Source organism: Phascolarctos cinereus, unplaced genomic scaffold, assembly GCF_003287225.1.
Source record: "Phascolarctos cinereus isolate Bilbo 61053 unplaced genomic scaffold, phaCin_HiC Scaffold_5;HRSCAF=322, whole genome shotgun sequence".
NCBI lineage: Eukaryota > Metazoa > Chordata > Mammalia > Diprotodontia > Phascolarctidae > Phascolarctos > Phascolarctos cinereus.
The window spans coordinates 241,289,482-241,342,410 of NW_027555958.1; the positions used below are offsets into that span (position 1 = coordinate 241,289,482).

At 41.6% G+C, this 52,929-nt stretch overlaps 2 protein-coding genes across 2 annotated transcripts; one reads left to right on the forward strand and one right to left on the reverse strand.

Annotated features, from left to right (window-relative positions):
• Window positions 1-27,495: 27,495 nt before the first annotated feature.
• Window positions 27,496-32,161, forward strand: CLPS (colipase). The gene is given in 3 exon segments (XM_020999664.2): window positions 27,496-27,676; window positions 29,699-29,821; window positions 32,030-32,161. Coding segments are annotated over 3 exon segments (339 nt in total). The 5' UTR covers window positions 27,496-27,592.
• A 16,149-nt stretch (window positions 32,162-48,310) lies between these two features.
• Window positions 48,311-52,703, reverse strand: CLPSL2 (colipase like 2). Its single transcript, XM_020999642.2, has 3 exons — window positions 51,804-52,703; window positions 49,551-49,673; window positions 48,311-48,889 (listed from the first exon to the last, which is right to left on the reverse strand). Exons 1-3 carry the CDS (start codon window positions 51,888-51,890, stop codon window positions 48,794-48,796), a joined length of 306 nt encoding a protein of 101 aa, XP_020855301.1. The 5' UTR covers window positions 51,891-52,703; the 3' UTR covers window positions 48,311-48,793.
• Window positions 52,704-52,929: the final 226 nt, after the last annotated feature.

Consider the following 52,929-nt stretch of genomic DNA (forward strand, 5'->3'; position numbering starts at 1 on the left):
CCTCTGTCCCCCTTTCTGCTTCTCACCCTCCCAGTTTCTTCCCCTTACTCTAAAGGAGATTAAAGCGAGCATGCAACCGGAGTGCTTGGTTGTGAGGTTCATCTGATCTCAGAGCTTTCTATAATCCTCTTAAGAATTTGTCATTTTCTAATACGGATGGTTTTTATTTCCGTTTGTCTTCATATCTCTGAGAAGACTGTAAGATCCCTGAGAGCAGTCTTATTCATTTTTGAATCTTCCTCAGCCACATAGCATGCTCCTGTGTACAAGGTACAACTTTTTAATGAAGACACTCAGTTTCTTTACCTATACCATAAAGGGTTGGACCAGGTGATCTGTAGGGTGCCTTTCAGCTTGAAATCCTAATAACATGTGAATGTTGAATGAATAGTTCTAAGGCCTAATGTGATCTCCAGCATATTCCTAAAGGCCTCTTGAATATCCACACCATTCCCCTATTACCTAAACTGGGGGGAGTAGGTGTCAGAGGAAATGGGAGGAATGTATATTAGGAAAAGTGCCAGACTTGGAGCCAGAGAACTGACCTTGGGTAGAACCAAATGGTTCTACCACTTAAGAGATTGGTCTTGAGACCATTTAACCTCTGGTCCTTAGGTTCCTCAGCTCTAAAATGAAGAGATTGGACTAGATGATCTCAAAGACCCCTTCTAAATCTAATATTTTATATGATTCTGTTCTGTATTCCCACAGTACTCTACCAGAATTTGGGGAATATATTGAGGGCTCTGTATGTTTGCTGATTGGTTAATTGGTCCTGTCCATTTTCATTCCCCTGAATAGGGCTGTAAGGCCAGTGATCTAGTGCCAGATGGGTTGGAATGGTGGTGTTCTCTTCAGGAAAGAAAGTTCCACAAGGACCCACATTTAAGTACCTGACACCAATGTCTAACTTCATGCTTCATACTGTTGGAGTCAATGATATCCAGACGAAATGCATTTTGGAAGTGGGCTGAAAAACAAGTCATTCATTTATTCATTTATTTAGCATTTACCAGGCACTTAGTAGGTACTGGGAATACAAAGAAAAATTGAAACAGTTCCTGCCCTGAACGAGTTCATTTTCCTGAGGAAAAACAACACGGGCTGATAGGTGGCTCAGTGAGTAAAGAAAGCACTAAGCCACAAGCCAGGAAGACCTGAGTTCAAATTTGGACCCAGAATATCTATGTGACCTTGGGCAAGCCACTTAACCTCTGTTTGCTTCAGTTTTCTCATCTATGAAATGGGAACAATAGCACCTACCTCCCAGAGTTGCTGTGAGGATCAAATAAGATAATAACTATAAAGTACTTAGCACAGGGCCTGGCATAGTCATCCCCACCATTATGCTGCTTTGCTTCTACTCCCAATCTGCACTATATAAATGCTAGTTATCATTATCATTATTATTATTAATGTTATTGTTTACACAAATAAAGAAATACAAAATAAATGCAAATCTAGATAACAACCTGGGGTTAGAGTCTATCTTTTTTTGGTGGGGAGGGGGCAGCTGGGCAATAGGGTTAAGTGACTTGCCCAGGGTCACACAGCTAGTAAGTGTTTTTGTGCCTGAGGCCGGATTCGAACTTAGGTCCTCCTGACTCCAGGGCTGGGGCTCTATCCACTGAGCCCCCTAGTTGCCCCTGGAGTCTATCTTTGGCAACCCACTAATCCTGTATCATTTTCCTACAAACACAGAAAGCAGCTAGATATCAGGGGACACTGGAAACAAAAAAGGCATCTGACATTGATTCAGGAGCTCTCTACAGAACCCTTAAATTCTCCTCAATCCCTTCAACCAGTCAATATCAAAGCCAAAACTTCCTAGAGCTGACCAGGTGGGATCTGAGCCAGAGTTTAGAATTTGCTATTACCCATCTATGGTCTGAAATTTGAAATTCTCTTTTCTACTCATTATCTCCTATCCTCTCTCTGCTTCACTCTTCCTAAATATATTCTTCATTATTACTGTGAATGAATGAATGAATGAATGAAAAATTTTATTAAATACCTATGATGTGACATGCTAGACAGTGGGAATACAAATACAAATACAGAAATGAGTCAGCCCCTGCCCTCAAGGAATTTATATTTTAATAAGAAGTATAACACATATAGAGGACTGGGGGCCAAAGAAGGAAGTTTCAGTTTGCAGAATCACAAGGATTGTGAGTGGAGGCATGGGGCAGCTGATTGCCATGCTTTGTCTAGTAACAATGAATTTATTATTATTACCAGAGCAAGGGTAAGAAGTTCAAGGCGAGAGAGGATGCACATGAGGTGGGAGGACACACTGGGTATTGATTTCCTGTTGGATGGCAGAATGGAATGTGAGATATTGTCTGGGGCCAGATAAACATAGTGGGTAGGTGAGTTTTAACTTACCCACCAATCAGAATAATTCATCTTCAGGGCAGAGGGCCAAAATTGAGTCATTTAAATCCCACAGGACAGGGGGATTTGATATGGAGGTTCAGCTCCCTTATTTCTGCCCTTTCTCCCAGTCCAGTACTCTTGCCTCTCTTCCCTTCCTTTGGATTCTTTACTTAACAAGCTAAATTCTTTGCTGTTCTCCACCCATGACTGAGTTGCCCCCTTACCTTTCCATCATTCATGCCCTGCCAACCTCATTCTCCACCATCAGGCTTCTCTGCTCCTACTCTTGATCTACTGAATGCTCCTGGAGGGTCATGCATCTGTCCAGAGTACAACATAAATTCGTGGTATCTCTCCCTGACTTTCTTTCAAGACTCTTTGAAGTAGCTGATCCAAGCTTTTCCTCTCTTAAAGTTTCCACTGCTTACCCCCATACATCCATTTCTCAAAAAATGACCTTTCCTCCTACTTTAACTCCTCCTCCTCCATAAATTTTCTCATTTCCCCCTCTCTACACTTTAACTCATCATTCCCCCTTTGCTTTAGTCTCTAAGGAAGTAGCAGATTTCCTCTTTATCATAGCTGACTCTTCTATTTATGTTTTTGATCCCACTTATTCCCACATACTCGAAGTACTTGACTCTTCATTCATTCATTCATTTTCTCTCTCTTGTCTTTCATATCTTGCTTTCTACTGGCTACCTTCTCAATGACTACAAGCATGCTCAGATCTCCCTACCACCACCACCCCCACTTAAAAAACTCTTCTCTTGGCCATACCATTCCCCTAAACTATAGCTTTCCTTAATTTTCCAAATTCCTAGAGAGATTTGTGTGTGTTTAGTGTCTCTATTTCCTCACTGTTTACTTACTTAACCCCTTTCTGCTGATTGCTGACCCCATCACTCTATTGAAGCTGCTCTCTCCAAAGATGACAATGACATCTTACATGCTAAATATAATAGCCTCTCTTATAAGTTCTCATCTTCCTTGATTTTTCTAAAGCTTTTGACACAGTCCATTACAAATATAGTATGGCACGTAAGTAGGGATAGTGTGTGGCAAAGGAAAAACTCACAGTTCCTGTTTTCTGTCAATTTTCTTCTTCCTTCATAGAGTCCTCATGAATTACCCTTAGGTATAGTTCTGTGCTGAGTCTCAAATGCTTCTCCACAACTGACACTTCTCTCCATCATCAGTGGTCACAATCCCTGAAATTTCCTTTCTTCGAGGGACTGCAGGAATTTCCTCTTTCATAGACCACTATAAGTTCTGGTGGCCACTACCACTGGCTTACGTGAACTCTGCTACCAACTCTAGTCACTAATGGAAACTCTGATAGCTCTGCTGGGTCTCCCAAACTCACTCTCCTTCCCACAATGAATCATTCTCAGGGTCTTGGGTGGAGTTCTTCCACCTCTAGACTGATGCACTGGCTACTCAATCCACAATTCAGAGCTGACTTGCTATATTATGTATAGGCCCAGAGATGTGTCTGATTCTTTCAGCCAATCACATGATATTTCTTGTGTGGTGTCATCTATCTTTACCTGATGATGATTTTGTCCAACTGCTGTCTGGGCTTTACATTATATTATATTACATTAATTACTTTACATTACTTGGGTTGGGATAGACACATACACACACACACACACACACACACACACACACACACACACACACACACACACCTTACCTTTTAAAATCTTTATCTTCCTTCTAGGCTCAGCTCTGAAATGCCTTCCCTGACTTCTCCCACCACCTGAGTCCTTTATTACAATACCCTGACTGCCAGGAAGGTACACCATTCCTCTTCCCTTCAGCCTCTCCTTCCAAGACAGCAGAGAACTGAAGCATACATAGCATAAGAAGGGAGTGTATGTGTTGAGGTTTAGGGGTGCTGAGACTCCAAAATCAGAACACATGGGTCCTGTCCGAAAGAATTTGACCCAAGCCTTCTTTCAGCCAAAGACAAGGTTTATTAGAACATCCATCATATTGGGCAGACTCTTAAGGAGTCTGAACATTAGTGAGCTACTGGCTAGATTGTAAGAATCTGTTGCGGTCTGAGAGGTTGAGACCCTTCAAAGACTGGAGTACAGGATGGGGTTGTCTGGAATGAATTCATAGACTCAAGCATTCTTTTAAGTCAAGCTGACAAAAAGTTTATTGTTATTCTTTTCAACGGACAAGGATTCTTAAGGAATCTGCAACCTTAGAGGTGTGAGAGATGAACTCTCAGAAGTGAAGCCTCCTCAAAAGGTCAATAATTCTTGATTATTACTTTCAAAATTCTCCCCCACTCAGACCCTGTTTTTAAGCACTTAAGTCCTGCCCCACCCCCAACCTGAGCCCTTTGCCCTAGGCTTCCCGCCTCTTTCCTTGATTTTGAATTTCTTGCCTGGAATGTAAGCCCCACCTCCCAGTTAGAATGTAAGCCCACCCCCAGTTAAGGGGGTAAGGGATATCGAAGGAGCAGACAGCCATCTTGCAAGATTGTAATAAAGGTACCTTTGACTTCCACCTTGAGAAGTCTCTGAGTTTAATTTGGGTTGAGGTCGCTATCCCACACAGAGGGGTACAGTTAAGTTTACATAGGATAAAATACAACAAAACATGTGCCAAATATGCTAACTAGGTGCTTCAGGGCAGGATCAGGGAGTGATTAAGGAGTGGTCAGCTCTTAAAGGAACATGCACTTCTTGTACCTATTGTGAAGGTGGCTTACCCAGAGTTCACTAGGAAAAGCCCACAAGGGGGGCCACGTGGAGGTGTGGTTTTAGGCCTGCTACATCACTAAGTAAACTAGAGGTCAGGGGTAACTGAGAGTTACCCAGCCAGCCACCAGTCAATGTCTTGTTTGACAAGACAGATGTAGGGGCAGCTAGGTGGCACAGTGGATACTGCACTGGCCCTGGATTCAGGAGGACCTGACTTCAAACCCAGCCTCAGACACATAACACTTACTAGCTGTGTGACCCTGGGCAAGTCACTTAACCTCGTTGCCTAGCCAAAAACAAAAAAACAAAAACAAGACAGATGTAGAGAGTATACATATGTCTTAGGTCTAGAATACAGATAATAAGGAGTCCAGGACATAGATAATGAGGTAGGGCGGTAGTATAGATAGTCCAGTGGGTAAGAATATCTTTATGACCCAGTGAAAAGCCAGTTCAAACTAATAATTCCTTCAGGTGCTGTTTGGAACTGCACCAGGGAGAGAGATAAGGGTCTTGCTTGGGCCCACTCATGAGTACTTGCTAGGCACAGGGTCCTTGGGCTGGGAAGAAACTGCCAGGGATAGTGTTTCTGAGGCTAGGGAGAAATTGGGGTCCAAGTACAAGCACAAGCACAAGCATCCAAGCACTCCATCAGCTAGATTATAAGAATCTAAGCAGTGGCTAGATTTTAAGAATCTGAGCCTTTGGCTAGATTTTAAAAATATAAACATCTTAGTGGAGACAAGATGGACTTTATATACAGGAAGACTATGGGCCTATGGGAGGGATCTAGGAGTGGCCAAGTAGCTTGGAGTGACTGGAGGAGGGGTCTAAGGAGGATCTGGATGGGAGTGGCCAGTAAACTGGAGTGAACAAAACTCCTGGGACCTTGAACAAGTGGCAGAGGGAGAATGGAGTCTAGCTAAGATTAAGGGTGGGAAATGGCTAGGAGCCATAGGGAGGTAAGACAATGGAGGGCTAGGCTAGATTAAGGGTAACAGAACTGGGAGTTTGGGTGTAGGCAATAACAAAAGGCCATCTGATGGGATTATAGCCTCAAGCTAACACCAGAGATTTGGCCTTGTGGGAAAGCCTAGGGTTTTTCCTTTCTGGGGTCTAGATCCCAACCTCATCAGCAACAGGGAGCAAGGTATATTCTGACTCTTTCTCCAGGGCCAGTGAGGCACAGGTATGAGAGAAAAAGTTGAAATCGCTCTTTTATTGGCTATGAGATGAAGTTGAAAGTCTTCAGCCTGGCATTCAGTTTCCTTCATCTTCTTTTTATCTCTCTCTCTCTCTCTCTCTCTCTCTTTCTCTCTCTCTCTCTTTCTCTCTCTCTCCAGTATGAGCCCTACTTGATCCTGCCTTTATCACCCAATAGAGACCCTAGTAGTTATCTATTCACCCTTAGAGTCATTCTCCTTCCTTTTTGCAAAGAATTTAGGACCTGGATCACAATATTCCCTTCACTTAAACTCCTAGGGGACTTCAGCATTCATAGGGACGTCACCTTTAAGAGCCTACTTTCCTAGTTCCCTGATCTCTTTGATGGGGTGCTTGGGTGCTTATGTTTGGGTGCTAGTACTTGGACCCCAATTTCTCTCTAGCCTCAGAAACACTGTCTCTGACAACTTCTCCCCAGCCCAAGGACACTGTGCCTAGCAATTACTCATGAGTGGGTCCCAGCAAGCCCCTTATCTCTTTCCCTGGTGCAGCTCCAAACAGCACCTGAAGGAATTATTAGTTTGAACTGGCTTTGCACTGGGTCATAAAGACATTTTTGCCCACTGAACTATCTATACTACTGCCCTACCTCATTATCTACATACTGTGCCCCTCATTATCTGTATTCTAGACTTAAGACATATGTATACTCCCTACATCTATCTTGTCAAACAAGACATTGATTGGTGGCAGACTGGACAACTCTCAGTTACCCCTGACCACTAGTTAACTTAGTGACGTAGCCGGCCTAAAACCACACCTCCATGTGGCCCCCCTTGTGGGCTTTTCCCACAACTCTGGGTAAAATGCCTGCACAGTAGATACAAGAAGTGCATGTTTCTTTAAGAACTGACCACTCCTCAACCACTCCCTAATCCCACCTTGAATCACCTAGTTAGCATATTTGACATGTGTCTTATCATATTTTATACTATATAAACTTTAACTATACTGTTTTAAGATTACAGGTTCCTTAAGAATCCTTGCCCGCTGAAAAGCAGAACAATAAACTTTTTGCAACTTGACTTGAAGATTGCTTGAGTTTGTGAATTCATTCCAGACGACCCATCTTGTACTTTGGTTTTTGAGGCGTCCCAACCTCTCAGACCTCATCATCCTCACTTTCTATGGCTTACTCCTCTGCTCCACCTCAACTGTAAGAAATGTCCATATTCAACCTTGCTATCAACCACATGTGTTCTGCTTTAAAAACTCTAGAATTCCTTTATCAGATTAAAATCTTTTATTACTTCATTTCTCCTTATGCTTTACTTTTCCTTAACCCATTCCTCATTCTCACCATGATATCTAATTCCTCCATCCTTCGTTACTCTCCCAGGCCATCACTCCTGTGCTAACTTCATTTTTTTTTCCTTTCCTGGTCTCAAACCTGTAGCTAAACAGTTCAGCTTGGTTCTCTCTACTCCTCTCAAATCTCTTGCCTCTTGTTCTATGGACACTCAGGCCTTGCCAAGCCCCAACTCTGGATTACTTCTACCATATACATCCCTTACTCCTGCTCAGTAGAGCTGTAGGAAACCACATGACAACTTTAACTGGGTCCACCACAGATTTATGTTATCTAATCTCATGCGAGCTTCATCATTGGTCTGAATTTCTCATGTTTTTCAAAGTTGTTTTTAATTCATAATGTTGTTTCATGTTACATCAGTTTGAACATCTTTCCGCGTTTCTCTGAAACGATTCCCTTTATCATTTCTTTCAGCATAACAATATTCCCTCACATTCATATACTATAACCTGTTCAGTCCTTCCCCTCAGTTTCCAGTTCTTTGCTTCATCAAAAAAGAACTACTAGCAATATTTTTGTACATATAGCTGCTTTTCATCTTTTTAAAAAATGTCTTTGGGGTATAGACCTAGTCGCAGTATTGCTGGGTCAAAAGTTTAATATCTTTTTGGTCATAGTCCCAAATATAAAGTGACTTTCCTAAAGCATAAGTCTGACCATGTCACTTCCCTATTCAGTAAACTCTGATGGTTCCCTATTGCTTATGTTTGGCTTTTAAATCCACACACTGGTCCCAACCTACCACTGTCCCTAATGATCTATGTGTCCATGGGCAAGAGTTCTTTAACTTCTCTGAGCCTCAGTTTCCTTATCTGTAACACAGGGATAGGAGGCAGGTAGGTGGCGCAGTGGATAAAACACCAACCCTGAAGTCAGGAGGCTGAGTTCAAATCCAACCTCAGACCAAACACTTAACACTTACTAGCTGTGTGACCCTGGGCAAGTCACTTAACCCCAATTGCCAAGAACGAAAGAAAGAAAGAAAGAGAGAGAGAGAGAGAGAGAGAGAGAGAGAGAGAGAGAGAGAGAAAGAAAGAAAGAAAGAAAGAAAGAAAGAAAGAAAGAAAGAAAGAAAGAAAGAAAGAAAGAAAGAAAGAAAGAAAGAAAGAAAAAGAAAAGAAGAAAGAAAGAACAGGGATAATAATACCCATAGAACTCAGGCTTTTATGAGAACAAATAAAATAATGTATGTAAAATACTAATGAGAGGATTGGCATTGTTAGTATTTTATGTTAGAGCTGATAGGGAGGCACTGAAAGTTTCTGAGTAGGAAAATGTCATGACCAACTTTATACCTTACCAATGTCATTTTGACAACTGTGTGAAGGATGGATTGGAATGGTGAAATACTAGAGAGGGGTTGACAAGTTAGAAGACTATTGCAATAAAGGGTTGGACTAAATGGCCTTTAAGATATCTTCGAGCTCTAAATCTATGGGGGAAAAAGACTGTCACAATAGTCCAAGCAAGTATTATTGAGGGACTAAAAAGAGTCAATAAGTACAAGAAAAATTGTGGAATTCAGTTTTACAGGATTAGGCAACCGATCACCTGTATGGAATATGAGAATGTGAGACAAGGAAGAGTCTAAGATGAATCTGAGATTTTGAGCCTTATATATGTGTGTGGTTCCTGGAAGGATGGTGGTGCCATTAATGGAAATAAGGAAGTTAGAGGGTAGTGAAAGAGATGTTGAATTCACTTTTACAGATGTTGAGTTTTCAGTGCTGGAGACAGCTAGCAGCAAATTGGGTAACTGGCACAGGTGTTTCAGAGAGAGATTGGGGTTACCTCTAATAGATTTGGGATTCATGAGGTAGCTGGTGGTGCAATGGATAGAGTACCAGCTCTGGAGTCAAGAGGACCTGAGTTCAAATCTGGCCTTAGACACTTACTAACTGTGTGACCCTGGGCAAGTCACTAATGTGACCACCTCAAAAAAAAAAGATTTTGGATTCATAGACATAGAAGCAGTCATTGAAATTTAAGATATGCACAAGATCACTTGGAGAGTATGCAGAAAAAGAAGAGGGTGATGGCCAGTCTTAGGGGTCAACCAGACTTGGGGAATGGGAGGAAGATGAGCCAGTAAGGAAATCAAAAGACAGTAGCAGGGCAGATAGAAGGAGAACCAGGAGAGAACTGTGTCAGGGAAGCAACATAATAGTTTTGGAGTCAAAGGCTCTGGGTTGGAGCGTTGGCTTTGCAACTCACCACCTTACCCAACCCCTCTGTGCCTCAATTTCCTCATCTACAAAATGAGGGTATTGGAGTAGATGGCCTTGAAGGCCCCTTCCAGCCCTAAATCTGTGATTCTATAATGCCATGAAGCCAAACAAGGAAAGAGATTCCAGGAAAAGGGAAAGATGGACAATGTCAATGCTGCAGAGAGAGGTCAAGAGGGATGAGGACTGAGAAAAGGCCTTTGGATTAGAGCCGGGGTGGGGAACTGCAGCCTTGAGGCCATATGTAGCCTTCTAGGTCCTTGGGTACGGCCTTTTGACTGAGTCCAAGTTTTACAGAACAAATATTTACTAAGGGGATTTATTCTGTGAAGTTTGGATTCAGTCAAAGGGCTGCACTTGAGGACCTAGAGGGCCATATGAGGCCTTGAGGCTGCAGGTTCCCCACCTCTGGATTAGACAGGTAAGAGATTCCTGGTCACCTTGGGGAGAGCAGTTTCAGTTGAGTGGAGGGGATGGAAGCCAGACTGCCCTTTCATAACTACAGGCATGAATGGAAAGATGAATCCGTTCTTGGTACTTTTGATATGAGCACAATTCAGAAGAGTGGATTCAGACTACAGGCTAGAGATTCCCAACTCTCTAAAAACCCACGGCTTGTGACATTTCAGAGTAGTTCTAGTTATATTATAATTTTTCTATTACCAATTAACATGTATCTGAGTAGTTCCTTTGCACCAAGCCCGTATGAAATACCAAGGGGTATTCTATCAGTGCAGCTAGATCCCAGTGAGGGACTTACTCTCCCAATGCAAATCAGTAGCAACTACTCTTTCTTCTCCAGAGAAGTAGGAGACTATAGATACAAAATGTTGCATATATTATCAGATGTAGTCACTATTGTGGTTTGTTTTATTTAATTTTTCCCCTTTTTTTAAAGAAGAGAATGTTACAAGCAAAGTTATGGAACAAGGAAATTGCACATAGATTAAAGAGATTCATGAGAGATAAGATTAGCTAGGTATGTTGGGGGGACTACAGTAAAAGTATGATGGGTCAAATGTAAAATTGTTCTACTACCTCCTTTCTTTTTACCGTAATTCCTCTCTCTGTCATTGGACAGGGAAACATGGCCTAAAGAGAGAGGTCCAACAAGAAGCCTATGAGTCACAAGTGGTCTATAACACTCCCAAGTGGATCCAAACCAGATTAAATATAATTGGGAAATATTTAATAAAATAAATAAAAATACAATAAAACATTACATTTTAAAGCTAAAGCAATATGCAGCCACAAAGACCATTATGTTCAGATTAGTGACCTATTCTATTCAAATTTGATCCACTGGCCTAAAAAGTAGCTTATTTGAACTGAAGAAACACTATCCTTCTTTCCAGCCTCCCAGGGACTTGTGGTATTAGACAGAATAGAGAAGCATTAGCTTTACCTTTATATATAGATATATGTATATATGTATATATGTGTGTGTATGTTTGTATTATGTATACACATTTACGCACATATACACTGTATTTGTATGTATAACTATACATATATGTATATACACATATACGTATTTACCTATATACATAAAACACATACACACACTGCTAGGTGGCACAATGGATAGAGTACCAGGCCCAAAGTTAGGAAAACTCATCTCCCTGAATTCAAATGTAGCCCTCAGACCTTTTTTAGCTGTGTGACCCTGAGCAAGTCATTCAACCCTGTTTGCCTCAGTTTCCTCATCTGTAAAATGAGCTGGAAAAGGAAACGGCAAACTGCTCCAGTATCTTGCCAAGAAAACCCCAAATAGAGTCACAAAGAGTCAGATACAACTGAAAAACAACTGAACAACAACATATATCTATATGTACATATATATGTGTGTGTATGGATTTTCATATATTATGTATATATATGTTGGGGATCTGTAAGGATGTAGAGGGCCACAGGCTGTTCAAGAGGTCTCACTGATGGGTGAAGGCCCCTCTCGGGTGCTGATCTTTGAGCAAAGGTCACCTGGTTTGGTGCTCCATTGTATGGATCTTTAACAATCTTTAACTCCCCTAGTTATTGTATGGTCATCAGCAGTCTATTCTGGGATTGGAGTCAGATAAATGCACAGGACGTGCATGCACTGTCCTTGAGTACAGCATGGGCTATACATCATTGTAACTTAAGAAAGAGTTCCTGTTATTTTACTATATAAGTAAGTGCTTTGCTAAAAATAAATGGAGTTGCTTCCATCTTGTCTCCTGCCTCATCAATGCACATTCGAGATAGAAAATCAAGCTGGACTTGATTCATCAGGTGATTGGGAAATCCTGGGCCCTAGGTAGGCTCTTATAGCCAAGTGAACTAGTTGTGCACAACAAACTGGCACCCAACGTGGGGCTGCACTGCTGCCGTGAAGAAGATACGGAGAGTAAGACAGCTGCATGAAACACTCGGGAAACGTCTGGACCAAGAAGACGCGACACCCACATCAAGACACCGAGGTCTGTTGGAGCCAGGCAGCCTCCTTGTGACAGGTCTCCGAATCGTATCCCGTGGCACAAAACTACGGAGAGGTAAGATAAAGTCTTATCATGAGACAAAATCTAGGTAAACTCTCAGATAAGGAACAGAATGTTAGAGTAATATATAAAGCGATTAAGGAACAGGGGTGCTCGGTAACTCCTAAGAAAATAAGAGGGTCTCTAGATATTATTGATATAAAATCTCCATGGCACCCCAGAGAAGGGAGTTTAAATTTAGAACAATGGAAAATAGTGGGAGAACAATCGACAGAATTTTATAACACCAAAGGCCCAAAATCAGTTCCTCTGGGTACTTTCACTAACTCATAAAAATGGGCTTGTAAGAGCTGTGAGAACAAAGGAAGCTCCCGCCATGTGCCATGAGGAATTTCAAAAATCCCCAAGGGGAAGTAGAAAAGAAACGTGTAGTCACAGCACTATATTGTGGACATTGTGGAGCATTACAAAGTGAAAAGGTTTCCTTTTATAAAAACCAAAACCTTAAGAAAGATTTTGCCTGGTTTTAGAATACCATGAAAAGAAAAGATAAAAAAAATAGTATTATTTCATTTGTGTAGGGAATTTCTGACAAGTTTCTCGCTTTTGGATTCTCCCTGTCATTTTGTTCTATGTTTGTCTGTGTCTGTGTGAATGATGGTCTGTGCTGAAATGCTGTTAGTGACTTTCTTCCCTTCCCCCTCCCTAGTACCAGCCGCATTTCCCAGGAGCGGGTGGATGGGGAAGAGAATGGGAGAAAAAGTACTTCATTATTTAGGTTATATAATTTGATAAAAGGCAAGAAAGTTTAAGCATACAGGAATAAGAAAAGTATGGATAGAAAGAATAATATAATCTGTTTGCATGAATAGCAGGAATAGATGATTTGAGAGTAAAAGATTTGGAAACTTTTGGAGAAAAAATTCTCTTTCTTTTTTGCATTCTAAAGCTCTGGCCAAAGCTTTGGATGTAAGATTGAAAGATTATGTTGAAAAATATTCTCTTCCTTTCTCTCGAATTCCAACCCTGGCCAGGTTGGGATGGGGGAGAAAAGAAGGAGAAGGAGGAGTTTTCCTCTTCAAATCAAAAAGAAAAGTTTTTAAGTATTGGAATACAATCTAAAGATAATTTAGTTCATTCACATTAGTAATATGCATGTTTCAAGTTTTAAAAATCTAGTCTCATTACAAATTGGTACACTTTTATGTGTTATGTCAAGCACTTTTTAATAATTTTGATGTTATTAAGACATGAAGTAAAAGAAACTGAAAGGCAGTGAGATAACTGTGTAAATCCAGCTAAATTATTTTATCAAGTCCAGTTAATCTTGTTCTATGATGTTTTATAACTATCATTTAGAAGATCAGGTATTTCTATCTTTACCTATGATTAAAAGAACAGCTTAGAGCTAAAATAATTTAACTATCACTCATGAAAATGACCAAAATTGTTAACTAAGTTATTTGAAGTTACTGTTTTAAAGCTAAGACCTAGAATTCTTAATTACTTCTGAGTGAAAAGGAGGGACACAAGGCAATTCCCTTAACTTTGTAAGCTTGCCAAAAGCTCCTACCAACTGTGTCAAGGTCATCTGCTCTGAGAGAAGAATTTGTTTATGTTATTGAGCTCCTAAACAATTCATTTACCTTACTGAGAAATTGCAACTTTATATAAATGATTTCTAATAATTGGCTTTTTCACCAAGACAAGTTTAAATGTGGGAAAGAAAGGATGTTAAGTAAAATTTCTTATATATGTGAGTCCTAGTAAATCTTTATTGATTATTACACTTCTGTGAAAACAATTAACTGTATCTGGCTTTAAGCCATAATTAGTGAAACTTACTGCTTGAGGTAAAAGACTCTTAGAACTATAATTAACTTTGTTTTGAGTTTGAATTTGGATGTGGTCGTCTCATTAAATCAATATTTCCCATTTTCCCTATTGTGATCCTTTAAGGAGGAATGTTTCTTACCATGTGCCGAAACTTTGTTCATCACACTATTAAACTTGTTAGTCAGAAATGTTCCCAGACAAAAATAATTTATTGTATGGATGATAAACTTTGCAGTTGTCCTACTACTACCAAACTTTCCTTATTAATGCCCAAGTTTTAACAAGTTTTTCAGTCAACAAGCCTTTCCGTCTCATAGATTTATAATTACCCCTGAAAGGGTACAGAGGGTGTCAGTCACCCTTTGCTTACTTTGGGTGTATTGTTCTGCAGTCTGCAGGTATACCACCAAAACGTTACAAATTAATCAAGATTCCTTGATAATTTTTAATAATTTTCACATGACTTTCACGGATATTAATTACTTTTAGCTTGCCTAATAAATCACCACTAATCAATTATTTTAAGATGAAGTTAAACTACTAGGATAACAGATAGCTTAAAACTCAATTCATTTCCCCTTAATTTGTGGGCGCGATATTTTACATTTACTGAGAGCTGTTATTTTCTCCCACCCACTGTTTGTGCTTTTTCTATCCATAAAACTGACAAAATACAAAATGAAATCCAATGAACTTGTTTGGGTTCCTTAAAATTCACCTGTTTTTATTATTGCAAAGAAGTCAGGAAAATTAATGATGCTTTATGACTTCCTAGCCTTTGATAGTTATTGATTCAAAAGATTGCTTTTTTACTATTCCATTACAAAAAGCTAAAAATGATACATTACATGGATGACATTTTATGTGCTCATCCCAGTCCTGAAGTGTTGGAAGAAATCTTGTTAAAAATACAAAATTTGTTGCAAAGTCATGGGCTTCAAATAGCCCCAGAAAAAATTCAAAAACATCCTCCAAAAATAGACCTACAAAAGTTGAAAACACTTAATGATTTTCAGAAACTTATAGGAGATATACAGTGGCTTCGGTCACAGATAGGCATTCCAAATTCTGAGCTGATACCTTTATGTGATTGCCTTAGAGGTGATCCTCAATTAGATTCACCCCAATACTGACCCCTGAGGCGAAACACACATTGCTGTATATTCAGGAACAAGTAGTTGGAGCACACACAAACAGGATTGATAGGCATGAAAGTGTGGAGGCTTCTATATTTAACACCCCAAATTCTCCAACAGCAGTGATACATCAGAAACAAAGGCTTTTAGAATGGGTATATTTACCATCTCTGCCAAAAAATACTTTAAGTAATTATATGGTCCTAATAGGGGACTTAATACATAAAATTGACAACAGGTGTTTAACATTATGTGGCACACATCCAGAAGTCATACACCTTCCATTTTCTCAACAAATGATTGAAACAGCAATACAAACAATGCCTAACTGGCAAGTGAATATCAATTTGAAACTTGTGTATGGAAAACCTTTTAAATATCATGCAATCTTTCAGAATTGGCCTTGGATACAACCCACACTTACAGCAGGTGAAGCTGTACACAGGATTAATGTCTTTACTGATGCCACTAAGATGAATAAGGCCTCTATCTGGTGCCCTAAAAGAAAGGAGTTACATGTGATTGAAACACCCTTTATATCCACACAACAGAATGAATTATATGCTGTCTATTGTGCATTTCAAAAATATGAGGAGCCAATGAATATTAGCACAGATAGTAAATATGTTGAAGGAATTCTAAAACATCTAGAGACTGCTGTAATAAAAAATACTGGTAACAATATATGTCAGCTGCTTAATGCTACACAACTTATGATACAGAATAGGACAGAAAAATTTTGTTTTGCATGTTCGTTCCCACACTCTTGCCCCAGGACCAATTTTTCAAGGTAATGATATTGTTGATAGGTCTTTAACAATGAATGTGGAAATAGCAAGGAATAGTCATAATAAGTTACATTTATCTGCTAGGTCTTTAAGAACTTTATATGGCATAACAAAATCACAAGCACATGAAATTGTTAAGCACTGTGCTACTTGTGTGCCTTTTCAACCCCCTTTCCATGTTGATGTCCATAACCCCAAGGGACTTACACCTAACACCTTATGGCAAATGGATGTTACTCATTATTCTCCTTTTGGAAGACAAAAATATGTTCATGTTTCTATTGATACTTATTCAGGCTTTATTTTTGATACTGCTCAAGACGGTGAGGCTGTTTGCAATGTTGTTAATCATTTGCTTCATTGTTTTTCCTTCGCTGGCCCACCCCAATGCTTAAAGACTGATAATGGTCCTGCATATATTTCTCAAGGTTTTAAAAAGTTTTGTACTGAGTTCTCTATTAGTCACACTACTGGCCTTCCCTATAATCCTCGTGGTCAGGCCATAGTTGAACGTGCCAATCGTACCTTGAAAATGGTGCTCCAAAAACAAAGGGGGAGCTAAGGGATCCCCTTGGCATCAATTGAACACTGCACTCTACACTATAAATTATTTAAAATTCGATAGTTGTAACCTCTCCCCTGCAATGAAATATCTGGCAGGAAATGACAACAGTACTAGTGACACCACTAAATCAAACAGATTCCTTTCTCCTAAACATAATATGAAAGTTATGTGGAGAGACGTTGACGGTGTCTGGCAGGGTCCAGGGCAAGTGCTAACCTGGGGGCAAGGGTTTGTTCTTATTTTCACAGGTGATGGAGAACTCTGGGTCAGAACGAAGGATGTCCGCATTATCCATTTAGAAGGGACAAGGCAAGCAGAAGAGAAAACACAGGCCGGCCAGGAAGCTGAAGGAGCCAAAAGAATAAGAAGGCACTACAAGAACTTTTAACCAAGCTGTGCCTCTTGTCGTTATCGTCAGCAGGGATGCAGAATAAAGCAGCAGCAGAGACAGGAAATACAACACGATGGGCCTTCGTGACAAAACCACCATGGCCCAGACTAGTTACATGGGGAGAGACAATACCTGAGGTCATTCTGCAAGGAAATGCCTCCACACGTTTTGGCAAGGAATTTCATTTCATATCACCTAAGAACTGGTCTCAACACACTGTAAAAACGAACTTAACTGGTGTGGCTTTGGTGCCGCCTGTTTGTGTTACAAAAGGCAATGACACCAAAGACTCCATGTGTTTACAATTATTTAATGTCACCACCCGTTTTGATGGGTATGTGTTTAACAACACGGCACCCCCTCCTTATACTGTTGTCTTTTTTCAATTTTATAAGGTTACTTACATGGGCATCTTGGGGTCACAGTGTGTTAATGACACACCTATCAGACGTCCAAGTAATTCATAGCCATGCTATCATGTGACAGCGATTAGCAAGAGTTTAGGGTATCCTCCTTGGTCATCTTATCATACTTCAGAACGTCATTGTGTTGTGTTACAAAAGAATTTTACGTCACAATCCTGGCACAATTATACTAGGGAGAAAAACAACCATACTTGGTCTTTTGGCTGGTTTCCATTTCCTCAATGGGTTTCCCTCCATGACAGAGAGGTTGAAAATCAGTTATGGAAGGCGTGGGCAGCCTTAGGCATCATAAACATCACAAAATTTGCAAGGGACCTTCCATGATAATATGACTGGTAATCGTGCATTTATGTGGGGAAGAGCACAGAATGTTAATATAACGGCCATGGATTCAGGGGAATATAATGTCACTTGTATTAATTGCAGGGTGTCTGAATGCATAGGAACCAAGATTAGAGACCAAATTATTTTTGTTATTACACAACAAAAGTTTGCCTTGGTGCCTGTGAAAAGCAAAGATTGGTATGAGTCACGTTCTGATCATATTTTTGGAATAATAGACCAAAGTAATCAATTAGAGATGTATTTCATGTGTAGCATTAGGAATTGTTTCACTTATAGCTATCATAACTGCTTATATATCTTTATCTCAATCTATATCCATCGCAAGAAATGAAATGGTTCAAGCTGATTTTATGGGATCAATTAGCTCACAATGTATCTAAAGGTTTCCAAACACAAAAAAAAGGATAGATGATGAATTTTACCATATGCTTGAGGAAATGAAGGAAACCATTATTGAAATAGATGATGAATTGGATATTTCAGAATATAGAACACATTTAAAATGTGATTATAGGCATGAATTCATTTGCCTTATCAATGTTAAATACAATAAATCCCAGTAGGATTGGCAAAGAATACGTAGGCATTTAAATGGGATGTTTGGAAATTCTACTATTGCAGTGGATATTGATGACTTATACGAAATTGCTAAAGATATTGCAAGGGTGGCTGATAAAGATTTGATGCCAGATAAAACTGCCCAACATATACTTGATTGGCTAGATAAACTCCGTAACCCTTTTGATAACCTTGGACGTTGGCTTATGTCTCCATTGTCTTCTTTGTTGCCACTATGTTTGATTTTGCTGGCCATGCTGTGTTTTGGACCATGTTTGCTCAGGTGCATAGCTAATCAGATAAAGGACTTTGGAACTGAGCTTCATATGCTCCGTCTCCGTCAAAAACAAATAGGGGGAATTGTTGGGGATCTGTAAGGATGTAGAGGGCCACAGGCTGTTCATGAGGTCTCACTGACGGGCGGAGGCCCCTTTCGGGTGCTGATCTCTGAGCAAAAGTCACCTGGTTCGGTGCTCCATTGTATGGATCTTTAACAATCTTTAACTCCCCTAGTTATTGTATGGTCATCAGCAGTCTATTCTGGGATTGGAGTCAGATAAATGCACAGGACGTGCATGCACTGTCCTTGAGCACAGCATGGGCTATACGTCTTTTGTAACTTGAGAAAGAGTTCCTGTTATTTTACTATGTAAGTAAGTGATTTGCTAAAAATAAATGGAGTTGCTTCCATCTTGTCTCCTGCCTCATCAATGCTCATCGAGATAGAAAATCAAGCTGGTCTTGATTCATCAGGTGATTGGGAAATCCTAGGCCCTAGGTAGGCTCTATAGCCAAGTGAACTAGTTGTGCACAACATATATATACATATAAAATTTTATTTAATATTTTAAATCCCTAGTTCTTCACTAGCAGGGTGACAATTTCTGCAATACTTCAAAAAAATCCATTATTTTCTCAGTGCTTAGTGACCCTGAGCAAGTCATATAACTTCTCAGAGCTCTAGGCAACTCAGCAGTGATTCCTAACCTGGAGTCTGTAAATTGTTTTTTCAAATATTTTGATCAGCTTGGCTGGATTGTAGAGAGTGAGGTCTGGCACATACACAGAGCCTGTCAGTTTGCTAAGTTGGTGTCATCCAAGCAGAGGACTCTAGAGAGATGCTTCCAGAAGAATTGTAAGGATTAGAGAACACATGGACCTTCTGTAACTGGCTCTGGTTAACCTACCAAATGTTTGGAAGAAGTCTCTTTCTATTGGCTGAGTGGCATGATTTGTTGGTGACTTCAAAAGGACCTGAGTTGGCACTAGCTCTCACTTTGCTGCCTTCTCACCTGGGGAAGGCAGTGACTCCTTCACTCACCTATCTGGTGAAACCATGTGCAGAGCCTAAGCACCGGCCCTGAAGTCAGGAGGACCTGAGTTCAAATCCGGTCTTAGGCCAAACACTTGACACTTAACTAGCTGTGTGACCCTGGGCAAGTCACTGAACCCAATTGCCTAAAAAAAGAGAGAGAGAGAGAGAGAGAGAGAGAGAGAGAGAGAGAGAGAGCCTAAGACCTCCTCCTCCATTCTGAGGCCACATGACTCCCTAAGAAATGGAGCCTCCTTACATTTTTTATGTGTTCTTTTCCATTCTAGACGCAGGGCATGGAGTTTCGGACTTGGAGTATGAACCACAAGAATCTGGGAGTACAGAAATCCAGGTCAAGTGTTGTAGCAGCCCAGCAGTGACTCCCTGAGGAGCACTGAGTGATCCTCTGGAGTAATCTTTGGGAGTTCAGCCCAGTAGAATCCATAAATTCAAAAATGCTGCCTTTGGACATGGATTGTATGGGACCAACGCTGTGAAAGAAGTGAGCTAAATTGTGAGCTTAATCCTTTGAGACTGATGTTGGGTAGGGAGGGATTTTATCCTGAGATATTAGGGGAAATTTTAAAAATTTTGTCTCTTGCTATGTATTTGAAGTAAATATTCCTTTGTAAAAGCTAACAAATTTTAGGTGGTTAAATCACTGGGCCCCTCACAAATGGGAGAAACACATAGCTGACGGAGACGTGATCAAGAAAAAGCCACCTGAAACCACTTAGGGTACCTGAGAAACCTGGACATTTCTGAGGCCTGGCCCTAAGAAAGTGGTGCCAGAGCATACTGTTTGGGGCGGCTAGGTGGTGCAGTGAATAAAGCACCAGCCCTGGAGTCAGGAGGACCTGAGTTCAAATCCAGCCTCAAACACATGATACTCATTAGCTGTGTGACCCTAGGCAAGTCACTTAACCCCCATTGCCTTGCCAAAAAAAAAAAATCTTCAACTCAGAAATCAAAACAGAACATATTGTTACAGAGACAATCCATATTTTTGATCTGCTTGGTCGTTCCTTTGTGAATAGTTGAGCCAAACTCTTTCGAGAAATTATGGATCTCACTCAAGAGATTTTTTTATATTCTGAGACTAATTCATATGCAAATAGCAACATCTGGAGAACCTCTTTATTCCAGTTGGTCAGTTATTTTTTCAGTCACGTCCAACTCTTCATGACCCCATTTGGAATTTTCTTGGCAAAGTTTCTGGAGTGGTTTTCCATTTCCTTCTTCAGCTCATCTTACAAATGAGGAAACTGAAGCAAACAGGGCTAAGGGATTTGCCTAGAGTCACCTATCTAGTAAGTGTCTGAGGCCAGAGTTGAACCCAGGAAGATGAGTGTTCCTCACTACAGGTCCAGCACTCTATCCACTGTGCCACCTAGCTTCCCTACCTTTCTCTAGTCTATCCCATCAATAAGGAATCCCTTTTCCACTTGGACTCTGGTAGAGTTCCTCTGTGACAGAGGTACACCTTTTTTTTTTTTTTTGCTTTTTGGTGAGGCAATCAGGGTTAAGTGACTTGCCCAGGATCACACAGCTAGTAAGTGTCAAGTATCTGAGGCCACATTTGAACTCAGGTCCTCCTGACGCCAGGGCCAGTGCTCTATCCACTGCGCCACCTAGCTGTCCTGAGAGGTACATCTTTGAAGAGCACATATCTCCTTGTTTCTGTGCTTGATATTAATATTGAGAATTGATGAACAAGGCTATCGCTATCTGTTGAGGAATCTTGCATAATTGTGATAAATGTGCTGGCGTCACTTAGAAGAGAACTTCTAAGATGATATTTTGCTTTTCCAAATCAAAATATTTTTAGCGAACAAACAATACCTTCTATTCAGCATTAGTCAATTGCATGACAATAAAGATGCGGTCTAAAGTTAAATATTGCTTGTGAAAATCTGTCCATTCCCTCTTAATGTTCTCATCAAGGGTACCCTCAATGCATGTGGAGATTATTCTCATAACAATTTTATATAGATGGGAAAGTAGTCATGTAGATTAGTGGCTATTAATGTCCTCTTGGTGGCCTTTTGTTGGTATGCATAAATTCAGAGATTTCTTCCCCCCCTCCCATTTCCTTGTTATCTTCCCCTCCTTCAAATACCTTGCTCCCAGAGCCCTCAAAGCTCCCACCACTGTGCCACTTTTAGCACGTATCTCCTTCCTATGCACTTGGACTAGTTCCTTGTATGCACATCTGGGACTATGATATTAGAGTCTAAAGTGTAGTGGTTCTACTTTCCTTGGCGGTGAAAAGGGTTCATTTAGCTGTCCACATCCAGAAAAAGAACTGTGGAGTCTGAATGCCGATCAAAGTGTATTATTTGCTCTCTCACTTTTTTCTTTTTCTTTTTTTTTTCTCCCACTGGTTCTAATTCTTCTTAACAACATGACTAATGTGAAAATAAGTTCAATATGAATGTGTATGTAGAGCTTATATCAAATTGCACGCTGTCTTGGGGTGGTGGGAGGGGGGAGATGGGGAGAAATTTGGAGCTCAAAATCTTATGGAAGTGAGTGTTGAAAATTAAAAATAAATAAGTAAAATTTAAAAAAATAAATAATGAGCTTGATGATCTTAGAAAAATGTGGATAAATTTGCGTGAAATAATGAAGAGCAAAATGAGCAGAACCAAGAGAACATTGTATACGGTAACAACAATGTTGTTTTAAGAACAAATTTGATTAAGTCGTTTTGACTATGACAAATACCCCAAATTAACTACAAAACACCTATGATGGAGGATGCTTTCTGCATCCAGAGAAAGAATTGACAATTGTATTTGTAGAATGGTTTTACACATGCATACATATTTGTGTATAATGTAGTCATCTCTGGGTGGGGGTGGGGGGAGAAAAGAAAGTTACATGTTAACTTTATCATATAGTTAAAAGGAATACCAAGTTGTACATAATAGATTTGCAGTTTCATGTACAATCATCTTTTTTTCCTATTCTACTAAATTATGCAAATGCTTGTTTTATTTCCTAAGTTCAGAATAAAATTAATAACTTTTTTAAAAAAGAAAAAAAGAAAAGGGTTCATTTAAAATCTTGCTGATATTCACTAACTTCCAATTGCTCTATTCTAATTTTTAAGGAAGTATTTTCTTCAGTAATCTTTTGGACTTCCTTTTCCATTTGGCCAATTTTGCTTTTTAGGGGGCATTCTTCTCCTCATTGGCTTTTTGGACCTCTTTTGCCATTTGGGTTAGGCTATTTTTTAAGGTGCTATTTTCTTCAGCATTTTTTGGGGTCTCCTTTGGCAAGTTGTTGACTTGTTTTTCATGATTTTCTTGTATCACTCTCATTTCTCTTCCCAGTTTTTCCTTTACTTCTCTTACTTGCTTCACAAAATCCCTTTTGAGCTCTTCCAAGGCCTAGGACTAATTCATATTGTTCTTGGAGGCTTTGGATGTAGGAGCTTTGACTCTGCTGTCTTCTGGTTGTATGTTTTGATCTTCTTTGTCACCAAAGTAAGAAAATATAGTTTGACTCTATTTGAGAGGTTTACCCATGATCCCAGCCAAGAGTTTGCTTCCAATGTGGAGAATGTACTGTCCCAAGCTTCGGGGGTTTGTACAGCTGTTTTCAGAGATACTTCTAGGGACCTGTAAATTTTCAGTTCTTCCAAGGTGGTATGATAAGGGGCGAGGTGTCTACTTCTTTCCTGTCTTGTAGTCTTGTCTATGAGTGACCACAAGCAGTTTTTTCTGTCTTGGAACTGTGAGGAGAATTTTCTCTTCCCAGCCACTACAAACTCCACCATGCCAGCACTCCTTCTTGCCCCAGGACCACCACCCAGAACTGGGACCCAGATCCAAGCATGGGCAAAGCAAGAGATTCTTGCCTCAGCACTGGCAAAGAGATCCCTGCAGTCCACCTCTGATCAGTTACTCGATTCCCCCTCAGTCCGTGGGCCTGAAGCTCAGGACCCAGCCACCACCCCGGGGCCACACTCGCTTGGGAAATGAGGCTGAGACCTAGCTTCTCTCAGCACTGCAGAAACAGACTTTTCCCACTGACCTTCTAAGTTGTCTTTGGCGTTTGTGGGTTGAGAGGTCTGGAATCTGCCACAGCTGCCTGTGATTCAGTCCTCTGAAGCCTGCTCCATGTTCACTGTGGCCTGCATGCCCACGCCCAACTGCACTCCTTTCCCTGCCTGGTGCAATATACCTTTCTGATCAACCATCCAGGCTGTCTTAGGCTGGCAATTTGCTTCACTCTGTCTTTTTGTGGGTTCTGCTACTTTAGAATTTGTTTAGAGCCATTTTTTTTACAGGTATTTGGAGGGGTTTGGGGGAGAGCTCAAACAAGTCACTGCTTTTGCTCCGCCATCTTGGCTCTGCCCCCCCCCCTTATTTGTGACAATGGAGGTGGGGCGTGATGGACCTCAGCCTTCCAAGGCTTCCTCCATGCAATGATCATTCTTTCTACCCACCAGCCTTCAGAAAAATGGAAGTGAATATGCAGGCTGAAAGAAAATAACACCATCTGGTGAAGCTGGTAACTTGTGGAGACTGAAGAAAGAAGAATAGAGTGGGAGAGGCAGAGTGGGGGAAGATGGCACCTAAAGGCTTTTCCTAGCCTTTTCTGACAAGCTGCATGGAAGGGGTGACCCCTAGAGACAGGAAGACAGACAGAGTCATATACACCTTGGGAATGGAGGGAAACACAAAGGAAAAGAACTAAATGGAAGGAGGAGAGAGGGAGAGAAAAAGAAAAACATTCTAGAATGTTTGACCTGTATGACTTGTGTGATCTTGGACAAATTATTTTATCTTCCTGGGTCTCAGTTTCCTTGTCTATAAAATGAAGAGGTTCAGCCAGATCACACACACACACACACACACACACACACACACACATCCCCTTTTTATTTTGTTGGGTGGGTGGCCATAGGGAAGGTAGCCAGATTTAGGACATTCACACCTGCAGAGATGGGGCGTACATAAGAGAGGTGACCCTATTAATCAGTTACTGCACTTGGACCTTGAGGAAAAGCTGGGCAGTTCCCAGGACTGGATAAACAGAAGGAACAGCAGCTGCTATGCTCCCAGTGCCCAGAGGCTTCAGCAAATAGTCAGTGGAGTCTGCCTGCTTCAGCCTATACTGAAGACCCAGACTATACCAGGTTCTGGGACCCTTTAGGAGGACACTCAGAGGAAAGTTTTGGGAGTGGGGAGACAATAGCACTGTGATGTAATGAAAAGAATGCCCAAGAGTCATAATATTATAGATTTAGAGCTAGAAGGGGTCAGAGGTCATTTCATCCACTACCATCACCACCACCCCCATTTGACAGATAAGGAAACTGAAGCCCCTGGGGGTTAAGTCCTTTGCCCAAGGTCACACAGCAAAGTGAGTATTTTAACTGCAGTCCTCTGAATTAAAATACAGCATTCTTTCCACCAGACTACCACACTTCCTCCCAACTCCAGAAATTTTCACTGGTTGTCCTTCATGCCTCAAATGCTGACCCTCTTCATCTCTGCTTCTCAGCTTCCCTGGAGTCATTCACGTCTCACCTAAAAAAAATTCCACCTTCCACAAGAAACCTTTTGAGGCCCCCTTGAATGCTCCAATGATTCGGTCTTTTACCTATTGATTATCTCTAATTTGTCTCTGTCTCGTTTGTATAGTTATTTGCATGTCATCTCCCCCATTAGACTGTGAGCTCCTGGAAAGCAGGGACTATCTTTTGCCTTCCTTTGTATTCCCAGTGCTTAGAATACAGCCTGGCACACAGTAGATGCTTAATGAATGTTTATTAACGGACATCATAAGAGCAGTCTGAGTCTTTACTCTAACACTTAGTAGTAGCTGTGCGATCTTGGGCAAACCAATGAAGCTCGTTGAGTCTAGACTATAAAATGGGTCACGGAGTCACAGATTTGGAACTGGAAGGAATCTCTAAGGCTATCGGCTCCAACCCTCTCATTTTATAAATAAGAAAAGTATAGCCAAGTATAGACCTGCCCAAGATCACACACATTTTGTGACGTCAGAGGTAGAGCTTGAAGCCAGGGCTTCTTAACTTCAAGGCTGGCTCTCTCTCTCTCTCTCACCTCATGGCTGGTTTTTTTTTTGTTTGTTTTTTGTCTAAGCAATTGGGATTAAATGATTTGCCCAGGGTCACACAAGCTAGTGAGTGTTATGTGTCTGAGGCTGGATTTGAACTCAGATCCTCCTGACTCCAGGGGTGGTGCTGTATCCACTGCGCCACCTAGCTGCCCCTATGATTATTTTTTGATAATAATACAGAAGCATTTTGTGAGTAAATCACTTTATAAACAACAAAGCAATGTATTAATGGCAGCTGTAAGACTCATCAGGGACTGGGACACCTGGACCCACCTCGACCACCCTTCCCTACTATCCTAGGGGAAATGCCCACAGGGAGTAAAATCCCTCCATTAAAATCCTACTGTGGGGTTAAATCTTGGTCTCCAGGAGGCCCCAATGAAACTGTGACTGTTTTTTGGGAGTGGGTTACCTAAAGACCCATTAACACCAAGGCAGGATTTGGTTGATGAGATTAACTAGCCGTCTGCCACAAGTCTGAAGGGCCCTGAAGGAGACCCAGGAAGGAGGATTGGAAAATTCTGATAGTGGAGTGGATAAGGGAAGAACGGCCATTTAGGCACTTAAGACCTAAGTCACACCCAAAGAACTGAGGGGCCCTGGAAAGCAGGGATCAAGGAGGCGTATAGGCTCATAGACTCATAGGCTAGTACCTAGAAGGATCTCAGCCGCCATCTTGGCTAAGCCCTTCACTTTACAGAGGAGGAAACTTCCAGTCCTAAAATACTTTCAGTCAGCCAATAAGCATTTATTAATTACTGTTTACTATTTACTACGTGCCAGGTACTATAAGGATATGAAGAAGGGCAAAAACACAGTCTCTGTCCTCTAGGAATTCACATTCTGGTGTGGGAGACAACATGAAAACAGCTATTTATAAAATGGGTATTCATGATCTCGACAGAGTAGAAGGAATGTAATCTCAGGAGGAAGGCATTAGCATTGTGTGTTTGGTGGGAGGGAGAGTTGGGGAGAAGAAATGAGAAGGGCCTCCTACAAAAGGTGATTAATAATAATAATGCCTGGCTTTTAGATATTCTTTAGGATTTATAAAGCTCTTTACCTGTGTTATCTCGTCTGAACCTTACAAGAGCCCTGTGAAAGGATGGCCCCTAAGTAGAAAGCTGCTGTCCAGCTGGCTCTGAACAGTATGTGAAGCCCCTCATGTGAAATCATAGTCTTGGAGTTAGGAGGGGGCCTTAGGGGCCATACAGATTCAACACTTACATTTTATAGAGGCATCTCTCTTTGTTATCTCTATTGTCACCTGTTTTACAGATGAGGAAACTGAGGCTAGCAAAGGGTAAGAGACTTGCCCGTAGTCACACAGCTAGTAACTGTCTGAGGTAGGATTTGAACTCAGGTCTTCCCAACTCCAGATCTATCTACTGTGCAGTCTAACTGTGTTCCTGGAATGGGAGACATCTACGATTCTAAAATTCTTGGTCTACTTCAGACATTAAGCTGGGGGCCCTACCCTGGGTTAGGAGATTGGACAACATCATCTCAAGGACATCTGGGTGATGGGGGGAGGGGGGAAGTGTTAGAGGATCCACAGGCTAACTGGGAAGCTGCCATATGGTTCCACAGGCAATGGGAGTTCTTGGTCTGCCTAGATTATCTACAGCCTGTTGTGTACCTGTACGCCAGAAGATAAGAGGCACCATGGGATTGGGGGAGGCAGGTCACAAGGGAAGGAAAAAGGGGATTTATCAGAATCACAGGGTCCCTGTAGATCCAGTCTCCTGACTCTTCAGCTCTACCAGTCCTGCTGTGTCCCTAGCACCACCACTTACTATGAAGAAAGTTCTTATCCTGTTGCTGATCTCCCTGGCTGTAGCCTGTGCCGTCCCCAACCCTCGGGGCCTGATCACCAACCTGGTAAGAGAAACTTTCCTGCATCCTCTGAGTCCCAAAAGGTAGATTTCCTGACTAAGCCTGGTCTACCCGGCTCCCTCACCAAATGCCTCTCATCTCTGGCAGAAGAACTAATAGCATACCTACCTCTCATCCAAGACCCTCATTGAATAAAGTGAGGACCAGAAAAGGGGAGATAACATGTTCAAGATTACACAATCCATCAGCGACAGAACCAGGGCTAAAACTCAGGCCCCCTTACTTCCAGCTACCTTCTCCCACAATGTCATAATGCCTTAGATAAAACACTGTAGCCTGTGGCCTTACCACGTTGTCTACATTATATATCATGGATATAGCAAGCATCTACACTGCCTCATGCTGCCTGCCCTGAACCATGATGCTTTACCAAACATGTATTCTGCAGCACATAGCCTTACCAAGAATCAACATTGTATTAATTTGCCTTGATGAGTACTTACTGATTTACCATATATCTAAGCTGCACCACAGCACCTTATCCAGCTAACTCAGCAGGTATGATTCTCCTCCAGACGAACTTTAGTTTCTAGCACCATACTCCCAGCTGCCCAGGGAGTATCCAAGATCCCAAACTGGGCTACCCCATGAGGCAGGGTCTCATGCTTCAGATTTTTCTCCCTTTCTCCTCAACAAAACTTAGCCTGCTTTATATTTCTGCTGTTTTCTTTCCAAAGTACCAGCTAGCTGGTAAACTGATAAACCCATCCTAGTCAGGTCAGTGTATAAATGGGTACTAAAGAGTTAATGAGTTACCCCATTCTTAAACCAGTCAAAATGCATAGTTCTTCAGAAGGTCATTAAAGAGCTAATATGGCATTTGTTTAGCAGTTGGGAAACGGGGCTCAAATTACATACACCTCATAGGCAGCCACAAATCCTATCTATGGGTAGGGCCAACTATAACCTCCAGATTCCACATAAAGGAGCCTGAGGCACTGAAAAGTACAAAAGAACTGATCCACAAATGACAGTAATGGACCAGGATGCCTGCAGAGAACAGCAAAATATCGAACCAAGACCTGGCTTCCAGAGCTTCTAATCTTGAAGTCCTAGGTGTCGAACAAATGATCCATACCTAGAGGAGAAGAAGGGGAAGTGAAGCAAGGGAAGGAATTAGGTCCCCTTCATTGTAGGTTAGGTATGTATTCTCAGGACAGGCAATCAAAGGAGAAGAGAATTATTGAGTCATAGACGCTATACCTGGAAGAAGCTTTAGAGAACATGGAAGCAGGAGTAACATGTTGGAAGCAGCTCTAACCAGCTTATGAGAGCCAATTGTTAAATTTTTAGAGTGAGCATTTTAGACCTTGGAAATCAGCAAATGCTACAAATCAAGACTGGAATTACTGCTTTGCTGATTGTCTGGACTTAAGAAAAATATCTCTTTTTTTAAAAAGTCTTTATAATATTTATAATATAATTTGTAATATTTATAATATTAATGTTTATTTATAATATTAGTGTTTAAAAACTGTTTGAGTTCCTGATTCTTCTTTTCCTCCAACCTCTTCTTCTCCCATTGAGAAGGCAAGCAATAATGATACCCACTATACCTGTGCAGAGATGCAAAATGTCAGTCTGTATTCAGAATTCATCAGTTCTCTCTCGAGAGGTGGATTGCATTTTTCATCTTTTAGAATTGTCTTGGATCATTGATCAAGAGTAGCTAAGACTTGAGAAAATATCAATCATGCAGACAGAATTTAAAAGTGTGTGTGTGTGTGTGCATACTTACTTTTTTCTTAGGAGATCCTGATTATTAATTTACCAACATACCCCTGTGTGTATCTAAATCAGGGACAGGGAACATGTGACCCTCTAGGTCCTCAAGTGCGGCCCTTTGACTGAATCCAAACTTCACAGAATAAATCCCCTTAATAAAAGGATTTGTTCTGTAAAACTTGGACTCAGTCAAAAGGCCACATCCAAGGACCTAGAAGGCCACCCTTGGGGACTTTCACCAGATTGACTGGAGGGGGTGGGGCGGGCTGTGCTTTCTCACAGGAAAATGGGGAGCTGTGCTTGAATAGTGCCCAGTGTAAGAGCAGCTGCTGTCACCGAGATGCTGGCCTGAGTTTGGCCCGCTGTGCTAATAAAGCCCCTGAGAACAGTGAATGTTCTCCCAAAGTAAGTAGCCAAGGAGGGTTTGGGGCAAGGGTGGAAAAAGGGAAGAAAATGGTAGAGTGCTGTGGGGGTGAGGAGTGGAAGGAGTGTAGCTGGAACTGGGGCCACCAAATGGGAAGGTTCTTTCCCAAGAAGGAGAATCACCTAGCCCTATCTTATGGCTTAAAAGAGGAAGAAACAAAAAAAAATAGATAGATAGATAGATAGATAGATAGATAGATAGATAGATAGATAGATGAATAAATTAATTAATCAATCAATCAATTAATAGATAAATAAGCAAACAGACAAATAAAATAAGAAACAGGGTTAGAGAGGGAAAATGACTTACCCAGGGTCATGCAGTTCATTGACAGAACCAGGACTGGAGCTCAGGTCTCCTAACTTCCTCACTGCTGCTGCTGCTATTGTAGTTTTTACCATACCTGTTCTGAAGAGCCTCATTGTACGATCAGAAGTCTAGAGCTAGAAGTGACCTCAGTGGATATCGAGTCCATCCCCTTCGCTTTAGAGAGGACTCCCTTCCCCACTCCCTCTTCTCCTCCCATTTAGAACCAACAAGAATCACAGGATCATAGATTCGAAGTGGGTAGGGTTAAGGGTCATCCAATTCAATCTCTGCCTTTTACACATGAAGAAAGTGAAGCCCAGAGAAGTTAAGTGATGAGGAAAATGAGGGATAGGGAGGTTACTGACTTGCCTGGGGTCACACAGATGAGGTGTGGGGTGGAGAGAGCACCAGACTTTGAACCGAGAAGACCTAGGTTTGGATCCTGCTTCAGACACACTTACTACCTCTGTGACCTTAGATAAGAGTCATCTCATTTCCTTGACTCTCAATGTCCTCACCTGTAAAATGGGGGAGTTTGGACTCAGTGACCTCCAATGTCCCTTCCAGATCTAAATCCATGACCTTGTGACTATCAGAGGCATATTAGAATCAGGTTTAGAACTACAAGGGCCCTTAGAGATTATTTAGTCCAACAATAAAGCCTAGAGAGGGGGAAATAATTTACCCAAGGTCATATTGGTAGGGAGTGGCAAAGCTAGAATTAGAACCCAGATCTTTGAACTCCAAATTTAGTACTTCGTCCATTATATCATACTGACCCTTGAGGCATGTTTTGTTTCTGGACAGAACCACTAGTGACAGAGATAGAAATAGGACTAAAATTTCCTGACTCCTAATCTGGTGACCTTTCCACTGCATTTCTGATAAATGTTGCTTAGTTGGTTTTCAGTTGTGTCAGACTGTTCGTGACCCCATTTGGGGTTTTCTTGGCAAAGACACTGGAGTGGTTTGCCATTTTCTTCTCCAGCTCGTTTTACAGATAAGGAATTGAGACAAACAAAAGTGACTTACACAGGATCACACAGCTAGGATGTGTCTAAGGCCAGATTTGAACTCAGGAAGATGAGTCTTCTTGACTCCAAGCCCAGCACTCGGTACACTATGGCACTGCCTAGCAACGCTACTCTGGAAGATAAGAGATCATCACCCAGGGCATACACGATACTGTCTACTGCACCTTATTGGAAAGACAATGTGGTATGGTGGAGAAAGCATTGGCTTTGAGGTCAGAAGACACGAGTTCAAATTCTCCTGTCATTTCCTCTCTGTGTGACATTGGGCAAATTACTTAATTTCTCTGGGCCTCAGTTTCCTCATCTGTAAAATGAAGGGGCCTCTAAAGCCTTCCAGCTCTGAATCTATGATCTTGTGACTTTTGCTGGTTTTAAATGGGATGAAAGGAGGTAGTGGGGGTGGGAGAAGGGAGTCAGGAATCCTATCCAGAAACAGCTAGAGATACCCTGAGATGTCTCCCCATCCCAGGTCTCTCATCAGGGATCAGTGGCTCAAAGGATTAAGGCTACAAGGGACTAAGGATTATTTAATCCAACCTACTTGTTTTAGAGATGAGGAACCAGAAGCCAAGATCGGGGACATGATGTATCCAAGGTTCCACAGTCAAAAACAGGATCTCTAACTCCAAATATGTTGCTATCTTCCCTATACTACATGTTATCGAAGTTGAGATATAGAACAGAGGGGTTTTTTTGGAGGGAGGGGAGCTTCCTATGGATTCTACCTCCCCTCTGCAGCCTCCATGTCAGAGGAGTGGGGAGCAGCAGCCTCAATCCAGAAGCTGTTAGACCAGTGACTGAACCCAGATGGGTCCAGTGATGTGACCGTTCTTATGTCTCCCCCAGTCACTCTATGGAGTTTACTACAAGTGTCCCTGTGAGAGGGGATTGACCTGTGATGGGGACAACAGCATCTGGGGTTCCATCACCAACACCAACTTTGGTGTCTGCCTCGATTTGTGACGTTCAAAGGAGTGAAGTCTTTCCCCACTTACCCTACCTTTCCCCACCAGCCCAATTAAAGCTCATCCAGCAAACCCTTCCTGGACTAAGTTTGTGTCATTCTTGAAATCCATCATCCGTCTCTACTCAGGGTAGTGATAAGGGTGAGATAGATATGGCAGGACCAGATGAGACAAAGTTCTGAGCTGGCAAGCAGAAGAGGGAGAAGTTGGGAATGAGTGGGGCAGGGTAAAAGAATAGGAGAATAAATGAATGCCAGAGCTAGAAGTGAACTCAGATGTTATCTAATCCAAGAGTCCTTAAAATGCACATGGGAGAGTCTTCAAATAGGAAAAAAAAATACATCTTTATTTTTACCAACCTCTAACTAAAAATTGGCATTTCCTTTTTGTTACAAATGTAGGCAGAAAACCACGATTCTAAGAAGGATGTTCAGAGCCTTCACCAGAAACAGTGCCCACAAAGGTTAAGAACTCCTAATCTAACCCAACTTTTTAAAATCCAACTTTTTAGATAATAGCTAGCACTTTCTGGCTCACAATCTTTCACAAAAAGAAAAGATAAGAAGCGCAGGGGGACTCCAATCTTCAGGGATGAGAATATCAGCACACTCTCTTCCATAAACTTCTAGCCAGACTCAGGGGAAAATTGTCTGCTGCTTTCTCAGCCTACCCCTCCCCAATGAATGGGGCTCTCTCAATCCCTCTGGGTAATTCAGCAACCTGTGCAAATGTTGAGGGTTAGGGGTTCAGGGGTGCTGGGATCCCAAAATCACAACACATGGATCCTGCCTGAAAGAATTTGACCCAAGTCTTCTTTCAGCCAAAGACAAAGTTTATTAGAACATCCATCATATTAGGCAGACTCTTATGGAGTCTGAAGATCAGTGAGCTCATTGGCTAGATTGTAAGAATCTGAGCATCTTAATGGAGAGAAGATGGACCTTACATACATACAGAAAGACTATGGGAGGGATCTAGGAGTGGCCAAGTAGTTTATGAGGTAATATCCCGAATAGGATTAAGGGTAGGAAGTGGCCTGGGGCCATAGGGGGGTGAGACAATGGAGGGCTAAACTAGGTTAAAGGTAACAGAATTGGGAGATGAGGTGTAGCCACAATGAAAGGCCAGTTGATGGGATTGTAGCCTCAGGCAAAATCCAGAGATTTGGCTTTATGGGAAAATCCAGAGTTTTTCCTTTTTGGGGTCTAGATTCTAACCAAAGGTTGGGATGGGTTGGTGCCTCAGGCAAATGCCAGAGACTTGACCATGTGGGAAAGTTCGGGTGGGGCAGGTTCCAGGGCCTACACCCACTCAAAATGACTTGCTCAGCATGATGCAGCTAGAAAGTGTCTAAGGCAGGATTTGAACTCAGATCTGTCTGACTTGGACTCTAGCTTTAGCCACACTGTGCCACCTAGCTGCCTAATTTAACAACTCATTAATAATATTAATTACTTAATATATAATAATGTATAATAGAAATAATTAATAAGTTAATAATAAAAACATAAAGTTAAACGGGAAATAAAAACTCTCAGTGCTGGTTGAAAGCAGAGAAGGAACAAAAGAAACCTGGGAAGTGAAGGAACTGACTGACTAATGGAATCTTAACTTCTCCCTAGAGGAAGGAAGACAGGGGAAGAGGGTCATGTCTCCATCCCTCTCCACCTGCCTGGTAAGCCAAGCATGCCCAAGTCTTTCTTTAATCTTGGGCTCTGATTGCCAACCTACTCTACCCACACCTGCCCATTGTTCTGTGACACACTCTAACAAAGTAGACTGACCCTCTACTAACTCTTCAGAGCCCCACCACCCATTGGCTCAGATAGTGCCCTGCTGGTGTATTTTGTCTTTCCACTGATGGCAAAGAGATTAGAGGTAGGGAAGGAGGGAAGCAGGCAACAGTACCCCGTAGTTCAACGTCAGGAGCGCCAGGAAATTAAGAGTCTGCCTGAAAAGTCTCAGAATGTGAGCCTGTAAGATTGTAAGCTTCTTAAGGGCAGGAACTGTGTTTTGTTGCATTTTAATTGTATCCCCAGTGCTTTACACAGTACTTGATATATCATAAATGCTTAATTGGAACAAAATTCATCTTGACCAGTATAAATATCCAGGAGGAAAAAAACAAAGCATTATTAGAATCAGTTGCATAACAAACACAAAAATGCTTGCTCTTACCCCCAAGCTCTAACTCTTATAAAATTACAATGAAAATAAAACTTAAAATCACTTACATTATGAAACTCTGGAATTTTGTTTAAAAAACAAAACTGCTGAGTATCTCTGACATACTGACAGTTTGTGGACTGACTGACCAGCAGATAGAACCCTGGTTCTCTCTAATGATTCCAATGCCTTGTCTCTGTGGACATGGCAAAAAATAGATTTTTTTTTTCATTCTTTTGAATTTGTTTTACAGTGTCTTGATTTCTCATAAAGTCACTAGCTTCCAATTACTCCATTCTAATTTTTAAGGAAGTATTTTCTTCAGTAAGCTTTTGGACTTCCTTTTCCATTTGGCCAACTTTGCTTTTTAAGTCATTCTTCTCGTTGGCTTTTTGGACCTCTTTTGCCATTTGGGTTAGGTTATTTTTTAAGGTGTTATTTTCTTCAGTATTTTGGGGGGTCTACTTTAGCAAGCCGTTGACTTGTTTTTCACGATTTTCTTGTATCACTCTCAGTTTTTCCTCTACTTCTCTTACTGGCTTCTCAAAATCCTTTTTGAGCTCTTCCATGGCCTGGGGCCAATTCATATTTTTCTTGGAGGCTTTGGATGTAGGAGCTTTGACTGTGTTGTCTTCTTCTGGTTGTGTGTTTTGATCTTCTTTGTCACCAAAGTAAGACTCTATGGTCTGACTCTTTTTGGCTACTTGCTCATGATCCCAGCCAATTACTTGAGTTGTAAACTCTTTGTTAAGGTAGGAGTCTGCTTCCAGTATGGAGAATGTACTGTCCCAAGCTTCGGGGGGTTTTGTGCAGTTGTTTTCAGAGAGATTTCTAGGGCCCTGTAAATTTTCAGTTCTTCCAAGGTGCTATGATCAAGGGTGAGGTGTTTACTCCTTTCCTGGCCTATGCTGTGGTTTATGAGTGACCACAAGCACTCTTTTTTGTCTTGGAACTGTGAGGAGGATTTTCTCTTCCCAGCCGCTACAAACTCCACCATGCCAGCACTCCTCCTTTCCCCAGGACCACCACCCAAACTGTGACCCAGATCCAAGCACAGGCAAAGCAAGAGAATCCTGCACCAGCAGAGAAATCCCTGCAATCCCCCCTCTGATGAGCCACTCGATTCCTCCTCAGTCTGTGGGCCAGAAGCCGCCACCCCAGGACCACACTCTGGGACTGGGACCCCACGCTTCTCTCTCACCGCAGACACAGACTTTTCCTACTGACCTTCTAAGTTGTCTTTGGTGTTTGTGGGTTGAGAAGTCTGGAAACTGCCATAGCTGCCCAGATTCAGTCCTCTGAGGCTTGCTCCAGGTTCACAGAGGCCTGCGTGCCCATGCTGAACTGTGCTCCTCTCCCAGCCCTGTGCAATAGACCTTTCCAATCAACCATCCAGGTTGTCTTGGGCTGGAAATTTGTTTCACTCTGTCTTTTTGTGGGTTCTGCTGTTTTAGAATTTGTTTAGAGCCATTTTTTACAGGTATTTGAAGGTGTTTCAGGGAGAGCTCAAGCAAGTCACTGCTTTTACTCTGCCATCTTGGCTCTGCCCCCCAAAAATAGATTATAAATATAAATAATATGACATAATCCCTGTCTTCAAGGAGCTGACTATCTTATTGAGGTATACAAAATGTAGATAGAGTAGCAATACAAGACAGAATGTGAGAGGAGCAAAGGAGAGATCTAGACATTATGCTCTGGGAAGATTTAAGGAGGGAGATGTCAGCTTGAGGAGTCAGGGAAGACTTCTTGGAAGAAGTGACACCTTGGTAGAGCTTTAAAGGAGGAGAAGTTTTCAAATGGGGCAGCTTGGTGGCACAGTGGATAGAGTTCTGGACCTGGAGTCAGGAAGACTCATGTTACTGAGTTCAAATCTGGCCTCAGACATTTATTAGCTGTGTGATCCTGGGCAAGTCACTTAACCCTATTTGCCCCAGTTTCCTCGTTAGAAAAATGAGCTGGAGAAGGAAATTGCAAACCACTCCAGTATCTTTGCCAAGAAAACCCCAAAAATGGGGTCATGAAGAGTCAACCATGACTGAAATGACTGAATGATGAAGTTTACAAACGATTTTGAGCTAAAAGGGACCTTAGAGACAATAACCTTTATTTGACAAATAAGGAAACTGTGATCTAGAGAGAGCTTGTCCAAGGATATACAAGAATACCACCATATATATACCACACCATAAATATGTCAGCATTGTGGTCCACTGTATATGTACCATACTATACATACATCAGCATTGTGGTTGCAGAGGTCTCTCAGTCAACCAGGAGTCACTCCAACTAATACGTGCCACCCCAAGCCTGGGGTGGGTGCTATACCTGATTTGTGGTGATCCTGCTTCTACTAAAAGACTCTCATTGAGGGAGAAGCATACTACCTTCCAAGACAGCCCAGTCTGCTTCTGGGCAGCTCTAATTATTCCGAAGTTTTTCCTTACATTTTGATTAGATCTGCCTTTCTGCAATTTCCACCTATAGCTTATGATTTTGATCTAAAAGGATAAGCAGAACAAGACGAACTCTTCTTTTAATCTGATAGTCTTTCAGATACTTGAAGATCAATATAAAATCCTTCTAAGTTTTCTCTTGTCCATGATAAAAACCCCTAGCTCCTTTCAGTGATCCTCATATTCCATGGTCTCCAGTTCCCACTCTGCCAATGTGACTTTTGGCAACTGGTCACCTTTCTCTGCTCCCTTTTGTACTTCCTAAAATTCGATGCTCAGATATGAATCTGAGGTCTAGTTGTGTTCTCTCCAGGACAGAGTACTGCAGACTCACTCCCTCTCTCATTCAGAACACTATGTCTCTTAATTCCATGTCATAATGATGAGAATGGGATCTAGACCCCAAAAAGGAAAAACCCAGGACTTTCCCGCATGGCCAAATCTCTGGATTTTGCCTGAGGTTATAATCCCATCAACTGGCCTTTCATTGTGGCTACACCCAATCTCCCAATTCTCTGTTACCCTTAAGCTAGCCTTAGCCCTCCACTATCTTACCTCCCTATAGCCCCAGGCCACTTCCCACCCATAATCCTATCTAGGCTCCATTCTCCTTTGGCCACATGGTCTAGGTTCCTGGAGTTCTATTACCTCATAAACTACTTGGCCACTCCTAGGTCCCTCCCATAGTCTTTCTGTATATAAGGTCCATCTTCTCTTCATTAAGATGCTCAGATTCTTATAATCTAGCCAATAATTCACATTAATAATCTTCAGACTCCTTAAGAGTCTGCCCAATAGGATGGATGTTCTAATAAACCTTGTCTTTGGCTGAAAGAAGACTTGGGTCAAATTCTTTCAGTCAGGACCCATGTGTTGTGATTTTGGGATCCCAGCTCCCCTAAATCCCTAACCCTCAACAATAATGCTAACTTATCTCAAGCTTGAAGTCCACTAAAACCCTCATCTTTTTTCATACAAGTTGTTGTCTGGTCGTGACTTCAAAGTACAGCATTTGTAAAATCAATTTTTTGAAACCACAGAAGACTTTGCACTGATCCCTGGAACATTCCACTAGACATTTCATTCCTAGTTGACATCGTGCCAATGATGCCAACTTTGGGGGTTTGATCACTCAATTATTTCCAAATTCACCTAACTGTACTATCACTAAGCCTACATCTCTCTATCTTGTATACAAGTGACAGGAAGTCCCCCCCATGAGACACTTTGTCAAATGCTTCACTAAAATCTAGGTATTCTATGTCTATCAAATTATTCTGATCTATTGGCCTAGCAGTCATGTTAAAAAAAGAAAATGAGGCTAGTCTGGCATACCCAGATTTTTTTGTGTGGACCCATGATAGCTCTCTGTATTCACTACTTCCCTCTTTTATTTATTTATTTAGTTAGTTAGTTAGTTTGCTTAGGCAATGGGGTTAAGTGACTTGCCCAGGGTCACACAGCTAGTAAGTGTTATGTGTCTGAGGTCAGATTTGAACTCAGGTCCTCCTGAATCCAGAGCCAGTGCTCTATCCACTGTGCCACCTAGCTGCCCCCTACTTCCCTCTTTTAAATGTTCATAAACCACATCTTTAAAAATACATAATCCTGCTCAGCTTCTTAAAATCTAGCCACTGCTCTTATTCTTATAATCTAGCCAATAGCTCACGAACGTTCAGACTTCTTAAGAGTCTGGCCAATATGACGGATGTTCTAATAACCTTGTCTTTGGCTGAAAGAAGGCTTGGGTCGAATTCTTTTGGACGGGACCCGTGTATTGTCATTTTGGGGTCCCAGAGCCCCTAAACCTCAACATTTTGGTGGCCCCTACAGGGACAACTGCCTAACCCCAAGTTCTTCTCCAGCCAAGACTGGAAGGTATGTAAGCCTCCTCCTCACCTCCTTTCTTGCTCTGCAGTTGGGGATGCTCTCCAAGCACCAAGGCTTGGAGATGCTTTTTGGGAAGACAGTTTAGAGGCTGTCTTGAGCACTCAGCCTGATTCCCTCAGGCTCTCAGTCCACCAGTTCAGTTCAAGGGCCATGGACCTGGGTACACCTCCACAGCATAGAGGACAAGGACAGACACCCTATCTGGAAGTGTATGCCCAATTTTGTCAATTCTCTCAGTGCTAGAGAATTGGGGAAAAACTGTAGCTGTTTTTTGGTTCTCTGAGGCTTACTTACTCCCTTCCCCCTACACCCCTGAGTCCTTCTTCATGGAGGTTATGGAAAAAAAGTTAGAACAGCTAAAAATATCTTAGCAGGTTCTAGAGGTTTAGTGATTGATCATTAAGGAGTTTTGAAACACCTCCTTACAACCCTGGTCACTCCCCTTCTCTTGAGTGAAGAGGGTATCTGTTAATCCCTGTCATAGGAGAAGAGAGTTTCACCCTTTACCCCTTGCCTTTGATTTTGCCCTCTCCCACCTGGGAAAGAAAGGAGCGGGCAGGGGCAGCAGCTACAGCTTGGGCCTCCCTGGCAATGGCCTGGGGCTCTAGGGCAGCTTTTGCCTGGAAGCATCACCCAGGTTCAGCAAATCCTGCTCAAGGTAAGGAAGCTGGCCTCTGAACTTGGGTAAGCATGCTCTTAAAGTTGTAGTTTTAGCTATTAATGATGAGATGTTGATTTTCTGTGTAAAGTAATTTGGAAATGCATTTAACAAAACTGAAGTCACCTGATTAGTAATGGGTTTGTTTCAAGTTTCAAATGGGTGAATGCTTTGTATCAGTTATGTCAAGCAACTTTCATAATTTGGTTACCGCTAAAATAATTTGGCTATTGTTGGTTATTGTTTTAATGTGTAAACTTGCCAAATTTAAGAACTCTGAATTTTCTTTATCTGACCACAATCTTTTGTCTATTCATCTCTCCCTATGCCTCATTCCTCCTAAACTTACTCTTTTTCCTTACCTCAGCACTACTCCAGCCATTTTCTTCTTTCTTTCTAATCTTGACCTCTTGGCTAACTAGTTCAAGTCTAAACTGTCCTTTACTCTTGAATTCCCTGCTTTTACCTATCATTGATCATGCCTTGCCAAACCGGAGTCTTGAATGACTCCCATCAGCTGCCTCCTTCACTCCTATTCATCATGGGATTCTTTTTTGTTTGTTTGTTTTGTTGTTGTTGTTGTTGTTTTTGTGAGGCAATTGGGGTTAAATGACTTGGCCAGAGTCACACAACTAGTATCAAACGTCTAGTCTGAGACCGGATTTGAACTCAGGTCCTCCTGAATCCAGGGCTGGCTCTCTATCCACTGCGCCACCTAGCTGCCCCTCATCATAGGATTCTTGACAGAACTGGAGGAAACCCTGGTGACTGGGTCCACTATAAATTTATACTAACTCTGGGTCTTCACTACAGCAAGGCAATCTCTCTTCTTCTTTATCCTACTTATCACAACAGCCTTTCCAAACCTTGCCTTCTCTCTTCAAATCTTCCAAATTCCCTTCTCCTAGCCTCTTTGCTGAGAATTCCACTTCATACTTCCCCCACACACACCAAAGTAAAGACATTTGTCAGGAACTCCATCTTCTCTCCTTCTCCTCATCTCAGATTTTTATCAAAATCTCCCAGTATCTTCTTTTTCAAAAAAAAAATTTTATTAATTTATTTTTATTTATCAATAATCACTTCCATAGGCTTTTGAGTTTAAAATTTTTCTCCCCCTTCCTCCGCACCACCCTCCCCAAGATGGCGCACAATCTGATATAGGCTATACATTGACATTCATATTAAACATATTTTCATATTAGTGGTGTTGTAAGTAAAAATTAGAACCAATAGGAGGAACCACCAGAAAGAGGAAACAAAACTCAACAGAGGAGAAAAAAAATAGCAATTCAACTTCCATAGTTCTTTCTTTGGATGTGGATAGCATTTTCCATCACGAGGCCTCTGGAGATGTCTTAGATCCTTATATTACTGAGAAGGGTTAAGTTTATCAATATTAATCATCGCACAATGTGGCTGTTATTGTGTACAAAGTTCTCTTGGTTCTGCTCACTTCACTCAGCATCAGACCATACAAATCTTCCAGGTTTTTCTGAAGTCAGCCTGTTCATTTCTTTTTTTCTTTCTTTCTTTCTTTCTCTCTTTCTTTCTTTTTCTTTCTTTCTTTCTTTCTTTTTTCTCTCTTTCTCCCTTCCTTCCTTCCTTCCTTCCTTTCTTTTTCTTTCTTTCTTTCTTTCTTTCTTTCTTTCTTTCTTTCTTTCTTTCTTTCTTTCTTTCTTTCTTTCTTTCTTTCTTTCTTTGCAATTGGGGTTAAGTGACTTGCCCAGGGTCACACAGCTAGTAAGTGTCAAGCATTTGGTCTGAGGCCGGATTTGAACTCAGGTCCTCTTGACTTCAGACCCTGTGCTCTACTCACTGTGCCATCTAGCTGCCCCCCTGTTCATTTCTTATAGCACAACAGTACTCCATTACATTCATATACCACAACTTGCTCAGCCATTCCCCAATTGATGGGCATCCTCTCAATTTCCAATTCTTTGCCACCACAAAAAGAGCTGCTATGAATATTTTTGTACATGTGGGTTCTTTTCCCATTTGTATGATCTTTTTGGGATATAGCCCTAGAAGTGCTATTGCTGGGTCAAAGAGTATGCCCAGTATCTCCTTCTTCACTCCTGCCTATGATTATGAGGTGATGTTTCTGCTTGCTAGCCTTTCTTGCCTCTTCCCCTATTCTCCAGCAGATTAAACCCACCACCATCATTCCCATTCTTTCTCTCTAATCTTCAATATCTCTCTATCTACTGACTTCTTCACTGGAAAAAAAAAAAACAACTTTCACTAAACCCTCTTCTTCCCTTCTCAGCTAAATGCTTTGAAAAAGCTCTATACTAGGTGCCTCTATTTCATTTCCTCTCTTTTTGAAAATATTTATTTTATTTTTAATTTATGGAATAAAACAAGCATTTCCATAACATAGTATAATAAGAAAAAGATGATTGCACATGAAACTGCAACTCTATTATGTACAACTTGCTAAAATTTATCATGTAAATTTCTTTTTTTTCTTTTTTTCCTTCCACTCACGCTAGAGATGTCCACCATTAGACACAAATGTGTGTGTGTGCACACACGTGTGTGCATAAACTCATTCTATACATGCTTCTATTTATCAGTTCTTTCTCTGAATGCAAATAACCTCTTCCTTCATTTGTCCTTTGTAGTTAATTTGGGTATTTATAATAGTCAAAATATCTTATTCACTTAGAGTTGTCCTTAAAGCAATGTTGTTGTTATTGTATACAGTGTTCTCTTGGTTCTGCTTATATCACTCTTCATTATTTCATGTAAGTCTTTCCATGTTTTTCTAAAATCATCAAGCTCATCATTTCTTACAGCACAGTAGTATTCCATCATAAACAAGTACCACAACTTGACCAGCCAGACCTCAATTGACAGGCATCCCTGCAATTTCCAGTTCTTTGCCAGAACAAAGAGAGCTCGTATAAATATTTTAGAACGTATAGGTTCTTTTCCTTTTTCCCTGATCTTTGGAAATAGACCTAGTACTGGTATTGCTGGTTCAAAGGGTATAACAGTTTAACAACTCTTTGGGCATAATTCCAGATTACTCTCCAAAATAGTTGGATCAGTTCGCATTTCCACCAACAATGAATGAACAACCTCTCTCTCTTTTCTAAACCCTCTGCAATCTGGCTTCTGACCTGACCACTCAACTGAAACTGTTCTCTCCAAAGTTACCAGTGATTTCTTAATTGCCCAATCCAATGGCCTCTTCTCAATACTCAATAAACTAAAAATACTGAATAATAATTAATCAATGAACATTTATTAAGTGCCTACGATGTTCCAGACACTATACTAAGCCTATACTCATAAGCAATAAGTATCCTCTTCCTTCTTGACTGATCTGCAGTATTTGATGCTACTGATTACTTTCTCCTCCTGAATATGCTCTTCTTTCTTGGCCTTAATGACTCTGCTCTCTCTTGGTCCTCCAACCTATCTGGTCCTTTTCAATTTCTTTTATAGGATTTTCGTCCATATCATGCCCACTAACTACAGATGTTCCTCAAAGCTCTATCCAAGGCCCTCTTCATCTTCTCTATATTATTTCTTTTTTTTTTTAGGCAATTGAGGTTAAGTGACTTGCCTAGGGTCACATCAGCTAGTAAGTGTTAAGTGTTTGGTCTGAGGCCGGATTTGAACTCAAGTCCTGACTTCAGGGCCGGTGCTCTATCCACTATCCCACCTAGCTGCCCCTTCTCTAGATTATTTCACTTGGTGATTTCATCAGCTCCCTTAGGTTCAACCATCATCTTTAGGCAGACAATTCCCTGATCTATTTATTCATTTCTTGCCTTTCTCTTGTCCTGTATCACCAACTAGTTGCCTGTTGGATATTTTGAAATGGATGTCCTATAGGTATCTCAAACTCAACATGTCCAAAAAAGAACTCATTCGATTTTCCCCGAAACTTTCTCATCTTCTAAAGTTTCCTATTTCTGTCATAGGTATCACTATCTTCCCAGTGACCCAAGTCTGAAACTTTGACATTATCCTCAACTCAATACTCTCTGTAACCCCATGTATCCAGTAAATTGCCAAATGTTATTGTTTCTATCTCTACAATATCTCTTCCATTACATCTTCCTGTCTCTACTCACCGGTCCCCACCGTAGTTTAGGTTCTCATTACATCTCTCCTGAACAATTGCAGTATTCTATGGACTCTCTTTCTCAATTCTCTTCCCACTGTAATCCATTCACCACTCAACTATCAAAGTGATTTTCCTGTAGTGTAGCCTTGTTGCTCGATAGATTCCAGTGGTTCCTTTATTCCGACTACAATCAAATATGAAGTCCATTGTTCAGCATTTGAAGTTCTTCACAACTTGGCCCCTTCATAGCCTTCTAATCATTTTACCTTCTACTCTTTTCTATGTGCCAATCTGGTCTACTTATTATTCCTTCTAAAGGACACTATGTTTCCTGTATTTCTCCCTTTGTACTGGGTGTTCCCCATACTTTCCCTCCTAACCTTTCACCTATCTTCCTTTATGACTCATCTCAGATGCCACCTTGTCCAGGCAACCTTTCTTGGTGTTCCCCCTCTCCCTACCCAGCTGTGTATTTTGATTTATATATGCTCTTTCCCCTGTTAGAATGTAAGTTTCTTGAGGGCAGAGACTGTTTTTTTTCTTTTTGTAAAGGTGAGGTTGAAATCATCCCATTCCATTTTTGTCTTGATACCTTAACCAGGTGAGAACACATTTGAATATGTCAGTCAATCATAGGCTTAAGGTCAAACATGAAAAGTTTTTAAAAGACATTGGATGAAGGGGCAGCTAGGTGGCAAAGTGGATAGAGCTCTGGCCTTGGAGTCAGGAGGACTTGAGTTCAACTCTGGTCTCAGACACATAATACTTACTAGCTTTGTGACCCTGGGCAAGTCACTTAACCCCAACTGCTTCACCAAAAAGAAAAAAGAAAAAAAAGACATTGAATGAAATGAAATTATTCCAGACAAGAAATCCATTCCAACAGGCTTAGAGCTTTCATCACACCCTCCACATCCCATATAAAAACATTGAGTTAGCTGGAATCAAAGAGCTCAAGAAAGTGGAGTAGGTTTGAGATAGTCTAGCTAAAATCTTGAGAAGGAACTACCTGAAGGAAGAGGGCAAAGAAGCACCAGCTTTGGTCTTAGTTCTTCTCTTTCCTACTTTTGGCCAGAAGAAGACCTTGCAAACTGCAAAGAATCTGGAGGTTTGGAGGTTTCCTACCTTTCCACCTGCATCCTAGCATCCTTCCTTCTCCACCCACTCCCAACCCCAGAGACAGTAGCAGCTGGTGGTGGCAACGTCTTCATCAGGAGCCAGGGCAGACTAGATACAGATCCACCATGTTTAAGGGGAATTTCTGGGGCACCTCACATTTGGGAGAAAAGGACCTTTAACTATCCGAAGTTATGAGTTACTCCTTTGCCACATGTGTGCTCTAAGCTTGAGCCCACATTCTCCTGGACATTTTATTTGTGGGAGAAAGTGTTCTCAGACTTTTTGGAGGGATGTTTTGAATCGTCTCTTTACTATACCACCTTAATAAATATGCCTTTCTAAAATCTACTTAAGGCTGACTAATTGATTCTCAACTGCTAATCTTTTGGGAAGTACACCAAAGAGGGTTCAAGCTCAGATGGCTTTAGAGAATCACCTCTGACTCCTAACGAATTCCCCTAGCACTCAGAGTGGGAGATGTTGTTTTGCTCTGGAACCTAAGACTTGTCTGTGAGAGTGTGAGGTAAGGATTCTCAGAGTATATATGGGCTACTTCTGTGTCTCCAGTGCTTAGCACAGTGCTTGATTGGCACATAGTACATTTTTACTGGTTGATACTTCATAAGTGGTCATCCAGATTCTGTTTGAAGACTTTCAGTGGGGAAGGGGACCCACTATCTCTTTTTTTCTTTTTTTTTGGGGGGGGGTGAGGCAATCAGAGTTCAGTGACTTGCCCAGGGCCACACAGCTAGTAAGTATCATGTCTGAGACTGGATTTGAACTCAGGCGCTCCTGACTCCAAGGCCAGAGCTCTATCTACTTCACCACCTAGCTGCCTGACCTCTTGAGGCATCACATTCCACTTTTGGACACTGTTAATTGTTAGGGAGTTTTTCCTGACATCAAGCCTAACCTTGTTTCTATCACTCCTCGTTTTAACTTCTAGATTCAAAAAGAATAGCAATTTGACATGAAAACACTTCAGATATTTAAATATACTGTTCACATCCCTCCTGACTCCTCTCTCATGGAGAGATTCTACAGGTGAGGAGAGAGGCCAGCTTGCTGCCTTATCTCTCCACCCAGGCTGTCATGTGGCTATGAAAGCACAGTGCCTCATTCCTTCTGTCTCTATTATGTTTCTTCTTTCTTGATTTTAGGAGGATGGGTATCAGAGACAGAACTGATCAGGTCAAGACCTTGTGAGCTTTGAAAGGTCAGAAGAACCATTAGAGGTCCTATCAGTCAATATTTATTAAGCCCCTACTGTGTGCTAAGCATTAAGGATGCAAAAAAAAAAGGCAAAAGATAGTTCCTTCCCCCAAGAAGCTTATAGTCTAATGAAGCAAACAACAAGCAAAAAATATTTACAAAGCAAATTATGTACAGGATAAGTGGGAAATAATTGGTGAGAAGCACTGTAGAAGATGAGATTTTAGTTGGAACTTAAAAGAAGCCAGGAAATTCAGTAGTTGGAGCAGAAGAGGGAGAGCGTTCCAGTCATAGGGAACAATCAGAGAAAAGGCAGAGCCAAAGAGTTGGAGGATCTTGTTCATGGATCAAAGAATTTGTGTTGGGGTGAAAGGTATAAGAACATTTGAAAGGTAGGAGCGGGCAAGATGATGAAGGGCTGTGAATGATACATAGAGCAATTGTGTGGCCAGCAACTGGAGTTTTACAGTAGAGTCTACTGGGTATCCAGAGCACCTGGACCAACCCAGCAATGAATTGACTTGACAGATGAAATCCTGGTATTGAAAGCACGGAAGTGACTTGTCCATTGGCTCTGCCACACCCAAAAGTGAATTTATTCTGAGAAATTTTTAGTAGTCACTTTGAATCCTCTTCCTAGAGACCGAAGTGGTAGAGAAAAATGGACTCCTGATTCCAGAGGTTTGGGTATTTTGAACCTTGCTACATTTTGTCAATAAGTATCTCTTTATTAAACCTAAGTAATGTTAATCGGCTAATTGATAATGAATAGATATCGATTGGTTGTCAATTATGTCAAAGAGATAACTGGACAAATTGATATTTAGGGTTAGGGGAGATAACTGGATATTGACACTGGGGAAATGGTAATCGGCAATTGATATTGGGAGGAATACATTGTACTGATGGTACAGAAGATATCTGCAAACTCTCAGGTTTATACCTACCTACACATATACCCCTAAAACACTCAGGGTGAGAAGTAGCCAAATTTTACAGATCTGACCTACTAGTGCTATCACAAGTTGACAGAGTGAACTCAGAACCTACATATGCTACATTAAAAATTCAGCTTGGGGCAGCTAGGTGGCACAGTGGATCAAGAACCGGCCCTGAGATCAGGAGGACCTGAGTTCAAATTCAGCCTCAGACCAAACATTTGACACTTACTAGCTGTGTGGTCCTGGGCAAGTCACTTAACCCCAATTGCCTAAAATAAAAATATTTTTTAAAAAATTCAGTTTACATTTGACATAGCATTTTACCTTAGCATTTCCCTCACATCACCACCATGAAGTAATGCAAATACTATCTCCATTTTACAAATGAGGAAACTGAGGCTCAGAAAAATAGAAGAAACTTTCCCAAAAAGCTACACAGTTGGTAATTGTCAAAACCAGAAGTTGAATCTTTGAACTTCAAATCTAAGGCATATTCTATGATATACAGATGGAAAATGACCCAATAGCTATTCTCAAGAAGTTTACAGTTAATGGACATGGAGGCACATGCCTGTAGGTCCTGCTACTCAGGGACTGCCAAGCAGATTCTGGTAGACCACTGGAGTCTGACAGTTCCAAGCTGCAGTCAAACTAGAGTGAATCAGGTGTTTGCATTGTCTGGCACCAGTATGGGGAGCCCTCTGGCAGTGATGGTTCACCTGGCTGCCTAAGGAGAGGTGAATTGGTCCAAGCTGAAAACAAGTTAAAATTTCTACACTAATCACTATTGAGATTGGGCTGGTAATTGGTCACTACACTTCCAGCCTGAGATAGGGAGATCCAGCCTCAAAAAGACCAAAAAAGTTTATAGCCTAATATGTCCCAGTAGGCCAGGTAGCATTTGTGCCTAGCCTAGCTCACAGACTTCCCATTGGGCTTTCCTGTTCAGGGCTCTTATCTTAACCAAGAGGAAACTGAACAGAGAATGTTTGGTCTTTGTAATGACAAGAATGGGTCTCCTGGGGGTGAAATAGGCAATAGCAGAATCACAGCAATAGTCTGGGTCCAAGTTTGGGGGGTAGCAGGGATCAAAGAAATCTTCTTAGATGGGGTAACATTCAATCTGGGCTTTCAAGAGTGGATAGGAATTCAAAAGATGGAGAGGTAAACTCTACAAGCATAGGGAATTAAATGAGGAAAAACATGATGCAGAAATTCAGGGCATAGGTGGAGATAAGGGTGAATAGGTAGAAAGGTGCCAGATCATGGAGGGCCTTGAACAGTAGGTTAAACTGTCTGAATTTTAGCTCTTAGGGAACCACTGTAGAATTTTGAGCAGAGACATAACCAGATGTGTGTTAAAATAAGATGAAAGTCTTCAGGAAGAACCAGAAAATGATAGCCACAATGTGAAGGAACCATTCCAAACTCTTAGTGAAATGTCCAGTCCTGACTTCAGAATCCTGATGGGGAAGTGTGCCTCCCACAGAGGGTGGTGCCTATAGATGCAGAATGAGGCATACATTTTCAGACACGGAGAAAGCTTTGCTATGCTTCACTGCATTTTGTTACTATTTTATTTTTTTACTCAGAATTTCTTTTTTTTTGAGATATGCTTGTTCTTTTTTTATTCCATGATAGTAATATAGCCACATACAACCAATTTTACAAAAGAGAAAGCTTTTCATAAAAATACCTTCCTTGAACCATCTTTTTTTTATTCTTCAACAGTTACTACTGAAGCTAGTTACCCTATCTGTCGTTCAGTTGTTTCAATTGTGTCCGACTCTTCGTGACTTTATTTGGGGTTTCTCCGGGTTTTCTTCCGAGTTCTCCTAAGTCCCTTCAGAGCTTTCTCTTTGAGGCATCTTCCATCCTCCCTGTCCCATCCCCAACAGGGCCCTAAGAGCTACCCAGAGACAAAGACGCGAGTCAGGCCCATTCGAGGTCATCAGGTGGGAGCTTTAATGTGCTAGAAAACTGATTCTAGATGATGGAGGTGGGGCTGCCTGCTGGGAGGGAGGAGGAGGAAGAAGATGGCAGGAAGGTACAGGAGGCAGGGGCTTGCCACATCAGGTTCTGTGGGGAACAGAGGGGTGTGGACACCGAATTCCATTCTCTAAAACATCAGGCACCGGCGTGGACAGAAGTGATCAATAGATCTGCAGCTCAGGCCCCAGTGGCAGGGACAGAGGATGGTTGTGTTTGCTGTTGTCTGCAGGAGGGAGACAGGGGAGATTGGGATCACATATTGGGCTGCCAGAAATCTGTCTTCTCAGAGGCAGGCCCAGCCACGGCCAAACCCAAACAACGTGCTCAACTGATTGCTACTCTTCCCTATTCCTGAGGTGGAAGCATTACTAAGACGAGGAATTCTCTGAGCTTCCATCTCACTTCAGGCAACAAAGGTCTGCCCTGATAGATCAGCAGAACTGTCTCTGGCTCTTTCCTAGGGGTGGGTGTTCTGAAGATGCTGCTACAAGGAGTGGAGGGGTGGGAGGCAGAAAATCACGTGGTATGCCTACCCAACCTTTTACACAGTCCACTTCCTATTACCAGGAACATTAAGGGCAGCCTTGAAAGGCAAAGGAAGGTCCCAAAGAGTAACCTGGAAAAGAACAGTCCTATCCAACCTGCTTTGCTTTGGTGACTGAGGAAGATGCAGAGTTTAGGGACTGATGGTGCATGTGGATATGTATGAGTGTGTCTGCATATAATTCCTTTGTTTATTTGCTTATTTTTAGCACCGGGGGGTAAGAGAGAAAGTCACCTCCTTTTCCCAATTAGCAGTGATCCTGCTCAGCAGGGGAGACCCAGTTCTATCCCCCAGGGATAGATAGGCCTCATGAATTGGGACATTTTACCTGGTAACCCACCTGCGGTAAACATAGCATCTCTATTTTTCCTTTGGGAGCACAAAAGTTCATAGCCCTGTACAAGCTTATGAGACAGCAGCTGCTTCTGCAATCTGAGTGCTGGTAGCATTCCTCTCCATCAGCCTGTAATGACATAGGGATTATCTCTCTCTCTTTTGTTTTTTTAAAGACAATTAGGGTTAAATGATTTGCCCAGGGTCACACAGCTAGTAAGTGTCAAGTGTTTGGTCTGAGGCCATATTTGAACTCAGGTCCTCCTGACTTTAGGGCCGGTGCTCTATCCACTGTGCCACCTAGCTGCCCCTGATTATATCTCTCTTTACCCTCCAGAGCCAGGGGCTCCTCTGCAGCCTGGGTGGAGGGAGGTGCCTACCACAACAGGCTTTCTATGGTTTTCTCCTACCTTTACATGCATGGTCTCCACATCTAGCTATTTCTATCCAGCCCCTCATCCTGCTCTCTCCACCTTTCTCTTCCCCTGTCCCCTTCTTGAGTCCCAGCCCCAACTCCACTCTCTTCAATATCCCTGAGCTGCTGGAAAACAGAAAACAGATCTACCGTGGAATACCCTTGTCAGGGGTGGCTATCAGCAAAATCCCACCAACAGACTGATGTGAGGGTGGGGAAAGAGAGGAAAGATGGGGGAGAAATGATGATGGAGAAGAAATGCATAGACTCGTTTGTTGAAAGGGAACTGGATATTGGGCGATGGTAATAAAAGGATTATAATAATTATAATTATAAATAATTATTATTATCATAAATTATTTATGTATTTGGGCCATTAAGTGGTGAAGTGGATAGAGTGTCAGGCCGAAGTCAAGAAGACTCATCTTCATGAGTTCAAATCTGGCCTCATACAATTACTAGCTGTGTGACCCTGGGCAAGTCACTTTACCCAGTTTGCCTCAGTTAAAAATAAGTTAGAGAAGGAACTGGCGAACTACTCCACTATCTTTGCCAAGAAAACCCCAAATGGGGTCACGAAGAATCAGACATGACTTGAAATGAGAGCAACAACAAAATTTTGTGTTTTTCTTTGGGGCTTATATAGCATTTTCATGACAATGACCCTATGAGGTAGGTAATCTGACCATTTTTATCCCCATTTTACAGATAAGGCAAATAAGACTGAGAAAAGTTAAGTGATTTGCCCAAAGTCACACAGCTAAGAAGTTTCCAAAGCAGGATTCAAACTCATTATCCTTACCCCACATCTAGAGCTTTTCCCACTATATCCTGGGAGGCCCTTGAACCCAGAAATTTAAGGCTGAAGACCAGAGCTGGAGAAGGTGGCCACTGAATTACAGCAGTCACTTATCTGGGTCACTTATCTGGGACAGGCTGGATTCCTCACTTCTCCTCCTGTGCTTTGGTTGCAACTCCTTTGAAAAACTTGTTCTGAATTTGAACATGTAAAATAATGAAAAGAATGCCCTGAGGGACATTGTTCTCTCCCCAGCCCTAGTTCCATTTTTCTCCGCCTGAATAGCATGGTTGTAGCAGGAAGAGCACCAGGGTTCTGTTCTGGCCACATCACTGCCTACCTGCACAGATCCTTCCTCAATAAGATGAAGACTTTGGACTAGGTCAGGCATTCTTTTTTTTTTTTTTTGGTGAAGCAGCTGGGGTTAAATAACTTGCCCAGAGTCACATAGCTGGTGAGTGTTACGTGTCTGAGGTCACATTTGAACTCAAGTCCTCCTGATTGTAGGGCTGGTACTCTATCCACTGTGCCACCTAGCTGCCCCTAGGTCAAGCATTCTTAAGCTGAGGTCCATGAACTTGGAGGGAAATGACATCTCTATTTTCACTAACCTCTAATTGAAATTTAGCATTTCCTTTAATTATGACTCTTTTGTCCTTGAAAGGGGGCCATAGGCCTCCCCAACCTACCAAAGGAACCCATGACACAGAAAAAAGTCAAGACCCCTGGGCTCCAAGGTCTCTAAGGCCTCTTTAGTGCTCCCCCATTCATTTGTGAGTTCCTTGAGGGCAGGAACTGTCTTGCTTCTTCTTGTAACCCCAGCATTTACCACAGCATCTGGAACATGGTAGGCACTTAATAATGTTTATCAACAGACTGACTGATTCTGAACCAGTCTTTTTATAGAGTGAATCCTAGGCTGACCTAGGACAGCACACACACACACACACACACCCCACTACCCAGTCAATGGATGACTGTTCTCAGCCCAACCCTCAACTGAGGCCCCCAGAATCTTTTTATAAGAGACATGGAAACAACCTCACCTTCAGTTTCAAATTTGTCTTCCGAAGGCTGGAAGACACCTGGCCCAAGACTAGGGCAAACCCCAGCAAGACAAGGCTTTTCTCCATGGGAATCAGAGCAGCACTGGATTAGGATGAGGCTGGCTGCTGGCAGTTGGAACGTCCCCCTCCTCCTCCTTCACTGTGGGGTGGAAGTCTTTGTCCCTCCTTCAAGGCATTCTAGGTGGCCTCAGGGATCACAGAGATCTTTCCTTCCTCTTAACTCTGTGAGCACTTTCTGTCTGTACCATTCACTGATATTCGTGTACAGTCTGGCTTGGGTGTTTAATTATCATTCATGGACCCATATCTCCTCTCCCCAACTAGACTGGGTGAATAGGGCTGAGCACACAGTAAATCCTGACTAGTTGATTCTGTAGGGAGACTGAGGTTTTCATTTACTAAAACACAGCACCAAAGCCCTCAGGCAGATATGTGGTGCAGTGGGTAGAGTCTTGGAAGTCAGGAAGACCTGAATTCAATTCTGAACTCAGATTAGCTGAATGACTGCAGACAATTTTCTTTAGCTTCCTCAACTGTTAAATGGGTATAATAATAACACCCTCCACTCATAATGGAAAATGCTGTCCACATCCAGGGAAAGAACTAGGGAGTCTGAATGCAGCTCAGAGCATACAATTTTCACTTTTTTCAGTTTTTGTTTTTGTGATTTTCCCCTTTTGTTCTGTTTCTTCATTCACAACATGACTAATGGTATGAAAATATATTTAACATGATTACACATGTATAACCTATATCAGATTGCTTGCTATCTCGGGGAGGGGGAAGGGAAGGGAGGGAGGGAGAAAAATTTGGAGTTCAAAATCTTATAAAAAATGAATGTTGAAAACTCTTTATGTGTAATTGAAAAAAATAGAATATTATTTGCAAATAATAATAATAGCACCTTCCTCCCAAGGCTATTATGAGGATGAGATAATATTTGAATAATATCAGATAATATCAGATAATATCAAATGAGATAGTGTTTGAAAAGTCCTTACTTAGCACAGTGCCTGGCACACAGTAGACACTGAATATAAATGTTTGTTCCTTTCCCTTCTCTAATAGATAAGTGTAATAAAGTTTCCACTGGGAAAAACTCCCA

Excerpts from the sequence above, each read along its gene's own strand:
- CLPSL2 (XM_020999642.2), bottom strand. The coding sequence starts at position 51,890 with ATGGAGAAAAGCCTTGTCTTGCTGGGGTTTGCCCTAGTCTTGGGCCAG. Across the intron at positions 49,674-51,803 it reads AGACAAATTTGAAACTGAAG|GCTGATGGAGAGGAATGCTA; the intron begins GTGAGGTTGTTT and ends ATGTCATTACAG. Across the intron at positions 48,890-49,550 it reads AGATGCTATGTTTACCGCAG|ACAACAGCAAACACAACCAT; the intron begins GTGGGTTACCAG and ends TCCCTCCTGCAG.